At 38.5% G+C, this 72089-nt stretch overlaps 2 protein-coding genes and 1 long non-coding RNA gene across 37 annotated transcripts; 2 read left to right on the top strand and 1 right to left on the bottom strand.

The window, feature by feature from the left end:
- Positions 1-18483: 18483 nt before the first annotated feature.
- LOC143862615 (uncharacterized) lies at positions 18484-22385 on the top strand. Its single transcript, XR_013240386.1, has 3 exons — positions 18484-18974; positions 20239-20428; positions 22006-22385. It is a non-coding gene; the product is annotated as an uncharacterized LOC143862615 (long non-coding RNA).
- Positions 22386-28476: 6091 nt separating this feature from the next.
- LOC143862605 (putative polygalacturonase) lies at positions 28477-31549 on the top strand. Its single transcript, XM_077373670.1, has 5 exons — positions 28477-28829; positions 28925-29278; positions 29526-29700; positions 29927-29997; positions 30251-31549. Exons 3-5 carry the CDS (start codon positions 29558-29560, stop codon positions 30469-30471), a joined length of 435 nt encoding a protein of 144 aa, XP_077229785.1. The 5' UTR covers positions 28477-28829; positions 28925-29278; positions 29526-29557; the 3' UTR covers positions 30472-31549.
- Positions 31550-32018: 469 nt separating this feature from the next.
- On the bottom strand, positions 32019-63445 carry LOC143855088 (uncharacterized). 35 transcript variants are annotated; one of them, XM_077365489.1, is made up of 12 exons: positions 56841-57619; positions 52149-53777; positions 48815-49389; positions 34639-34858; positions 33773-34154; positions 33325-33682; positions 33142-33243; positions 32963-33065; positions 32751-32840; positions 32587-32617; positions 32278-32440; positions 32019-32172 (listed from the first exon to the last, which is right to left on the bottom strand). In XM_077365489.1, the coding sequence occupies exons 6-11, from the start codon at positions 33328-33330 to the stop codon at positions 32287-32289; spliced, it is 486 nt and encodes a 161-aa protein (XP_077221604.1). In that variant the 5' UTR covers positions 33331-33682; positions 33773-34154; positions 34639-34858; positions 48815-49389; positions 52149-53777; positions 56841-57619; the 3' UTR covers positions 32019-32172; positions 32278-32286. The 35 variants fall into 35 exon arrangements, with proteins under 35 accessions (XP_077221604.1, XP_077221580.1, XP_077221558.1 ...); XM_077365465.1 differs by having other exon boundaries at positions 32278-32502; positions 32587-32660; positions 56841-57616; XM_077365443.1 differs by having other exon boundaries at positions 32278-32502; positions 32587-32673; positions 32751-33065; ... (1 more) ...; positions 33501-33682; positions 56841-57616.
- Positions 63446-72089: the final 8644 nt, after the last annotated feature.

The following is a 72089-nucleotide window of genomic DNA, read 5'->3' as shown; positions in this document are numbered from 1 at the left end:
GTTTAAACTGATTTGGAGTTCTATTGCTTAGGGTTACTGTGTATTCCTAACAATCTTGTCTTAATGATATTAAATCACCATTTAATAGCAAATCAATACAAAAGTCAGTAAAAATCTCCAAAAAACATTAACTTTTCATCATAAATTCAATCCCTAACTTTTTGAAACAGAAACCTTAGGGTTCATAGATTGCCTTTGTAAATTGGCTATGCTGTGACAATTTAACTGCCGAGATCGTAACCATAATCGTATACTAATTGCGATCGATCCAGCATAATTGGAGTGCGTAAATTATAATATGATATTGGCTCCGAGGTCCACTGTCCACGGAAATCCTGAGAAATATGTCAGGCAATAAGATACTATAATTTACGTGCTAAATTATACAAGGGTTGAGGCTCTATGGTTCGCACGAAACTTGCGAACCATAGAGCCTTTGGTATTCCTTAGATGTTTAGGAACCGAAAATCCTTAAAAATCTGAAAATCATTAACTTCAGCAAATTGAATCAATTTACATCATGTCTTTCGGAACCGTTGGATTGCGGTTTCCATCGTAAGAACCATTAGAGCCTTATTTAGGAACACTTACGTCATGTTGTGTCCTAGGTTTTAGGGAGTCCTAGAGTTAGGAGTCCAGCCTCATCACGGGCGTTTGCTATGGATAGCAACCGTGCCATAGATCTAGTTACACTAGTCACCCAATTTTTTCCTAGGACAAGCCTAGTTACCTAAGATGTAGGTTAACCTGCATTAGTCTAAGGGGCAACTTGCACTTAGATAGGATCATATAGCATCTTAGATGAAGTCCTAGGATAATAAAATCTTCAACTTGAATTAAATAACTTCTCTTAAAACTGTTGAAACAGTCAATCCAGTCTAGATCGGTGTCTTACATGAGTTAGGCATAAGTAGCTTAGCTTAGGTGCACCGAACTACGTCGACTCTAATCCCAATGAGGCTTGGGTACGTAGGCAGCTTGGATGCTTGATGGCATACCAATCACGAGTCGGCTCCACACATAAGTGGGGTTTTGTACATTAATCCTTAAATTAAAAGTAATTAAGTCACTTAGGACTTTTCATGAAATTAGAATTTTATGAGAACTTTCACTTAGATTGAATTCAAACAAATTAAGAAAATTAAGATACACATTTAGGAATTACATTGAAATTAGATCTTAGGATGCATGTCATATAGTTCGCACATTAATATAGAGTTAAATGAGCCATTTAAAAGAAATTCAAAAGAGTTAACTTTTGGAATTGAAGACCGATTATCGGGCAGGAATGGTGCATGTGGTGGTAACTCCCCATACCTTCCATTCTCGTAACCAGGTAACGAGTCTAGATTTCTGGTCAATTATGGGTCCTAGATCTCTCATCTAGGTGGCGACTCTGTAACTCTCTTTTGCGTGGAATTCGGATTGCCGTAGTGATCCCAAGTTCACGGAAAAGATGAATTAAATCACACCTCGCTAGACTCGGCGGCTTACCCCTGCCCTTATGGGTATTGGGTTGCGCGTTTGTTTGCACCATATGGCTTGGTTGCTTCCTGCTTGGTTGGGTAATTAAAATCAATAATAAAAAACACACGCCATTCGCGTGGGTACGAGAGACCAAGAGAGCGTGGCGGCTCGCGCCCACCCCTCTCGCGGGATCAGGTCCCACAGTTTGGCGACCCTGCTGGGGACCACCTAACTTCATTAAAATTTCAAAAGATAATTCATTTGAATTTATTTTAATTGGCTCATGAAAACTCTATGCTTACTAGGTAGTTTGTTTACTCTATTTTCTCATCACATCATACTCCAACTTAATCTAACAAAACCTGAAGGTATCATAGATTGCGCAAACATATTCCACACACTTACATCACTTGCATCTAAACTCTTGCATCTCACATGCACACACATCCTATTTTAGGAACCCAGAGTGTTATCTAGCATGGTTGACTGGGATTTCATCACCTGGTGCCTCTGCGCTAGAGAAGCATTCCACCCTTAGCCTAACACCTTTATGGTGCGTAAACGAGTCTCTTGTTCACGTACTGATACGCCGGACACTGGTACAGTATATTGAGCAAGGATTCGGGCTAAGGGAACTCTTGGCCTTACTCCTAGATTAACCAACACATTCATGTAGTATACGAACACACATGCATAACGTGTGTGAGCCTAGCTTAGGATATCCTACCCATTTGTGTCTAGATTAGGCCGTAGTCCATCTTACAATGGCTACGATCGGTCCTTAGGTACACAAACAAAGTCATGAGTCGAGATCCTCTCTCCACTCCGTTAGATTAGGATTAGGATTGATGCCTTTAGGTAACCCTTGTCAAAATGTAAAAGGATTAAAAAAACTTTTCCTTTGGGGTTAGGATATAAATCCCATCATTTCCAAATATCTCATAGGATTAGTCATTCCTGATCTACCCATTGAAAGCAATCCTATGTAATCTCATCTAATCTTTTGATCGTGTGTCTTTCATTCATCTGTCATACGATTCGATCGTATCTTCATACCATCCCCTAACTGGCAGGAACAAAATCTCACAATCTTTTGATTATGCAATCTCATGATCTGATCATACCTGGTCCAGATGATCCAATCTTGTTTATATCATTGGTCTCTTCTCACTCTAGGGGTAACCTTTTATAAGATTATTTCGATAAGCCTCTCAGAGTCTATTCCCATGACCCTTAAACTAGGGGCATCCCCTAGTGCATTCGTGTCGCCATCATCGTGTCTCAGGCATTATGGGATTCATTATGTTATTCCAATTGCTTGTTTAACCCATAACCATCTTTCAATCGTCAAGAAGAGAGCGCACCTTGAATGTCAAGCTTATACTTTATATTCCTTGTTTCCATTCCAGGAACTGTCATAGCCATGTCTAATATTTTTCAGGTCCGGATCAATTCATTATTACAAATGAGGCCTGGCTCTCCACAACCTTCTTTTGTTGATCCAGATTCTGCACCACTTCCTCCGTCAGCTCCTTTGGCTGAAAGCTCGAGAAATACCCGGTCCAATACCACTGCTGATACCTTGGCTCTTATCGTCCAACAATTGCAAGAGCTTAAAGAAGAGAATCATTGCATCAGGGCTCAATTGAATGAGATATTTGGCTCAGCTGATGTTACCTTTAAAGGCAAAAGCCCTAGCTTCTCCATGGCATATGGGCGTGCTCAAAGCTCCATGGCCACGGGTTCTGAAGGATTGATTCTGAATCTCTCTAGACAAGTGACCGCCCTCGCGCAGGAGATTCATCAAATGAAGCAACAAATGAAGACCAATTGTTTCCAACTGCAAGACTCCAAGCTCCAAGATGATCGAGAAGGAAGTATTGTTATATGGAACTCGGCTAGTCAAAGCTCTAAGGAACCACTCAAGTCTCTGACTCATGAGCATGAACACGAAAGACCATCCAAGCCAAATCCGATAATCGAGCTCAGTAGTAGCAGTGATGACGACAGTGACTCAGATGCCGGAGGAGATCTAAAACGTAGTGTTGCCGGAGGAGATCTAAACGACAGTGACTCAGATGCCGGAGGATTCCTTGATCCCCTGTCGCCGGATGATCTCGACGCTTAGACGACCTATGGTTAACAAAAGAAACAGGTCTAGTTATGAGCCAGCCCTTGCCGAGCCTCCAAAGCCAGACAGTTGCAGCAATCTTAGTCCTTTTGTTATTTTAATTAAGTCCAGTCATGATGTCAAGTCCAGTTATTAAGTGCAGTCTTCTAAAAGTTTGAATAAATTTCTAGTCCAGTTGAGTCGTTTCTTGCTTTTATTTTTGAGTCAAGAGTGTGAATTCTGAGTCTGTTCAGGATAAGTCTTATCAGATGTGGTCTTTTTCAATTCAATGAAACTTGCTTTCTCTATACATTCCAGCGTGTGCTTCTAACTTTAATAACCAATGAGAATAATACTCCCTCCTCAAATGAGGAAGAAGATGCCGACGAAACTCCTCTTGAGTTGCAGCCTATGCTCAAACAAGAGGAGGAGCGCCGAGCCCAGCGTCTAAAAGAAGAAATTGAAATGATAAACATTGGCACTGAAACTTTGATTCGGTAAATGCCTGTTGGAAATGCATTGCCCTCTTAAGAGTGTGAAGAATTGGTAAACCTATTTCGAGAATAAAGAGATGGTCCAGTAAGCGCTACCATTAATGCCAGGAGAAAATCCCAGATAGAAGGTTCAAGAAAAAATGAAGTGAATATTACATGCTATACAAGGGGCATGGATTCGAAACAACTTCCATATCTTCAGTCAATGGCCCTGGTCACAGGTTTCACTAGTGACAATGTAAAGCCATCAAATTCAATATAAAAAGTGCAAGAGCAATCATCTCAGAGTGATCATCAAAATATCAAGGGCCACCGATTTAAGGATGAAATGATGTCCAAAAATCAATATGCACCCTCAAAGTCAAATTACTTATCAATATCCAGAAGGAAGAAGAATCATTATCTCTTACCGGGAAATGCCGTCAAACTCCGTGAAAAAAAAAGAGAAAAAAATAAATAAATAATCAATATCAGAGGGACTCTAGTAACCTAGATCGATTCCCAATCTGAACATCGGAAGGCCTCCTTTGGCCGAATAAATCCCAAAATCATAACCCCGTGTCAAAGAATATCGGTTTGCAAACCCTTTGAGCCTGAATGAAATTTCCTTGAAAACCCATCAAACTAGGGGCATTCGCCCTGAACTACGCGAGACCTGATCCCTACACTGGGGTACGTAGGCAGCTCGGTTAAACCGAGTTCGGTCGATTCGAAAAAAAAAAAAAAAATTCAATCTTTTCAAAAAAAGGAGGGATAAGTTCCAAAAGAAGGGAAGTCAGTTATTCCAGAAAGAAAAGAAAAAAGAAAAATCAATTAACCTTCAAACAACTTATCTTCAAACTAGGGGCATTCGCCCTGAACTACGCACGACCTGATTCCTACCCTGGGATACGTAGGCAACCTGTTCACAGGTTCGGTCGAAATCTTTATTGAACCTTAAGCCATTCTTTGAAAAGCCCAATCCTACCTATAAAGTCCTTCCGGTGTTCAGAATTAATGATCTAGGTCCCGAAACACAAAAAGTAAAAAAAAAGAAAAAAAAAGAACGGAGTTTGAAGATCTGCTAAACAGAAAACCTGAAAGGTCAGTCTAGGCAAAATTTAAGATCATTCCCCTGCTAAGTTGAAAACCCGAAAGGGCGGCTTAGGCAAAAGCTAAGGGGATAGCCTGCTGAATCGAAAACCTAGAAAGGTGGTTCAGGCAAAAGTTAAGGCTAGCACGGTCCGCCAAGTTAAAAACCCCGAAGGGGTGACTTGGTCACGGTAAGAGAATCATCATAAGAAGGTTACAGCCGGTATCAAGATTGAAGAAGAGAAAAGAAGTTCGAGCAAGCTTAAATGTCATCCAAGAAACTTGGGGGCATTGAAACCAAGCAATCCTAGGAGTGGTAATCAAATTCTAAGAGCATTACTGTTTTAAAAAAAATATTTTCAGTGCTTGTCAATTGAGAAACTCCTCTTTGAAAGGCTAGACTTACCAAACAAAACGATAACTAAGTCAGGAGCATCACTGTGTATCAGTCCAGTCAGTCTATTCCTGTTCGTTTTAGCTCATTCTTTCAGAAACTTCATGTTCATCCAATAGTGTCTTTTACCATCTTCCCCTTTTTGGTAGAGTCGATCATTGTCCAGTTAGTCAAATGTTGCAGCTGTCTCGGTAAAAGATGCCTGGTGTATCTAACCCCCTGCAATTGTTTCAGAGCTAAGTTAATCCGCAGGCAAGGATTTAGTCTAAGCAAAGTCAGTTCCAAAAGAATCCAGAAGAAGAAAAATCCGAAAAACCAGTTCCCATAAGAAGATCATACCCTAGAAAAGCACCTTGAGCTTGGAAGAGCCTTAGATGCAGTCGTGGTTGAGCTAGTTTCCCATAAAGATGAACCATTAAAAATCAGAATCTCCTTCCAGTCAGTTGAATATTTGTCTGAATGCTTGTCAAAAGAAGAATCCTCTATACCAGTGTCCAAATATTTCGAGGTCCCAATTCATATCCCCAGTAAAGAAGATCTTGATCTAAGAAATTTCAAGCCCTGTGAGACTTTCTTGTTCATCCCCAGTAAACAATTCAAAATGCTAATAAACTTGTGTAAAAACCAGTTTACTAGTTCATCAATTACCAATTCCTAATTTTCTAGTTCTAGTTCCAGTATCCAGTATTCCAATATTCCAGTTCCAGTATCCAGTATTCTAGTATTGCAGTTCCAATATCCGGTACTTTAGTATTCCAGTTCCAGCATCCAGTATTCAGTTTCAATTCCAGTATTCCAGTTCAAGTTCCAGTATCCAGTATTCCAATATTCCAGTTCCAGTATCCAGTATTCTAGTATTCCAGTTCCAATATCCGGTACTCTAGTATTCCAGTTCCAATATCCGGTACTCTAGTATTCCAGTTCCAGTATCCAGTATTCCAATATTCCAGTTCTAGTATCCAGTATTCTAGTATTCCAGTTCCAATATCCGATACTCTAGTATTCCAGTTCCAGCATCCAGTATTCAGTTTCAATTCCAGTATTCTAGTTCCAGTTTCAGTATCCAGTATTCCAATATTCCAGTTCCAGTATCCAGTATTCTAGTATTCCAGTTCCAATATCCAGTACTCTAGTATTCCAGTTCCTTCAATTCCAGTATTCCAGTTCCAGCGTAAAGTATTCAGTTTCAATTCCAGTATTCCGGTTCCAGCATCCAGTATCCAGTTTCAAATCCAGTGTTCCAGTATTTCATTATGCCAGTTTTAGTCTCCAGTTCCAATATCCAATATCCAATATTCCAGTATCCTAGTTCTAGTGTCCAGTATCCCTATCACCAGTATTCCAGTGTTCCATTTTCCAGTAGTCATATTCCTGTTCCCAGTATTTCGACACTCCAATTCCAACACCCAGTTCCAGTGTCCGAAAATCCAGTGTTTCAGTACTCTAATTCAGGTACCCGGTATGTCTTCGTTCTAGATTCCCGGTTCCCGATGTTTAGATCAAGATTCCAGTTTCCAGTTTCCAGTCCTAACATCCAGTGATCAAATTCCAATCCCAATTGAATCAATCAAAATGTCAATCCAGTCTAATCCCCAGTTCACCAATTATCAATTTTTGACTCTCCAGTTTTCCAGTAATCAAGTTCTACAATTCCCAGTGAACTAGCTCTTTAACTTCTCAGTTATTTAATTCTCCAGTTATCCGACTATTGAGTCTCTTAATCATCCAGTTCTCCAATTTTCAGCTCTGCAAATATCCAATCCCTAAATTTTCTACTTCTCCAGTTTTTCAATTCTTCAGTTCATCAAATCTTCAATTCTCCAGTTTCAAGTTATCCAGTCTTCCAATTCTCCAGTCCACCCATTGTTTGATTATTCGGTTTCTCAGTTCTCCGGTTCTCAAGTCCTTAAGCCTCTAATTTTCTGGTAATCGAGTCCTCCAGTTTTTAAATTATCATTTCCAGTCTCATTCTCAATTGTCAAATCTGATCTTAAATCCATTAGCCCCTGTCTCATTTGCGAATAGGCTAATTATTTATCTTCTTCGAACCCGTTTGGGAACGGTGCCTCATTTTTCGAATCCATTTGGGAATGGTCTCTTGTCTTCGAGCCCGTTTGGGAATGGTGTCTCATTTTTTTCGAGTCCATTTGTGAATGGTCTCTTATCTTCTATCCGCCCGTTTGTGAACGGTATCTCATTTTCCGAGTCCATTTGTGAATGGTCTCTTATCCTCTTTGAGCCCGTTTATAAGCGGTGTCTCATCTCTCGAGTCTATTTGTGAATGGTCTCTTATCCTCTTTGAGCCCGTTTGTGAACGGTGTCTCATTCTCCGAGTCTATTTGTGAATGGTCTCTTATCCTCTTTGAGCCCGTTTATGCACGGTGTCTCATTTTCTGAGTCCATTTGTGAATGGTCTCATGTCCTCCTTGAGCCCGTTTGTGAATGGTGTCTCATTTCCCGAGTCCATTTGTGATTGGTCTCTTATCCTCCTTGAGCCCGCGTGTGAACGGTGTCTCATTTTCTTCTAAAAACCGTTTGAGAACGATCTTTGTTCCTTCTCTTCAGAATCCATTCGAAAATGATATCTCATTCTCTCATTGCCCGTTTGTGAACGGCGCCGCATCGGGATTTTTTATTACATTCCAATTCTAGGACTTCGTTTAGGGTCTTGCATTAGGTAGTATATGTTTGCGTCTAGGTTCCATTTTGTCTAGAGTCATTTGTTGATTAAAGCTGCGCAAAATGGCTCTGTCACTTTTGTTTTGGTATTCGATGACTACGTCATCTCTACCAAAGAAGGGCATCTGTAGACACCCCCATTTTGCTACGCTTTAAAAAGCGAAAGATTCGGTAGTATCATCGAGTCTTGAGTCCGTATTCAGCATTAGATTAGGCATCTATGCATTTTAGGGTAGATTTCACCTCATTATGGGAGTTTTGAAGTTGATTCGCGATCCTGAAGGTCTCTAGGGGGTTCCTTTGGCCTCTGGAAGATGAAAGTTTAAGTTTCCAAGCAAATAAAAAAAACCTGCTATTTTTAGAATTTTTAGGGATTCCCTCATTTTTGCCTATTTTGAACTGCAGGGGTATTTTAGTCATTCCCGATGTGTCTCATTTGACCCCCGAGTTATATTTGAGAAATCTTGAGTGGTTTTACAAATTTTGAAAAAGCTGCTATTTTTAGAAACTCATGGGGCTTCCACATTTTCATCATCTTATGGATATTTCAATCATTTCTCATATGTCCAAAACTATCTCGAGGGTACGGCTGATGGATTAAGAGTAATTTCGTAAGATTTGGGAAACCTGCTAAATTTAGATCTCTCAAGATTTTCTCTTAGTCTTGCACTTCGGGGGTATTTTAGACATTTCCAAACATATCATATTTAGTCCCTAAGTTGTGTCTAAGAAATCTTGAGTCCGTTCATAAAATTTCAAAAATCTGCTATTTTTAGAATTCCTCAAGGTTTTCCCTAGTCTCGCCAAATTCTAGCACCTCGGGGTAATTTGGTCTTTTCCTGTGTAATTTTTTTGATCCTCGAAATATGTCTGAGAGATTATGAATGATTTCCTGAATTTTGGAAAACCTGCTAAATTTAGAATTTCTCAGGAGTTTCGCTTAATTTGGAAATTCTAAGTGTTGAAGGCATTTTGGGTATTTTCAGGGGGTACCAAATGATCCTGTTTGATATTGCTCATCAAAAGGACCCAACTTTAAAAGTTTCTATTTTTGAAGTTTGATTACAAAGACTTTCCATTTTTAACTTTTCCCTTTAGGGGTGAACCAATTTAAGGTTATTTTGGTCACATTTGGATGTGTAATTGTCAAATAGGGGCATTTTGGTGCGAAAAATTATTTTCCCAAAAAAAAAGATGGTTCGATCATGTGTGAGGGATGCACCATAAATGTCAAATGGGTTGGGTCCATATATAGAATGCTGAATTTAGAAAGATTTTATTGAATTTTTACGGAAAAACCCGAAACCCGTGTGAAATGGCCTATTAGGCTAAAGCCCGTAAAGATGGAGCTCATGTGGGTTCACCCATATGGGTCGACTACCATGGTGGGCGCCCCACATGGCTGAACCACATGAATTGAACACCCAACCTTGATGATGTCACAATGGTGACATCATATTTGTTAAAAGAAAAATAAAAAGAATAAAAAAAAGAAAAGAAAGAAAGAAGAAAAAGAGGAATAATTGCTTTAAAAAGGTTTTCTTCCAAAGAAGCAATGTGGAATAAAGAATAGCATGTCTTAATTGACAATAAATTTAGATTGGAATCAAATCCAATTTGAAAACAAGAAAGAAAGAAAGCAAGAGGGGAAAATTGGAAACAAGCCAAAAATGAGAGCTCTCACATTGGGAACTACTATTTCTCTCTTAACCCTAGCTTTTTTGTATAAAAATTAAAGCAAAAAATCCTAAAAAAATATTGGAAAAAGATCCAAATTCGTTTTTTTTTCTCTCTCCTCCCAAGAAGAAAAAAAAATCTTTTTTTTCTTAAAGTGTGATCTCTCTCTCAAGTGTTCTTCACAAAAGGAATTCTTGAATTCCTTCTTCTTCTCCAAGGCATCACACAATCAAGAATTATTGGAGTGTTCTTTGGGTCTTCTTCATCACATAAAAGGGTGCGACAATGCGTATACCTCGGATCTACGCACCCTAGAGACAAGGAGCGCGATCAACGGTAGGATCTTTATCTTTGTAATATCAAAAGTAGAAAAGCATGCTAGGATTTTACTTTTGATAGATCAAATCAATGAATTTTTTCTTGAAATTCTAGTATGTCATAATATAGGTTATGAGTTTTCCAAATCCAAAATTTGATCCAAAAATTAAATTTCCTCCATTTAATAATGATTTTCTTTCATTTTCTATTCAATATGAATTTAAATCGAATTATCAAAGCAAGTGTTAGAAAACGTGGGTTTCTTTAAAAACTGATATTTTTTGGGATTTCTATAAAATAAAATACTACTGAAAACTTAATTTCCAATCACGGTTTGGCCGTTTTAATTTTTATTTTAATTTTCAAACAATAACCCCGAAAGGGGTTATTTCTTGATGAACGAATCCAAAAGTATATCAAACCATATCCAAAATTTATAAAATCTTATTTCCAAACTAATGTTTTGATTTCCAGAATACCCAAAAAAATTTGGATTTTTTTAAATTTGTTTAATCCGGTTTTAAATTATTTTAAATTTCGGCCATTTTTAATAAATATCAAAATATTTTAAAAATTAATGAAACTCTCCAGAATTAATTTTCAATAATAAATTGAATTTTTCATGAGATTTGGTTTTTGAAAAAAGGTTTTTTATTTGTTTTCTAATCGCTTTTTTGTTTTACGTGCCGTAATTCTTTTTCGTATTAAATTAGTAAATTTTTGAAATTTTTCTTTACAAACCAGTAACTTAGGTTACTGGAATTTTAGATAAAAATTTTAAAATGGTTTTGCAAAGTTTTAATATGGTTTTGTAATTTATTTTAATAAATGAGTTTCAATTTCTAGGAAACAAATTCCCCTTTTCTATTTAAAAATCGATTTTATGGAGGAGATTTAATTTTTAAGTTTTGAAATTTTAATAGAAAATTTTATAATCTATTATATATCTACTGAAATTTTTTATTTGATTTTAGGATACTATTATGTTCGCTTTTTTAAGTAATTCTTTGGTTTCATCCGGTTTTTGTGTGAATTTGAATTGGCATCAAATCGTAATAAAAGTTCATGAAAGTCATACAGTAGTATAATCTCATGATTATCTTTATTTTGTGAAAGTTTGGATTAATTTGAAATTGATATGCTACAAGTTGATGTGTTAATCTATAATCTGATTTAAATTTTTGAAAAATCAGAAATTGATATCAAATCTTAATGATAATTCATGAAAATTTTCCAGTATTCCAGTAAGCTATAATTATCCATATCTTATTACTAAAAAACTTTTAACTAATTTGGAGTTCTATTGCTTAGGGTTACTGTGTATTCCTAACAATCTGGTCTTAATGATATTAAATCACAATTTAATAGCAAATCAATACAAAAGTCAGTAAAAATCTCCAAAAAACCTTAAATTTTCATCATAAATTCAATCCCTAACTTTTTGAAACAGAAACCTTAGGGTTCATAGATTGCCTTTGTAAATTGGCTATGCTGTGACAATTTAACTGCCGAGATCGTAACCATAATCGTATACTAATTGCGATTGATCCAGCATAATTGGAGTGCGTAAATTATAGTATGATATTGGCTCCGAGGTCCACTCTCCACGGAAATCCTGAGAAATATGCCAGGCAATAAGATACTATAATTTACGGGCTAAATTATACAAGGGTTGAGAGCACAATTCCCTTCCATGGTTGTGATTCGAGGTCGAAACTTGCGAACCATTGAGCCTTTGGTTTTCCTTAGATGTTTAGGAACCGAAAATCCTTGAAATCTGAAAATCATTAACTTCAGCAAATTGAATCAATTTACATCATGTCTTTCGGAACCGTTGGATTGCGGTTTCCATCGTAAGAACCATTAGAGCCTTATTTAGGAACACTTACGTCATGTCGTGTCCTAGATTTTAGGGAGTCCTAGAGTTAGGAGTCCAGCCTCATCACGGGCGTTTGCTATGGATAGCAACCGTGCCATAGATCTAGTTGCACTAGTCACCCAATTTTTCCCTAGGACAAGCCTAGTTACCTAGGATGTAGGTTAACCTGCATTAGTCTAAGGGGCAACTTGCACTTAGATAGGATCATATAGCATCTTAGATGAAGTCTTAGGATAATAAAATCTTCAACTTGAATTAAATAACTTCTCTTAAAATTGTTGAAACAGTCAATCCAGTCTAGATCGGTGTCTTAGATGAGTTAGGCATAAGTAGCTTAGCTTAGGTGCACCGAACTACGTCGACTCTGATCCCAGTGAGGCTTGGGTACGTAGGCAGCTTGGATGCTTGATGGCATACCAATCATGAGTCGGCTCCACACATAAGTGGGGTTTTGTACATTAATCCTTAAATTAAAAGTAATTAAGGCACTTAGGACTCTCCATGAAATTAGAATTTTAGGAGAACTTTCACTTAGATTGAATTCAAACAAATTAAGAAAATTAAGATACACATTTAGGAATTACATTGAAATTAGATCTTATGATGCATGTCACATAGTTCACACATTAATATAGAGTTAAATGAGCCATTTAAAAGAAATTCAAAAGAGTTAAGTTTTGGAATTGAAGACCGATTATCGGGCAGGAATGGTGCATGTGGTGGTAACTCCTCATACCTTCCATTCTCGTAACCAGGTAACGAGTCTAGATTTCTGGTCAATTATGGGTCCCAAATCCCTCATCTAGGTGGCGACTCTGTAACTCTCTTTTGCGTGGAATTCGGATTGCCTTAGTGATCCCAAGTTCACGGAAAAGATGAATTAAATCACACCTCGCTAGGCTCGGCGGCTTACCCCTGCCCTTATGGGTATTGGGTTGCGCGTTTGTTTGCACCCTATGGCTTGGTTGCGCCTGCTTGGTTGGGTAATTAAAATCAATAATAAAAAACACACGCCATTCGCGTGGGTACAAGAGACCAAGAGAGAGCGTGGCGGCTCGCGTCCCACCCCTCTCGCGGGATCAGGTCCCACAAACACAAATAAACAAAAATAAAAGATAAAATAGAGAAGAGGATGCATGGTTGATTCGAGGCAACCGGACCTCCTAACGGCTCGATTCGAGAGGAGCCATGACTCTCCGAAACAAAGTCACCCTTCTGTAATTTTTCTCCCCTTTATTAATGATAAGTACCATATTTAAATACAGTAACTTCATCCACGCTTTAGAGATACATGCAGATTACATACTAAAATGATAAGTAGGAATGAGAGAAATAAGGAATCTAACAACTACCCAAATCCTAACAGCAGCCAAAATAGTAAAAGAATAAAAAAGATAGGGATTAAAAGCCTAAATGGTAGGGATTTATTTGTGGAAATGTTTTGCAGTATCATTCCTTCCCCCATAGAAACAACCTTGTCCTCAAGGTTGAATTTCTCAAGAAAACACTGTCAATCCACCGGGATCCCAAATTCTTCTGGGCATAGTTGATATTAGCCTTTCACATTCTTCAAAAATAGTGGCCATGATTATTCGAACTCCGCCTTTAAAATCCGCTGCCATGCAAGTTGGGAAGAAATACTATTTTTCTTAGAGTCGCATCGAAATGACAAAATGATCGAATTGTTGAACATAATCAATATGCTCTTCAATAATGTGTTCAACTAACCCATCATTGTCACCATCAATTCTTGCACTTTTATTTTAAAGAAAATCAACATTTTCAATATTTTGATTTTCTTCGTCTTTGAGCATTTCTTCGATCACTGTGCTGATTTCGTCCAAGCTTTTCTTAAACCGTCGATGCCCTTCTGCTAACCGTCGATGCCCTTCCATCATCTCCAAAACAAGTTCTTCGATCCTTCGAAAATTGGCGCAAGATCGATGGCTCTGATACCACTTGTTACGTGCATAATCGGCCGTAACACAAATAAACAAAAAAAAAGATAAAATAGAGAAGAAGATGGTTGATTCGAGGCAACCGGACCTCCTAACGGCTCGATTCGAGAGGAGCCATGACTCTCCTAAACAAAGTCACCCTTCTGTAATTTTTCTCCCCTTTATTAATGATAAGTACCATATTTAAATACAGCAACTTCACCCACGTTTTAGAGATACGTGCAGATTATCATACTAAAAAGATAAGTAAGAATGAGAGAAATAAGGAAACTAACAACTACTCAAATCCTAACAACAGCCAAAATAGTAAAAGAATAAAAAGGATAGGGATTAAAAGCCTAAATGGTAGGGATTTATTTGTGGAAATGTTTTGCACGTATCAGTGAGAGGACATTTTTCCCCCCATTAATGTAAGTGGAGAGTGAAGATGAAGTTTATCCAGCTAGGGTTATTTTGATCAGTGTTTTTCTCTTCTTTTTTTTCCTCATTTGTTTCTTTTCCTTTTTTAATCTTTTAAAATGATGGGTTTTCATTTTTATATCTGGATAGGGTTATTTTGATCTTTGTTTTTTTCTTCTTTTTTTCCTCTTTTGTTTGTTTTCCATTTTTATTCTTTTAAAGTGATGGGTTTTCATTTTTATATCTTGATAGGGTTATTTTGATCTTTCGTTTTCTTGTTCTTTTCCCTCCCTTTATTTGTTTTCCATTTTTATTCTCTTAAAGTGATGGGTTTTCATTTTTATTGGGTATTCCTCAAAAAGTGGATTTATGCTGATGGATTCTCATGGGTATTCTTCGAAAAGGGATCTTGGGTTTTTTTAGGGGATTTCTTGATTATTATTATCATTATTTTTGGATTTTGGTTGCATAAATTCTTCAAAGAGTGGATCTTGATTTTTCATTTCTTTCCCACTTTCTGCTCCGAGAGATTTTGTCTCTGCATGTTCTTTCTTTTCATTTTTTTAAATGGTGATGGATTTTCATGGATATTCTTCAATTGGGGTTTTCTTTGTTCCTTTGTCCTTTTTAGACTCTTCAATTGGGTTTTCCTTTGTTCCTTTGTCCTTTTTAGACTCTCCAATTTTTCGTTGTTTCCTTATCATCTTCCTTAGGCATGCATGTATTATTATGAGATATAGATACCTATATACATCTGGATTTATGTGCTTTGTTCAATTTCAGTTTGGAAAATGGGTAAATTGTCTTCTTCCATGTAATTTGTTTCTTTATATTATCTGTATTTATTTATTTTTGTTTATAATGTCTTCGTTTTGCACATTTTTTCATAATGGTTTTATATTATCTGTAATTTGTTTTGCACATTTATTCCAATCAGATGAATCTTTGTGGTGATAAACATGTTTTTAGCTGGTATAAAAATGTCTATGTTTTTAACAAATCTAAGTGTATTTAAGTTTGTTCTTTTCTTTTAGAGTGGGGTGTTCTGGTTTTTGGGAATTCCATGGTGTTTAAATCGAACTTTGCTTATGTTAGATTTTTAGGTCATATGGGTTTTGATTTGTATGTTTTGTATTAATTAATTTTATCTTCATGATTGTTTTTAGGTCACTGTTGGTGCTTCCGCTCAGAAAACATTCTGGGGCTTCCTAATAATTTTATATATACATAACTCCATTGCATAATCTGGGGATTCCTAAGGTACTAACATAATCTTCTCAATTAATTTTATATATACATAACTCCATTGCATTCCCAATGATATTAGCTTGAAAACAGTTCCAAGGGCATTTCTATTGCATCTTTATATTAGATTATGTATTATGCTATTAATTATTTTTATCTTCATGATTGGTTTTTAGGTTGGTTCTTCATTAGTGAGGTTTTTTTAATAATCAACATAAAGTCATCGGTGATAGGGTACAATTCATCTCTCCTTTATGTTTTGCACTTTGTGATTGAAGATGATTGCATTGGTATGACGTTGGAGTCTCAAGCTTCAAACCATATGCGATCGGAACCGCAGTGTTTTGGAAAGCTTCCGCCAAGGACACTAAATGCCAGCTATGATTTATTCCCTATTTATATGACTTTAATTTTTTACAAAGATACAAATTTTAGGCCGGTTTGGAAAAATTTTAAATTATTGGCATATAATCTTAAATGCAAATGGTTCCATGAAAAATATTACTATTTGCATGTAATAAAAATTGAAATTTTATAGATGCTATAAGTAATGGCTTCCAAGGAGGCCCTAATGTCACCTACAAAAGGAAATGAGCTCTTAATGTCCCATTTGCTATTTAAAGCAACTTCCTCTTCCAAGATGATCACCGGGCTTTTGGCATTACAGGGGCCCTTTTAGCTTGTTGTGGATTCATATTCCTGAAACCTTCTTGGATGGACAAAGGCTTCAACTAAGGGTATAATGCATATTTCTTACAAAAACTACTTTGATTTTTATTAAATTGAATAACCTGCTGCATGGATCTTCCTTCGTACATCTTATTTATGAGGATTGTGAAAATTAGAAATTACCCATATCCAAAGATCCATTATTATAATTCTCCAAATCCGGATCAAACCGCGGCCTAGTGACTATATTTAGTCCCTGAGCATTTTGGAATTCGGGAATTGATTTTAATTGCAAAACTGATTATTGTATTCGAATACACTGATGTTATTTTTGCTTAAATAGGAAAAGATTGTTGCGTGTAACTAACTAAAACTTCTTCAGACAGAATAAAAAAATTGATTTATCAATAGTAGTCCAAGGACAAATGTTCTGAAAGCTGGCATTTAAGCTAGCATCGAAAATGCAGTAGGTTGTGTGTACATCACCTGTTTTCTGTGGACCACCTGCGCAATGGGTTTGATTTAGACCACCTCTGCAATCTGGGTCACATGGAGGTGCTCAGGTAGAGGCCTTCCTTCTCTAATGTACATACTGGGATAGTCTCAAATCATTTTTTTACAGCCATTACTTTCTTAGCTTGGTGGTAGATATCTGTTCACAAGCTCATCTGTATTGCAATCCTTTATTTGCAACCTTAGAAATTCTCTACACTCACTCATATAATTGTTGAAATTACAAAAATATCTTCTACAATGGGGGAAACCCCCTAAATTGGGACAAGCAGCAACAAGAATCCCTATCACTTGAATCTGATAGAGCTTAGCAACTCTTTCCTTATTCAATTTATGCTGCTTCTATTTTTTCCATTATAACATAACCTCTCCAACTTCTCATTTCTTTAAATAACTGTCTAGTCACCTAAACAGATCTTATCCATGACCAAGACCAAAGTTAGGTAAGTAGCCAGGAATGATTTTGCGATTGTCCTTATGTCTGTTATTTATAATTCTTATCACCAAAACATATAATCACCGAAACATATCTTTTCCATGACCAAAACCAAGGTTAGGTAAGTAGCCATGAATGATTTTGTGATTGTCCTTATCTCTGTCATTTATAATTCATATCAGCGATTCAATTTTGCTTAATTGTTTAAGTTTTATAGGTTATAGCCTCATGTGCTTTTATGTTGCTTTACCAACTACATGATCCACTTTCTACATCCATGGTTTTTACATGAGCACATGAGCTCTTATGGTCCACTTTCTACATCCTGTTTCTCTATTTATTGCTACATCATGTTTTTTGATTTTATATGGTAGTGAGGACATTAGCACTATATATAATTTGAAACTATCGTTGTTACTTGGATGTTCCCACGCTATTCAAGAAATACAAAATGATTTATGCATTTGTTTGGATTGTCGCAATGGAACTTGTATGTAATTTCGTGCTATTATCCAAATATGGTAGTGAGCATGGTTTAAAATTTCGGTTTCGGTACCGGTTTCGGACCACTGAAAATTCAAAATTTCGACCACAAAGAAAATAATATTTTATTCGATATAAGATTTCGGCCAAAATTACCGAAATTTCGGCCCAAACTTTTTTTGACTTTTTTTAACAAAGGCACCCATTCAACCCACATATTTTCAATCCTACCCCCTCCTTTATGCTTTTTAACAAAGGCACCCATTAAAGCCACATAATTTCAATCCTACCCCCCTCCTGTATGCTTTTTTAATTATGGAAACCTCTATAGATTGGAGGGCTAGGATCAGCATATAGAAATGATTTTATGGGCACAACCTATTGATGTTGTGTTCCATCACATGGACGGTTTGGATCAACCTGTGATGTGGTCCGTACAGTTCTTTGTCGGCCTGTCCATCGCACGGGGTTTTCTACTAGTCTATGTACTACTTTATAGCTAGAGAAAAAAATTCTTTTCTTTTTTTCTGAGAATTACACGTTGGCATTACCTTTATACCATCAACCCCATTACTGCTATTCTAAAATCAATATGTATGTGAAATTATGCGAGGATAAAATCGTCTGTTAGACGTCCTCAAGGCTCTCTGACGTATCTCACCCTCTCTCTCTCCTTCCACGTGCCTCTCCCCAGCCAGAGAAAAAAGAGGATTTTTTTTCTTTTTTTCACTCACTCTCTCTCTCTCTCTCTGCCAAAATTCCCTCCCCTTCGCTTCCATCGTCTTCTCCAACTCCACGCCCACCACCATAACCCTTCCTTTTCCCCTTCCTATGCATAAAACCCTTAAAATTTTAGGAAAAATCCATCGTTTCGACACGTGCACTTTGGAGTCAAAACAGACAATTGACTCCCTCTCTCTCCATTTCTACCTTTGTCTTCTTCCCTCTCAAGCCACCCATCTTTAAAATGATTTTGGCTTTAGCAAATCATATACCTTTGTCTTAATCTCTCTCCATTTCTACCTTTGTCTTCCACTCAAGGGATCTAGGTCTTTTCTCTGCCGCTTCCATCTATTAAGCTCTGCACTCAGCCGCATCCATCTCTCGAGATAAATACGAGGATTAAGTTATTTTCTCTGCAAGGGATTTAGGTCTTTTCTTAGCGGCCCCCAATCTCTCTGGGTAAGTATGAGAAGTAGACAAATTTTTAGTGGTATGTTCATCTTGGGTTTGTGAGTATTGGGTGATATGTTCTTTTCTTCGTTTTTTGTATCTTCTTGAAACTCTAGCATAGATTTTATAATTTTACAGGCATATTTTCTCGGGAATACTTTTTATTTTATTTTATGGTTCATGGATAATTTTATTTGATGCACACCGGGTGTTTGATGGAATGCTTCAACAAGATATTGTTACATGGATTCGAATATTGCAGCAATATTTGTTAATGGATGTTTGGCACATTTGTTTTATTGGTTTTCGGAGTTGAATTCTGTGCAGCAATTGTTGTCAGCATCCTGCTTGCTTGCGAGGTTCTTTTTTATATGATGAAAGTTTTATCCTGAATATGATGTATGTTATTTAAAGTCATTGATGGGATCCACAAAGAGGCAAGGAAAAGGAGTGGTCTTGGTTGATTAGGGCACCTATTATTTGGTTCAGTTGTGATGGATTTTACACTTTTCATCTTTTGCAGTGATGGATATCAAATTGGGTATGTACTTAAATTAATCCATTTGGTTATTCTAAAGCCCTGTTCATTTTAGATTTTGACAACTGAATGTGAGTCCAGTTATCAGTTTTGAACTGACATTCACTTGTCAAAGTGATTTTGCAATGATTTTTTTGCATAGCATTTGAGTTGGATATGAATTGAATTAATGCATTTTGTTATTTTAAGAAATGTTATATGTTAGGTTTTCCAATGAATGGTCCTGACAAATTGATTCGGGCTTCCCAGGATTTCCAATGGAAGAAGTCCTCTTTCTTTGCCCATTCTCTTTTCTAATGAGATGTAAATCTTAAAGGGGGGTCTTGCTGCATTTTCATGAGATTTCTTCTGCTTCATGGTATTAATTACGGGCGTCTAGATTCGGACCCAAATTGTTCATTACTTGGAATTATATTATTTTTGTGTAATCTTATTAGTATGTGGGGGCATTAAGTCCTCTGGAAGCCATTAGCTATATTTCCTTAAAACTATTGAAATCATTGTTTGCAATAATCATATTCAACCTCAAAACCATTTGCATTTAAGTGGGCTATTTAGCTATAAATTTAAAACGTGATTATCGATGTATATATTTTTTAAGCTTATAGCAACAAGGCAATGCCATGGTTTAAATAGCAACGTCTTTTTTATATCGATGCTTTACAATGCAACTTGACCATACCTGGAAAGAGGTGATAAAATGAATTCTACTACTGTTTTTTTTTTTTTTGGTAGGTAAGCTGGGATCGAACCTGCAACCTAAGGTTGAGATAGGAAACCTCAACCTTTGAGCTACAGGCCCAACCTCATTTCTACTACTGGTCATTGATTCCTTTTAATATAGATGGCCATATAGTTAGAAACATCTACAGATGCATGGCTAAATGCATGTGATCTCTGAAATTGTTCAGTAGCTCGGCCCTAGGTATGTTGTTCTCATTTTAATTGTATCAGTCTGACACACACATGCACAAATGTGTGCATTCTAGGACATAGGTGACAAAGTAATTTCTACTTTTTGTTGTTTGATTAAGTTTAATGTAGGTCGACATATTGATTCAGTTGATTCAATTTTGAGTTTTTGCCTTTAGTTGTAATGTACTTATCTTTTTCGTTTAGCTGGTTTTTGTTCATATTAGTAGGTGAGCCTGAAGCATGGTTTTCTAATTTTTTTAGGATTGATTTAGATTGATGTTGTGTTCTTATTCTGTTATTAATTACATCCTTTTTGAGTAGTAGGTTTCACGGCAGTTTCATTATTGTATTATAATATATACACCTACAAAATGTTCGTGGGCAGTTGAATTTTTTACTTTCATTTGTTTAGATATATTGAGCTTTCACATGTAGATTTTTTCAGATCAATTTCTTATAGTTTTTTAATTATTTGATTGAAAACTTATTTTCAGAATTATTTTTTCAATTTGGAGCTGGTTTTCACATATCCACGGGATCGGCCGGCGATGTTTTATCTAGGGTTTTGTTTTTGGGAAAACTTCTTTATCTTACTCGGTGAGTAGCCTTTGGATTATTCTAAAACAAATGAAATCCTTTCCTTTAGACTACCCTCATTACCCTTTTACCATCAGCCCCTTTGCTGATATTCTAACATCTACATCTATGACAAATTATACAAGGGTAATATGGTCACTTTAAGGACCTTATCTCTATCTCAAGGCTCTCTCTCTCTCTCTCTCTCTCTCTCTCTCTTCCACATGCCTCTCCCACGCCTCAATCTCTCTCTCCCATTCCACCCTCTCTTTTAAGATATTTTCCTAGGGTTTTATCCTCTAACCATCTTCATTCTTTCCCATCCAAATATTAAGCATTGAAGGATTTGGTTTGACATGGCGAAATATAGATGGATGTATAGGATATCTTCACCAGAATGATTGCATCCTTTCGTGTTATAAGAAATTTTCATATTTATACAAAAATTCATTATGTTATGTTACTGATTATGACATATTGGAAATATGTTTTAATACGTATTATTATTATTATTGTTATTCATATTCATTTTTTTTTCTTTCTAAATCGTTTAAATTCATTTTTTTATAATTACATACATTTTATTTATCTCCCGATGCTCTGGGGTTTCTTACTAGTCTACTACAATATAGGCGGAGGAAAAAAAAATTCTTTTCTTTTTATCTGGGATTTACACGTCAGCATTACTCTTTTACCATTAACCCCTTTGCAGATATCTAACATCTATCTCTATGATTCACACTAATATTAGTAGTCATGGAGGGGGAGACTTTAGGAATCTATCTTACTGCTATTATTAAGCTTCTAACCCACATATGTTAAGGGTAAAATTGTTAAAGAATCTTTTTTTTTTAAATTATTAAAGACCCAGGGATCCTGGTAATTAACAAAATCTGTGGGGTATTCTAGTGCATTTGTCTTTTTATGCAGGGGTATCTAGTAGTTTTCCCTATCTTTTAAGCTGTTGATTTGATTCTTTTCTTGCCTTACTGTTTGTTCAAACGGCTGCAGGCCCCATCTATGTGATTATTTAACACTGTCCCAAGGGCACAGGAAGATGTGTATGCTCGTTTTTTAAGCTATGCAGATTTGACTATGGAGATTCTCATTCCCCTCTATCCAATCATTTTCCTCCGCTCTTCCAGCAGAAGACATCTATTATTCCGCTTAAAAATAAACATAATTTTGAGTCCAGTGGTTGGTTCAGGGCTTACAATTGGTTGTCATGATCTGAAACGAACGGGGCCCAAGTACAATAAACAGATGTTAGCTCACCTATGAAAAAAATGTAGAAACCATATACACTACCACGAATGATCCTGTACCTAAGGCCCTGTTTGGATTGCAAGAATTACCAAGAAAAGTATGAGAATGAAATTTTTTTATCACGAACAAACATTAGCGAAATGATACATTCACACCCCCTTTTCTTTCCCACCACACCATTTAGTGTAAAAAGAGTAGCCATAAATAAATTAGAGAGGGTGGCCCAGGGAAGAAAAGGGGCAAAAATGTCATTTCTCTAAACAGTACCATGTCTTCCTAGCATGTAATAGTGCCAATTACATGGCACTATTATTTTGCTTCCTTGCCTAGAGTCAAGATCTTTGTCATCATTCGTGCAATGGTCCTTACCATAGACGTGCTATGTTTTATTACTTGCTCATCCAAAGAAGGGATTTGCTGGGTAATTACTTCGCAGAAAGCCATGTAGCGGCTCACTTTTGCAGGAGGGAACAGCCACACATGCTCACTTTTTAGTAGATTTTGTCTTGTTCAATTAATTCATCTGAGGGGGTTGTTCTCTACTGCAAAAAGGTGTACTGTGAAATGGCTTTCTCCAAAATTTCCTAGCAAATCCCTTGTTTGTGTGCAGCTGCACAGATAAGCTATTTGTACATGGCTGCACAAACCATAGTGGGGCTCACATTTTTCGGGGATCCCAAAGCATTCATTTGGAAGGCCCTTCCATGGATAGTGTGTACCAAATATCAGCCCTATAGGATCATCCTAACTTAATCAAAGTTCGAGGGGAAAATGGACAGGCACTGTTTTTGCCCATTTTTTTCCCTCCACAAATGGCTGGGTTAGGATGATCCTAAAGGTCTGATTTTTGGTATACACCCTATCCATGGAAGGGCCTTCCAAATGAATGCTTTGGATCCCCCAAAAAATGTGCCCCCCCCCCCCCCCCCCCCCTCATGGTTTGTGCAGCCATGCACAGATAGCTTATTTGTGCAGCTGCACACAAACCATTTCCTCTTTTGTAAATATATAAGTTTTAGGAATTTTTTTGTCAAGATACTTTAGGTTAGGGGATATTTTAAAATCATCCCAAATTATTTTATACAAGTGACCTCTTAATTTTAATACAGCTAAAAATGACCATGCACCTGAATAATTCTTTAACCTGGAATCATAGTTTAAAAGCGCACTATAAATACCATTTCTTAAAGATAGTTGAAGTCCCTTGATTGTTGGACTTAAGTAGGGCTGCAACTCGAGCCGGGTTTTACCCCGACCCGCATCGACCCGACCCGACCCGAGTTACATAAGTTATAGTATGTATATTTTTTTCTATTGTTAGTTAAAAGTTAAAGGGATAATCACATTTACACCCCATCTAGTTTCTGACACATCCACTTCCACCCCTATAGTTTAAAACGTGACAAATACACCTTTGTAGTTTCAATTTGTTTAAGGTAGGCCCCCTTAGCTGAAGGTTCGTCCATAGATTGAAGGGTTAGGATGATCCGATAGAGATGATTTTTTGGGCACACCCTAACTATGTCAGGACCCATCAAATGAACGCTTTGGATCATCCAAACAATGTGGGCCCACATTATTTGGATGATTTTTTGGTAGTGTTTGGATTCGGGTAGGGGCCCACATTATTTGGATGATCGAAAGCGTTCATTTGATGGGTCCTGACATAGATATGGTGTGCACAAAAAATCAGCTCCATTGGATCATCCTAACCCTTCAATCTATGGACGATCCTTCAGCTGAGGGGGCAAACCTTAAACAAATTGAAACTACAGGGGTGTATTTGTCACGTTTTAAACTATAGGGGTGGAAGTGGATGTGTCAGAAACTAGAGGGGGTGTAAATGTAATTATCCCAAAGTTAAAAGTGAAAACCCACGCACCCACTGTTACTGTATGTGAGTGTAATTTCTGCTTCTATGAGTTGAGTTGATTCAGCATTGTTTGATTGTAATTACAACATTGTTTGATTACAGCATTATTTGATTCAAGTGTGATGTGAGTGTAATTACATCATTGTTTGATTCAAGTGTAATGTGAGTGTAATTTCTGCTTCTATGAGTTGAGTTGCCTTGCCAAACAAGAATTTTCCTTAAAAATTTGCGTCAACGTGAAAAAACCCGACCCGACCCGAACCGACCCGAGATTTATCATGGGTAGGGCCGGGTTTGGGAATCGTGGGTTTTCCGAAAAAAAAACCCGACCCGAGATATTTCTCGGGTAGGGTTGGGTTCTCCAAAACCCGACCCGCCCGACCCGAGTTGCAGCCCTAGACTTAAGCCCAATAAGGGCTTATTTGGAATATTATTTAAACTAGAGGGACATTATGGTCTTTCTATAGTTAAAGCATATCTCCAAGTGCAACCACTACAAGAAAAAGGGTTTTCCCCGGCGTTCTAGAACGCCGCTAAAATATGGCCTATCCGCCGGTGATAACTTTACCGGCGGATATCCGGCGGTCATACAACCGCCGGTGACGATACTGTGGGGAAAGATATTGCCGGCGGTTTTAGCCTACCGCCGGCGAATAACAGATATTCCCGGCGGTTATAACCGCCGGCCAATTTCGGAGAAAAGTTTTACATGGAATTTTGTGCCGGCGGTTTAAGAACGCCGGGGAAAAGGCTAACTAAGTGCCGGCGGTGAATAACCGCCGGTAATAGTTTTATCCGGTTCGGATTTAATTGTTTTGAAGGCGGTTTAAATGAGAATATACCGGCGTTCAGGACCGCCGGTAAATGTTTTTTTTTTTTTTTTTTTAAAAGAGGGTTATTGTTCTTCATTCCCTTCATGGGTACATATATACCTGATAACAAATTATCATTTAACAGATTATCCACATCAAAGACAAGTAGAACTACACATCTAATAACATCACTTCTCTTTCTTATGTTCATCCCTCCATGTAACCCTGCGTCCCACAAGTCTTATTCGATTTTAAGTTCTCCACATACTCTTCCTCGAGTTGGTACTAGTTAAGCCAAAATTCGTTTTAGTTGCCAACTTAATATTCAAATCATTAACAACAAAGTAAAAAATGAAAAGAAGGGGAGTTTATAGTCACATAAATACATGAGTATCTGACTTTGAATAGGGAACAAACTGAAAAATTATTGTTGTTGATTAGATTTAGAATGGAAAATATTCAAAGTTCATATCTCGTAGGAAATGCATATAGTCTCCCTTCATTTAAGAATAGCTTAGCGACCTCAATGCCAACCTGCGATGAGCAAAATAGCACTGTCAACCTCACAAATTTAAAATGGTAAATCATAACACGCAGCAGTGAATAAGGATATGCAAATAAAAATCATATCCATGAAATTTTAAGGAAAACTTAAAGGACAATAAACGAAAGGAATATATAGGACAAAATTTCTTGTAACCATATTATATTTCTAAAAACAAAGCCTGCCACTCAAAACAGCATGAACAGCATTCGTCATGATACAATGAGAGTAAAAATACAAAAAAATAAAAAAATCAACTCAAGTATTAAATTAAGCCAAAGAAATGACAGGTAATAAGATTTTTTTTCATCTTACGACAGGTAATAAGATTATAAGCTAACACAGTGCTTACGAAGGAAAACAAAACACAAAAAAACAGATCATGCATTTATTATGTTTCATTTCTTACTTGTAAAATACGATCCACATATGTTGGTGGTGACGAATTACATCTGTCACAGCAGCAAACAAATCGATATTTTTCCCACAATTCTGACTGCCTTATCGCCTGTAAATATAAATAGGAACTCACAAAAGATAAGCAATCATGAAATAAACTGAAGTAAAACTAATCATGCTACTGAAAAATGTAGCAGGATATCTTAGCAAACAACATCAATGGTCATGCTAGAGTGTACATCGACAAAGATCGAAAAACCTTTCTAAGAGATATTTTTTCTTGAAATGGTAATCAGATTTTATTGAAGAAAGCAAAAGAAAATAGCAATACAAAAATTATATGGGGGGCAGAGATTTCCCCTCAAATAACCCCTCTGATCTCTAATCATCCCATCTTTACCGGACAAACACAGGTTTCCAACAGAAGCATAATCAAAATTCAGCTTGGGAATGTTGGAACCAGAGGGTTTCCATCTCACTTTCATTTTGCCTTTAAACACTATAAAAAATTATCACCAACCATTTCCGATATAGATCTTGAACCAAACATCCCTTGAACCCCTCCCTTGTTATGGCCCACTAAAAATAGTACTTTTGATTCCACTAAATACCTTACTATTAGTGGATCTCTTGTTATAAAAAATTCTTCGGTTTCTATCCGCCAAATCATCCAAATGACCACAAAGGATTAATTGACCAAAGAATATGGCCTTTCGCACTCAATTGCCTAGTCCACAGGCAATCCAAGAGGTCCATATCATATTGAAGGAAAAACCAATGAAACCGAAACTCATGCCACTCAATACTCACAAACTCAATTTGAATGAATCGGTGGTTGGAAGACTCTTCTTCCTTCAATCAAAGGTCACACAGGTTTCCCAATTCGAAACTCCTATTTAATGGATATAGAGTGCTAATTTTTTGGTGCACAACTGTCCAACAAAATCTTTGGACCTTGGGCAGCACACAAGACTTCCAAATTTTCATCCATCTAAAAGACGGATGCTCCCCTTTCACCAAAACATTGAAACCGGTCAGATTAAGAAAATCCCATTAGGAAACGAGCTCCAAGTCTACAAATAAAAAATAGTAGAAAAGATGACAGAAAAGAGAACAAGCATAAACTAGGAATCAACGCTCTCTAGGAGGAAAATAGTCAAGCAACACCGTCGACTCTAGCTACACCCAAACGAGCGAGTAGATCCACATCGTAGTTGGCTAATCGCCAAACATGTCGAAACTCAATCGAGTGTCCCTCCGATACACCCAAGATCTACTCAAAAGCATTTGTAAACCTCTAATGGTAATTATTGTCACCTCTGATCAACTTGATAACATTGAGGGAATCTCCCTCAGTGATAATATGACACAATTGATCGTGCTCCAACAGCCTAACTCCATGAAGTAGCTCCTGAACCTCTTATCACACCTAGAGGTCCTGGATATGTACAAATTGTCTCTCTTTCGGCATTTTTTAACAAATTGCCAATCCCCGCCCGACCTAGGTTACCAAGACGAGAGCCATCAAAGTTCAATTTCAGTGTCGACGCATGTATTTTGCAACTAGTGGCCTACATGATAGTCCTAGTTGGGTGTTGCATGTGTATGAATCTGAGTCAACACTCAACCCACTATTTTTGTTAGCTTCTTCAAATGTCTACCCAATCTAACATGGTATACACATCAGCTGTGTTGCCCCTGAAATAAGACTTCCATTAAGTTTGTGGTAAGATAATGAACAAACTCCCAAGAACAATATTTCAAGAGGAAGATGGGTAGCAAGGACTAACAAAATATGCAAGTCTTATTGAAAAAAATCAAGAGTTACCATATAAGTCCAGATTAACTACTTATAGAAGTAAAAGAAAAACTAATTACAAACTCCTAGCATCTATATGTACCCATATCCTAGTGCATCAAATTCAAAATTCTACAAACTACCAGACTGTAATCATACTGTATTGCATAAAGATAGGTAAGAAATGGCAATGTACCTTAGGCTGCAACAAGTCAGCGTATGCAACACACTCCTCTTCCCCTTTCTTAATCGACTTTATACTTCGTATCATGACTTTCAGCCCATATTTACATGATCCTGCCTTAGATCGATAAAAAGACAAAAAAAAAAATACTTGGGTATCAAAAGGCTCTCCACCCAACTTGAATAGGACGATTTCTGCTTATCACAACCATCATAATCACCTCCACTACTCGAAGATGAGGTTTCTCGAACTGTATTTATCATACTTGAGATACCCCACATTGTCTCGCACTCATTCTTGAACTGTATTTATCATACTGACATGTAAATTTGCCCTGAAGCTTATGAATTAATGATAATTGCATTTTTTTTTTTTTTGCAACTGGGACAACCTGTAATTGCTAAATACAACCGTTTCTATTCAAGCTTGTGCACCACAGAGCTTGGAAGTATCAAATCTGATTATGAATGATCTGTTATCCAAGGATGAGCCTTGCAAAAACCAATTACATTCCAACTGTGAAATTAACCGCTTTCAGAAACTTTACGAATCCGTTCCATAACTACAGGAATATCACTTTCAGTCAATGTAGTAAAACAGAACCGAAACCATCCAGGTTCAATACAGTGACAAGCCGATCCCGGAGTAACATTGATTTTAGCTACATTCAACAGCTTATCCCGCAGCTCAAGCTCCCCCTTCTCACTATAAGAGCGAATGAACTTGCTCATATCTGCCCAACAGTAAAAGCCTCCATTACTCTCTGCGCACTTGATGCCTAACTGCTTCAACCCATCCACAAACAGGGAATACATTTTCCGTAACCTGCCCCTGGTTTCACGAATAAGTCCACATATGAATTCTGTATCAGAAAGCATAGAGATTAGCAAATGTTGCGTAGGAGCCGATATGGAGGAGAACCTTGCTAGCCTCGTAGCCGCAGCCACAACGTTTTCATTGTAAGAATAGATGGCTCCCACTCTAGAGCTGAAATTTTCTTTCACAAAGATGGTTTTTAACAGGTTGCATGATTCTTTTTTTTTCTGTCTGACAGTCACAAAAAAAAAGTAAAAGAAGACATAGATGACCCTACATATAAGCTAAGGAACAGGAAAGTGAGACCCAAAAACAGAGGACTTGACACTCCCTCCTTAGGTTTATGTGTTGGTGATAGAGCCTGCTCATGACGAAGATGGTAATTTACAACTTGCAACAACTCACATGTCCAAGGAAACTTCTCACCTTCATTCACATAATGCAACCAATGTTATGAACAAGCCTATCAATCAGCAATGATGATTTGGAAGAAAAAGAGGGTGGAGTGGAGGACTGAGATCCAAAAAGAGGGTGGAGTGGAGGACTGAGATATTTTTAGCCACTTCACCATTATCTCCACTTGTAATAACAGGTACTCTCAGTTCATCCAATTGCCAAATTTGCAAATGAGATGAAAAACAGTTCTCTCAATCATCTTAGTTGACAATTTAGGAGCAAACCCATATCAAATAAACTTTATAGAACAATTGAGCATCACCCAATTTGTGAATTGGGATGCCCAAAAGGTGTTGAGGTTCTAAATTCTCAAAATAAACTGAATGATGTAAATATTCTCACTGCTTAAGAATTGAGCTCACCTTTGTTGGATTTCACTTCAGGAGATAATGGCACCATCGATGGCCAAGGGGCTATGTGGTGGCAGAAATTCAAAAGTAACAAGCTGAAATATACACGCGGGTACCTAATCGAAATCATGTATTCTGATCAGATTCTGATATCTGATCTTACTCTGGTTAACTCCCCATCGTGGAATGTTCATCCTGTTTACAGCAGGTTTATTCTTCTCCTTCCACAATAATTTGATATTTATGAATGCCATTTTACTCATCTGCATCTTTCAATGAAGAAGCCATCTAAATCAAACCAGATTCATGTCAATTTGACACAATCTCTACCTCTTAGAAGAGAAGACAACTGCTCTAGATTGATCATTTCAGAAAAGATCGTTTTATTTGTTTCAAGTTTGTCTCCATGTGCTGATTAAGTTTGATAGTTGCAGCAATGTCATTGTCAAAGGCATCACTATTATTGCCCCACTTAGATCTCCAAATACTGATGGAATTAATCCAGGTTTGTCTAGTCCCTGAACTTCTAATTTTCAATCTAATGAATGTAATTAAAATGGGTAAAAGACACAGACTCATTCGGAGTGGTGCAATGCGCTGTGAACTTCAAATCTGTGAAGGCAACATAGCTAAACTGATAGATTCCACTAGTAGCGAAGTACGAAGAAATAAAATAAACAGATATGACTAGAACCAGTAAACAAGAGTAAACCATTCTTGTGTTCATGATCTGATTGTGTTTTCTGCCTTAATGTCAGATTCCTGCACCAATGTACGAATTGAAGACTGTTATATAGTTTCTGGGGATGACTGTGTTGCCATAAAAAGTGGCTGGGATGAATATGAGATTGCCGTTGGGATGCCGACCCAACATGTGATCATCAGGAGGCTCACCTGCACTTCACCCACCAGTGCCGTCATTGCTCTCGGCAGTGAGATGTCAGGTGGAATCATAGGACTGCCCACCATAACCTGTTAGCTGATGGGACTGCCCACCATAACCTGTTAGCTGATGGGCAATGTAGAAAAATATTTTCTGCAGATTCCTCCTTCCGGTTTGCGTACCAAAATCCTTTCTATTTCAACACATCCAATTTGCATACCTTCTCTAAGACTGTCAGCCAAACAAAATACTGCAGATTAAATTTGATGGTTGACTTCCACACCAATCTCCAAAAACAAAAAGCCACTGTCTCACCGAGGATGGTAAAGAAGGATCTCAGAGAATGGTCACTTTTGGGCTTCGACAGTTCGCACCTTACTATCTGCATTGACAATTGATGGGCCAAAGCCCTCCAACAATAATAAGTAATTGGGGGACACTGTTTGACTCTTGACTCATTAAGAATTCTACAAAACAGCGAGCCCCAAACCACTCTTCCACACTCTATTTTAATGGATGGACACGTCCACCTCCCTATCCTTGCAGCTAACAAGATTGAAGAGATTTACGAATGCATGGCGCAAAGGAACTTCTCCTAACCAAAGATGTCACAACAAGGATGGGAATGTAGGATCTCACAAAAAGTCACTTTGGGTTTTGCCAGTCTACACCCTACTATCTGAATTGACAATCAATGGGGTGATTTCCTCCAACAGGTAAGTAACTAGAGGACTCTATTGTCCTCTGAATCTTTAAGAATTCGACTAATCTAAATCTAACACTGCGAAAAAGCTCCTTCATAACTTGGCCCTCTTGCTGCCATGCTCCCTACACTTTATTATACTCTAAACTCATGACACCTCCCAACCTCCCCAACACATCTCATTTTTTGCTACAATAACTTTCATCCACTGCCATGCTCATGACACTGTTATTATCATGATATATATCAATGTGGGGGTGAGGGAGGCACCTAATATCAAATAAAAGCTCATGAAGCAATACAACTTCATTGTAAGCAAAAGACATGGCATCGGAATTGACTTCAATACTAGGTTTACCCATAATGGATTTTCTTTTTGCTCTTCCCCAAGATGAGAGAGTGTTAGTGTACGTAGGAAGGTTATTTTTGTATTTTATGTCATGCAAGATATTATTGTTGTTATTTTTGTCTATTTAACATATCAAATGATATAAACAAACAAGAAGAATGTCGGTTTCACACAATCAAACTAACTAAAATATTGCACGTGACTATGCACACCTTTTGCAGGATATTGTAGTTCTTTAGTACCGACATTCTTCTTGGTAGTAGCCGGTCCAATCCGCATCTACCTTGTAGAACATTACATCCCATTCATTTCAGTCATGGCACGCAAGCTCTACAACGAACTCCTGAAAAAAATTATGTGTGAATAAATAAAAAGAAGAAGACAAATAAGGCAATATTACATACAAAATTGATTGAATTGTACCTTCTCGAGCTTGTCCACATTTGTTGTTCAGTAATTAGGTATCTACTCAAAACCACCAAAGCCTCAAAGTTAAACAGTAACACCATAGCAATAAAATAGGCAAACGAGCAATATAATGCGCACAAGTTTTAATTCTAGATAAAGTAAGAGACCCATTATACGAAGAAGATATACAAAAGTCCATAAACGAGGAAACTTTACAAACTCAAAATGTCTATTACAATGCAACAAAAGGTATATAGTCTGAAAATCAACTATGAAACTGAAAAACAATCAAAACATATAGTAGAGGTCGGCCTCAAGCAGTATGAGCTGGTCTAATCTGCAAGAAGAAATCAAACAAAAAAATATTAAAATAAATTAGAAACACCAAGTTAATAGCAGCAAAAATAAGGAGTGGTAAAATTTTCATTGGTCATTTACTTACAAGAAAGGACTACCAAGCAACTGGTGCTCCCGCTGCATCTCCAATAGTCTTGAGGTATAGGGATGGCTTTAGCAAAGGTTCCTCCGGCTCAAATACGACATCGATTTGGACCACGGAGTATCCAAGTCCAATCGGCAAATCATCAACCTCATCATTCGGATCTCTGCTCAAAAAAATGCCCCTTGCCACTTGAACTCCCTTTCGTATTTTACTCAATAAAACAACCTTATCAACATTATAAGAAACAAAATTAATGACTTATGTAGATGATCGAAATATCAAGTCAGAATTTACATAATGGATTTATACCTCGTCTGAGGAGGGTGATCGTAATCCATGACTGCCAGAAGAGGAAGGTGCATTAGCTCGCGACTGCAAACCATCTTCGGGAGTATGCTAAGAAAGATAGTGTAATAAATGTATGAAATGGAAAATTTATGTATTAATCGTAAGGGACATAGTGAAAAACTTACGTAGTTGGGGCTGACGCCCTGGAGGTGGGTTAAGATCTGCGACATTTGTTGTTTCACTTGTGTCAGCTCCTCTGCCATAATTGCATTCACCTGTTCTAATTGGGCCATTTTCGTGTTAAGATGCAAACTATTTCCTCGGGGTTGAGGAGGCCTAGTTGCAGTGCCCAATGTTGTAGAGGGAGTAGCAAAAAACCCAAGCATATGCACCCTACCACGTGTCTCTTCGCCCATTAACTGGCCAAAGAGGTCATCTCTGGAAGGGATCCCGCTCGATTCAGGTTCGGGATTCTGCTCCTGACGCTCTTTGATTTTTGCCTTGAAAAATATGAGGGAAAATAATGACAAGTTATATAAAGTTGTTGACCTAAGTAACAAATTATGTAAAACATACCATAATCTCCTTGGATTTAGGATCTGCAGCCTCCCCGTCTTTTTTCGTATGGGTAATCACAAACGTATCCGCACGGCTCGGCATTTTCTTCTTAGCTTTGAACTGTACTCATTTCAATAATGACAGCAAGTGATCAATATAAAAAAGAGATAGTAAATCAACATAAAAGGTTGCTGAAATTACCTCCATCTTGGTCACTCTTGCATAGCTCCGCGAACCGGCAGTGTGTGCTATCGTTTGTTGGGCTCGGTTTGCCTTATTTGTTGCGCAAAGTTTCTGCAGTGTGAAAACAATAAATATATATATAACTATAATAATTTAAAGGAGAGAATAATACAGGAGGTAATATTGCTCCCTGCCCTTCAGGAGAGTTCTAAAAGTCGCATAGAATTTGATATTCTGACGGGATCACGCTTCCAGGTGGTGGTGGTTCATTTTCGAGGAAGTATTTAGTCCTCAGGGTTGACTTCCATTCCCGCCATTTCTTCCCAAGGTCTGCTATAACATACGGCTTGTTGTCTTCAGGAACGTCATATTTAGTCTGTATTACATGTCAAGTGAAATATAAGTATCATTAGGTTAGAATAATAAAAGTAAATGTAGACATATATACAGATTCAACAACGTTTACCTTGACAATTGCCCACATATCTTCTTTTTTGTCAAGTGGAACCCTCCTCCAGTCCCTATATGAGATAGGACATTTTTCACCTGTCCTCGCAATATTTCCGAGGAAACTTTCGAAAGGATTTGTATTTTCTGAATCTGGCTGCCCAATTTGGTTGAATTCAACTGGTTCCGGAGGTCCTTGTCGGCCCCAAGTCTTTTTGCAACGTGTAGGCCCTCTTTTCCTCTTCGATGAGGAGGCACTGGACCGGTTAGGATGCTCCTCCTGAGATTGGTCAGTGAGAGGCTCCTCTTCAGACTGAACATCCGTACGCTCAAAGTCATGTGAATGGGATGGAGCCTGACTCTCTCTAGGCATTTTTTTAAATGTATAAGATAACCTGTAACTTGAAACAATACATAGAAAGAGATATCATAAATTCAAAATTTAATCAACCTTTCAGACCAAGGAGAAAAAATCAAGAACATAATCTAAACAGTAAGGGACAGCATATAAGCTGTAACCCCAGTATTCATACCGTTAAAGGATATAGGTTAGCTAGAATTATACATCATGGGTCAACAGAAAATGGGAAAAAGGTGTATAATCTGAAGTGAACAGACCATAAATGGGTATGTGGGCAAGGATTGGAGTTGTGAAATTGGAGTCTATATTCTTGGTTGAGATGAGGAACGACTTCAAGAATAATGATATCCTAGCTTGGTAATCCATGCTTATAAATGGGTATGTGGGCAAGGATTGTCTGATTAGAACAATCTTGGGTCAATGGGTAATCCAAAGTGGAGCCCACCTGATGGGAGTATGATGCCAACAGTTCGGGTAAAATCCAACTACTGCATTCACGTATGCACACGGACATTTATACTTACTTGAATATAAGCTTTTGGAGTGACTGGTCATTTCGCACCTTCCACCTCTAGAGAGACATCCGTCTAATCATGAACGATGTTCGAGGCCAAAGGAAAATCTTAAGTTTCAGGGTATTAAACTAGTACTCATTCAGAAGATCAATATTACACTAGCATGACACTTGTCATCAATATGACACTGGCATGTCACTTCCAATGGTAGAACAATTGAATCTAGTAGCTAAGAATCAAGAATCAAATGAAACAAGTCAGTAAAGAGCTGAAGATAAGACAAATTATTACATGGCATTTCTACAAATTCATTTATCAGCAAGTGTCAATTTTCATATGCAGATAATTAAATTCAGCATCAATAACCAGCCAATCAAGACTCGCACATATAAATAAAGTAACAAAACGTCAATAACAAAACTCACTTGTGTAACAAACTACAACGAAAACATGCTAGAATAAAAAATATAAAAAAAAACATCACATGACATTCAGAAAATTCAACTCGTACGGGCTGTTTGGATACAAGAATTTTTATAATATAGGATTGTAAAATCTTGCATTGTACAGGCTAAAACCTGAATTTTATAAGATATAACCCAATAAGCTAAAATCTCGATTGTTCATTTCAGGATTATAAAATAAGGGTTTTAGCTTACAAAGTCCAGGTTTTAGCTTCTAAAATACAGGATTTTACAATCCAAAATTATAAAAATCCATGTATACAATCTCTAAAGATTTTAAACACTATCCAAAATAAAAGAACAGAATAAAAGAGGATGAAAAGCACATGTCGGGAAAAAGAGAAACCAACTCAAAAGGCGATAGAATATATCCAAGCTCTTCAAAGAATAGAACCCTAATCTTCAAAGAAAAAAACATTGGAAACAAAAAGATTCTTCAGGTTAGTAGATTTCTGAAGAAGAAAAATCATTTCATACGAAGGAAAAAATTAAATAAATATGAGAAAAAACACATATCTTTCGCATGGAATTTCAAAACTAGAAGCAAGAGGGATTGCACATTATGTAAAAAATCAAACCCTAACCCCATTCCAATTGAGAGACGGGTCATCTCTCAACCAATCTGCTGAGATTGTTTACAAAACCCCCAAAATAAGATGAAAACCCCCAAAAAACCCTTACATTCTGATGAAAAACCATGAATAAATAGGTATTTTAGATAGGTTAGAAAGGAACGAGCAAAAAGGAAATAAAAAAGAATTTTAGGGCTGAAAATCAACTACCTCTTGGTATCTTTGTGAGGTGAGAGAGATCAGACCCTTCTCTTCTTCTCCAATCTCCAAAACCCTAAACAAATTTATCCTTATCTTCTTCAAGCCCTCTTTCCCACCCTTTGCAAAACCCTAAAACGATATCCAAAAAACCGTTATTACAACCAAACAAAAACCAAACGTAATAGGGAGAAGATGTGGAGGCAAAAGGGGAAATACAGAGCAGAGCTGGAGGAAAACGAAAACGAAGTCACCTACCTTCGTTGAAAGGAGACTGGATTAAGCGGCGAGAGATCGAGCTGCAAGGAAAAAAGGGAGGGAAACAGGGGTTGGCGCGCGAGGAGGAAAATGCCCAAATAGATGAAGATGTGGAAGGAAATAGGGCGGGTTTTCACGCGGGAAAGGGAAAATGGGGATCGTGGGTTTTTATAGATCAAGTATTCCCGGCGGTTTTACTTATTACCGCCGGTGAATAACATATATTGCCGACGGTCATGGCTGTCGGGAATATTATGCCATGGTTAAAAAAAAAAGCTTAGGATGTTATCAATATTTCCGGCGTTTTTTCCGGAACCGCCAGTGAAATTTGGGTATTGGCCGACGGATATTACGACCGCCGGGAAATATCCGCCGGTAATACCCCTTTTTCTTGTAGTGAACCCTAATCTTTGGCAACCGGAGAACAACACAAAATAGAGGAAAACTGAGGAGAAATTCGCAGGAAATAGGGTTTTTGCACAGCAGTGATCAAAACGACGATCGGAAGTCGATCCATGGTCCGATTGAACAGATTTTGAACATCAGGTTCGTGACTTCCTGATCTACATTCTGAAGGGTTGGATTGTGATTTGGAGTTCTCTAAATCAGGTTACTCGGTCTTTTACAGACTGCAGTTTTTGGGTGAGATCTTCACCATTTTCTTCATTTTTTCTTTTTTGTTGGAGTTGATATTATTGCTCTATCGTCACTCATATTTGTGGATTCAATTGTTGTTGGAATAGGGGATGTTTATCCCATTAATGATGTTGAGAATTAGGTTTTGTACCTAAAGTATTATAGTGAAGATTTAGGTGGACTCCGAGAAAGGTACCGTGGTTTCTATCCTTCACGTTGAAGAAGATTTCCACATAAAAATTCTCTTGCATTGATTGTGGTTGTTTAGTGGTACTTAATTTGTGGTTCTTATATTTCCATTGTTTGTGTTCAATCGTTTCCTCGCAGGTTCAGTCAAAGCGGGAAAAGGGTTTTTTCCCAACATAGTGGTATCAGAGGGTCCATGTTTTTTTTGCACACAAGGTGTTTGTGATATTGCTTGAGAAAAGCAAGGTTGTCATCGACTTTGATTGAACGATGAAACTGAATTTGAATAGAATGATCAGCTTCAATGAAGGAATTATCATGTTTGGAGGGGGAAGACCTTCTATATGTGAAGCGTTGGCATCTATCGGTGTTCGGCGATACAAAACCTGACGACATGACCGATGCCGATTGGAGTCTGGAACACAAAATTGTGTGGGTTCATTCGACAATTTGTGGATGATAATGTTTTGAATCACATTAGTAAAGAATTACATCAACAAAATATACTTGATAAAACAATTTATGGGGTTGAAATATATCTGATCACTTGAATGAGTTTCAAGGAGTGATAGACCAACTTTCAACCATTAATATTAAATTTGAAGATGAGGTACAAGGGCTTTGGTTGCTTGGTATTCTACCAGACTCGTAGGAGACATTTCGTACGTCATTGAGTAATTCTGTATCTGACGGTATTTTTTTTAAAAAGATGACAAGGATATATTAAAAACATACGAAGAATACATGCATGGGGACCAGTAGTCCCCCAAGTATTACAATGTACGAAGAAGTGGAACAATCCAGGTCAAAAGAAAAACAAGAAAGGACAACTATGAAACCAACGATTGACCCTCCCAACTTCTTCTAGATCCACCAAGAAACAGCTCTGAAATCCTCGAAACCCAACCACCTTCCAAAATGTTCTTTCCTTCTCCATTCATTGGAAATTTAGTCACCCTTGAAAGATTCCAATTTTTTTTGTTAAATCCATTGCGATCTTTCGCCGAAGATCTTGATAACCATTGAAGCCACTATTTCTTTAGGAAACTTCTGCTTCACCTATCCTCAAAATGGCCCCCCCTTTCAGCTGCACACTTGCCCATTGCCTTTAGCAAAATACCTCCAATCCAAGGCTCCTAAAGACAAACCTTCCAGCATCCTGATGTGTACTTTCCTAAGCCTGTACATCCTACTATCGAGCTTCATGATGCTCTCCTTAAGGTGAGCACTTATGTAAGTCCAACAAAAGTCTTTCCATCTCATATGCAAAATCCTCCTCGTCGAGATTAAAAGCCGGGGCTTCCTCGACATTTGGGTCCACTACTTCAGGTGCTTTATTCAGTTTTATCATAGCCTCCAGTTTCTTAATTCCCGACTCCCTATCTTCTTCCCATCGTGATCGCCTCAAGGTCTTTTCATCCTCCAAGACCTTGGTGAAGAAGGGGTGCTTGTGCATCGGTGAGTGGGTTTCTTTAACATTATGCAACCCAGTTACACTAAAGAATATTTCCGGCCTCCTGTTAGCCGCTTCTTTGAAGAGCTTCCACTGTCTCTTCAAGAAGTCCCTAATGACTTCTCTCGATGTTGGCACTAATTTAGAAGCCAACTCTTCATTATAAACCATCGCCTTTACCCTTCTTAAAGTTTCCTCTATCTCAGGTAACTCCATAGTATACTTCCTCTTCCGACCCGCCACCATAATACTCGTGGAAGAGGACTAGGAGGAGGTATCATTCAAGTTTTCCATCTGATTTTTTCGATTGTTTTCTTTTCCTCTACTCTTGCTGTTTACAAGGAAATCGAGGAGACGAGAATTCCTTATTTTGTATACCACCGCCATGAAGGGACCTATGGCCAAGGGCCTGGTGTCCATACCGACGCTCCTCTTGGCGTACAAAAACTCTTCATGCCATAAATGGGCATTAATGACACCGTATTACTCATTGACATCCATCCTAACTCGAGGAAGCCTTTTTGACTTCCCATGATGAAGAAAACTTTCAAGAGATGAATGCTTGAAATAATTTTTTTTAAATGCTTTAAATGCTTATCCCAAAACGAAAATCCCTGTCCTTTCTTTCTTTAAATAAAAAAATCATTCCTTCGTGAGATCTGCCTTAAATGCTTATCCACACTGCCAATAAATAGTATATGTACCTTCCTCGAAGCCCACCCCAATCCCAAGAACCGTCATCCATGGGATTGGGGGGTCCCAAATAGTCTTCATCCACAAGCAACACATACCTTGGGGGTTTGAGAAACCCATCCAGAATTCACAAGGATCGCAACAGTATTTTTCTTTTTATTCTTCAGCCCTTCGAAAGGAAATTTATTGGAAGCATCCATAAATTTCATAGGTAATTTTCCTCAAGCGAACCCCTATGATGGCTGGGCCCCTCCACTTTAGATTTTTGCCTCCATGCAAAGTTAGATTTCAGCTTTCGAGGTCTGGGCTTTGACCTAAAAGATATCCCAGAAGAAGATAGCCCAGAAATCCCATATTTAGAGACTCCCAAACCTTTCCTTGATTTCGCGAGCATGTCCTTCCGGGTCAACTGGCGTGCAAAGTTAGCACTCCTAGCACGTCTAGGTGGATGATAAGGACCCTTCAACCTGAAACCTTCCTCAGTGGGATCCGGTACAATGGGTAAATGGTGATCTTGTATGGGTTGAGAGTTTGATGATCCCAAGGCACCTCGATCAATCACATGAGGGATCAGAACGGGGGGAGGAAATTATTCCTGCCTATTTCCTGACACTACAGATAGAGAGTGAAATTTGAAATTTGAATTCAAAGGAGCGGGCCCCAGGGGATCAATGGCTCTCCTTCGCTGATTATCTAGAGGTTGTAGAAAAGGCCTCATCACCGTCGCCGATGGCTGTCTTTTCAAAACCGGAGATTCCTTCCCCGGGGAAGGTGGTAGCCCCGAACAGTGGCTAGGCTCAGAAGGAGCAAAGTTGGAACCCAGATGTGATTTTTGGACTTCAATTCTGACTGTGAAATATTGGCCCGAGATCCAAATTTGGGTAAGGGAGGGGGGTAACTTCCACCATGGAGTAAGAATTTTAGCAGACACAAAACTCATACATTGGTTATGACTCCCTTCCATTTTTACCTCCAGAACTCCGCCAAATATATTTCCTATGGCTTCAACCATTGAGGTAGCCCAGACGTGAAGTGGGATGCCATAGAAATTAACCCAGAAAGCTTTTGTGCCTTGAACATATTCATAGCTCCAAGTGGATAAAGAGTGCAATTGACTTCCCCTTACCTCGGTACCTTTAGCCAGGGTCTCTATAGCCTCCTCCTCTGAATCAAACATAAATAAAACTTCGTCTCTTGATAAGATACACATACAAGGAAGGGAGGCAGTATCCCAAACTCCTTTAGCCCACAACCAAAGATCATTAAGGGCCCCAGAAGTCTCCTTCCTCCTTCCTATCAAGCAGGCTTTTAGGGTATCCAACCTCGTTTCCACCTCCTTACCCGAAATGGATAAAAGCGGAGAACCACCCTCGATCGATGAGGAGATTGTCCCAAAGTCTGGCTAGCGGTCAGCTTCTTTACTAACCAAGGGGGCTTCCGAGATGGTGTGGTTTGCATCAGAGGTTGAAGTACCTTCCTTCTGTCCAAATGGCACCTTCGACATCTGCCCTGCCATCTGAAATTAAGATAGTCGCAAGATAAACAACCCCAGTCTCCAGGCTTTCGGATTGATTTTCCCTTACTTCTTGCTTTCCACAAACCCTTCTTTAGAGATGGGGTAACTCCAGATAGGTGATCCCGTTTGTTCTGCTTACACCATCGACAATAACTCCGCCACTTGAAATTGCACTAAGCACAAGAGAAGAAGAACCAATCCCCCACCCGCCTTACCATTCCAACTCAACTTGCTTCTGATGGTTTTGTCACCATGGATTTTCTTAAGAGTGGCATTTTGAATGAGGAAATGAGAAGAAAAACTCAAGGTTCTTCGTCCCATTCCGAAGCTTTGGTTGCTGAAAGAAGGGGGAGAAGTCAAAGTAGAGGTCCAAAAGGTAAACACAAGAGCTAAAGTAAGTCATGGTCATGGAAAAAGAATGTAGTGCTATGAGTGTGGCAAGAGGGATCATATTAAGAAAAATTGTTTCCAGCTGAAAAGAGAGAAGAAAAATGGTAGTGACAACAATAAGAAGAAGGATCATAATGACGATGATCGCCTCACCACCGCCACTAAGGAACTTGTTATTGTGTGTTATGATAATAATGTGAATTTTGCATGCAATGAGACGAGTTGGGTCATTAATAGTGGAGCTTCGCTTCATATCACATCAAATGAGTTCTTTACTTCCTACACATCAGGAAACTTTGGCACATTGAAGATGGGCAATGATGGCTTGGCCAAAGTTGTAGGTGTGGGAGATGTGTGTTTGGAGGCAAATAATGGAACAAAGCTGGTTCTCAGAGATGTCAGGTATGTACCAGATATTCGTTTGAATTTGATTTCAACTGGGAAACTCGATGATGAAGGGTTTTGCAATACCTTTGATAATGGACAAAGGAAAGTCACCAAAGGGTCATTAGTTGTGGCTAGAGAAAAGAAAGAGTCTTATTTATATTTGTTGCAGGCCAAGATTTCCAAGGGTATCTGTAATGTCGAAGAAAATGGGAATGCAACTGAGTTGTGGCACAATTGACTAAGTCACATGAGCGAGAAAAGTACGGGCTTATTGGCTAAGAAGAATTTACTCTCTGGAGTGAAGAATGCAAAACTTGTGAAAAGTCCTCATTGCTTGGCTGGGAAACAAAGAAGAGTTTCATTTCAAAGTCACCCTCCTTCGAGAAAATCAGATTTATTAGAATTGGAACATTCAGATGTTTGTGGTCCAATAAAACCGGTAACACTTGGTAGTGCTTCTTACTTTGTGACCTTCATTGATTACCATTCTAGGAAACTTTGGGCCTATGCCTTAAAGATGAAGGACCAAGTGTTGGATGTATTCAAGCAGTTTCAGACTTCAATAGAGAGACAGACAAGAAAGAAGTTGTAATGCATCCGGTCAGACAATGGTGGTGATTACATCAGACCATTTGATGAGTACTGCAGACAGCATGGTATTCGACATCAGAAGACACCTTAAAAAAGTTGAACGGTATAGCAGAAAGAATGAACCGAACATTGGTTGAGAGAGTCGGATGCTTGATTTCAGATGCTAAATTGCCAAAATTCTTTTGGGGTGAGGCTTTAAGTACAGTGGCACATGTTATCAATTTATCCCCCATTGTTTCTTTAGATGGTGGTGTGCCTGACAGAGTTTGGTTTGGCAAGGATATCTCCTATAACCATCTAAGAATATTTGGCTGCAAAGCATTTTTTCATGTTCTAAGGGATGAGAGGTCCAAGTTGGATATCAAGACGTGAGAATGCATCTTTCTTGGTTATGGTTCTGATGAGTTCGGCTACAGACACACCGGTATCTGAACACCAACCACCCATTTCGGAGCGGGACGAAATGGGGGAACAAGACAAAGACCACGCACTTCTTTATGATCTAGTTGAGAAGAAAATTGTGAGGAGTTGGGATGTTGTTTTTATTGAGAATCAGACCATAATGGATATTGAGAAAACAGAGAAGACAGTATCCTGAGATTATGATATGTGGGTTGATGTTGACTCAGCCTCATCCACCGAGTTGCAGACAGTTGCAAGATCAGGTTGAAAACAATACTCAGTATGATGTTCAGGATCAGATTTCATAACAGATTCAGGATCAGACTCAGAATGACCAGCAGAGTGTAGATGACAGTAATACTTAGGCAAATGGTGTCGTTGATGTTCAGCAGCATGTACCTGCAGTTCCACCAGCTACCGCTTTCAGGTGGTCTACCAGAGACCACCATCCAACTGTTAGATACTCTCCCGAGGAGTATGTGCTAGTGACAGATGCAGATGAGCCTGAAAGGTTTAAAGAAGCGATGGAGGATGCGAACAAGAAATGATAGGTTGATGCGATGCAAGATGAGTTGAAGTCGTTGCATGAAAATCACACCTTTGAGTTGGTGACATTGCCTGAGGGCAAGAGACCTTTGAAGAATCGATGGATTTATAGTTTGAAGGATGATGAGAATACTTCACATCCTCGATACAAAGCTAGGCTGGTCGTTAAGAGTTTCAGTCAGAAAAAGGGAATTGACTATGATGAGATCTTCTCACCCGTTGTGAAAATGTCTTCAATCCGGGTTGTTTTAGGTTTGGCAGCTAGTCTTGATCTTAAGATTGAGCAAATGGATGTCAAGACCACTTTCCTTCATGGTAATTGGGATGAAGATATATACATGGAACAGCCAGAGGGTTTCAAAGTGAAAGGAAAAGATACTATGTTTGAAAGCTAAAGATGAGCTTATATGGGCTGAAGCAAGTAGCAAGCTCCGAGACAATGGTATACAAAGTTTGAGTCTTTTATGGGGGAGCAAGCCTATAAAAAGACCACTTCTAATCGTTGTGTTTTTGTGCAAAAGTTCTCTGAAAATGATTTCATCATTGTACTGCTCTATGTGGATGACATGCTTATAGTTGGCCAGAATGTTTCGAGGATTGAAAAGTTGAAGCGAGTTTTGAGCAAGTTGTTTTCAATGAAAGACTTGGGGCCGGCTAAGCAAATTCTTGGTATGAGGATAGTTGTGACAGAAAGGCCAAGAGGTTATGGTTGTCTCAAGAGAAGTACATAGAAAAAGTGCTTCAAAGGTTCAAAATGGATAAAGCTAAAGTGGTGAGCACACCTCTTGCTGCACACTTCAAGCTTAGTAGGAAACAATGTCCATCGAGTGAGAAAGAGGTGAAAGACACGGAGAGAGTTCCTTATGCATCAGGCATGGGTAGTTTGATGTACGCAATGGTTTGCACAAGGCCAGACATAGCTCACGTGGTTGGAGTAGTTGGTCGATTTACTTCAAATCCAGGAAGAGAGCATTGGAATGCAGTGAAGTGGATCTTAGGATATCTCCGATTGTTGTTGGGTATACCGATTCAGACATGGCAGAGAATGCTGATACTAGAAAATCTAGTTCAGCTTATTTGGTCAATTTTACAGGAGGAGCTGCGGCTTGGCAGTAAAAATTGCAAAAATGTGTTGCCTTGTCCATAGCAAAGGCATAATTCATCGCAGCAACTGAAGCTTGCAAGGAGTTGCTTTGGATGAAAGCCTTACGCAAGAACTTAGTCTCTCTCAGGAAAGGTATGTGCTACTTTGTGATAGTCAAAGTGCTCTCCACCTCGCGAAGAATTTCAATTTTCAGGCGAGGTCGAAACATATCGGCGTGAGGTATCATTGGATATGAGACATCTTAGAGTCCAAAGAGTTGAAACCACAGAAAGTACATACCGAAGACAATGTTTCAGACATGATGACAAAAGGTACTTTCGAGAGAGAAGATTGAGTTTTGCCGGCATCTGGCTGGCATAGATTCCACTTGAGGAGTCTGTGTTGGAATCTCCCTCATTGGGCTGGAGGGAGAGATTTGTTGGGCTTAAGTCCGGCCCAATAAGGGCTTATTTGGAATATTATTTAGACTAGAGGGACATTATGGTCTTTCTATACTTAAAGCATATCTCCAAGTGTAGCCCTAATATTTGGCAACCGAAGAACAACACAAAATAGAGGAGAAAGAGGAGAAATTCCAAGGAAATAGGGGTTTCAGCAAAGCAGTGATCAAACCGACGATCAGAGATCGATCTGTGGTCTGATTGAGCTGATTTTTGGACAGCAGGTTCATGACTTCCTGATCTACATTCTGAACGGTTGGATCATGATTTGGAGTTATTTAAATCAGGATTCTGGATCTTTTACAGACTACAGTTTTTGGGTGAGTTCTTCACCATTTTCTTCATTTTTTCTTTTTTGTTGGAGTTGATATTGTTGCTCTATCTTCACTCATATTTGTGGATTCCATTGTTGTTGGAGTGAGGGATGTTTATCCCATTGATGATGTTGAGAATTAGGTTTTGTACCTAAAGTATTATAGTGAAGATTTGGATGGACTCCTAGAAAGGTCCCGTGGTTTTTATCCTTCACGTTGAAGGAGTTTTCCACGTAAAAATTCTCTTGCGTTGATTGTGGTTGTTTGGTGGTACTTAATTTGTGGTTCGTATATTTTCATTGTTTGTGTTCAATTGTTTCCTCGCCGGTTCAATCAAAGCGGCATTAATTGTGCAAGGGGTTTTATGCACCACTATCTACAGGATTCAACCAAGCCAAACTCAATCAGTACCACCAATCATGATTAGTTTACTAAAGTCTTCTCTTTCCTACTGCATTAAAAAAGAATTTAAGTCCTACTGAACACAAATAATTTTAGTGATAAAAAAAAAGAGTTATCCCTGTAACTATCTTATTGATGAGGTTAACACTGATTACGAAAATCAAAATTAGTATGGTGCAAACTTGCATGGACAAAGCTACAGATATGATGTAGATCAGATGCAAATATATTAAAGAAACAACTAAAATTAAAGATAATAAAGATTTGATCAAAGATGAATACTTTAAACGTGGCCTTATTGATTCAAATGAGCATTAGGTGTCAATTCAAACATTGTAAGTTGCGACATCCTGATCGACATGATTGGTTAGATTCAAACATTGTAAATAATAAATACTATTGACTACATGCGTAAATTAATTTCTCATATAACATAACAGACAATGCATTATAGACTCAGCATTATTAGGACTGCATGTGGAGGTTAGCCCAAAACAAACAGTGGACACCACTTGTTACTAATCATTGACATTGTAGCGGGAATGCGAGACTAAGATTCAAGACTAAGGGGCCGTTTGGATACACGGATTTTAGAATCCAGGTTTTAAGTTTGAAAACAGTGTAAAAGATGGCACATGATCAAGCTGCTGCATGCTGTCCTGGCAGCATTTCTTGGATTTTATGCGAAAAATTAAGGTTTTAAAAATCTCTCCTACCCTAAGATTTCTAAAACCTGGAAATATGGGAGGATCTGCTACTCTCTTGTTGATAGGAAGAAGGGCGAGAAGTCAAAACCAAGTAAAAAATGACGGCTGATCCGCTTTTCTCTTGTCTCTTAGCTACAATTTTGAAGAAATCCCAGATTCAAAAATCCGGGTATCCAAACGGCCCTAAATGTCTAGAAACAAGTAAGGCATGTATGTATACAAACTTATACTTGCTAAAACATGTCAAACATATAGGGCATGTTTGACAACAATGAGAAAATATTCTATGGAATATTTGTGGGGCCAATTGTGAGAGATGAGCGGAGAGTGAGGTTTGAGAGGGTGGGAGTGAGGGGAGCATAAAAAGTCCCTAAAACAAGGTCTTCCATATGACATAAGCCCGAACAAGAGCACGGTCAGATAGAAACATGACTTCTTATTTGGACAGGACAAAGCCATGACTTATTTAGAGAAGGATGCCTGCTTCTTTTTTTCCGTGGAAAGAACAGCAGCATCCCAGGTAGTAAGATGGAAAGATTCTGGGGATTTGAGATAAACGAAAAGATCTGTCATCTATTTCCTTCTACTACCAAACACAAAATCAAAACAAAGAAAGGAAATTTGGAAAAGAGTTTCATTCTCTCTCTTTCCATTCAAACCAAAGAGGCCCTTTTTTCCCACACCAGCACATGCCAAAGATGCAAATTTGATTCCTTGGTGAATGTGAAATGCTAGATTTTATGTGCGCGCGAGGTCCAAAATATCGCCTATCAGCACCAATTTTCCATGCCAAAAAATCTTTTCAAACAGATCAAGATTGGACAAGAAAAGGACTCTAAGGAGAGATGGACACAAACAAACCTAAGCTCAACTTGGTTGCTATAAAAGATACACTAATTAAGGGAGTTTGAGTTACAATTTCTCACTAATCTAATGCAGAAGTAAATAAAACATAAGCTAAAACGTTAAGGACATAGAAAAGGGAAATTGGTCCCGTGTTATCATTCCTTTTCTATCTCCATCAGTGAAAACTTTCCTATACAATACCATTCATTCAGCAGGACCCCAAAGTATTTTTTTGCCTGAAGCAGGTATCAATGAAGATGCATAATGTAACAAATTAGAGCATAAAATTATCAAGCAGAGGTATTTACACAAGATTTCGTTAAGTCTGTCTACAAGATTGAGGAATTTACGTGGAGGTTCTCATCTATCGCTCTGTCCCTTAACTGGGTGGGACCCAGCCATTATGGGACAGGTTTAAAGGGCTTTGCCTAAGGCGTTCCATCAGCTCTGGAGCTGTTGGCGTATTAGGAAGGTACCTAACATTTGGTATCATAGCAGCCACCACGTCCCGTGTTCAAGTCACGGAAGGGGCGACCTACGGAAAGGGCTACCTGGCAAAAAGGCTAGAGTGAACGCCGTCACAGAGTGAGCTGCCAAGGACAGTGGATGCGGAAGCGTGGTGGAATGTTACGGTCCTGAGTGGGGGCCCGCCTAGGTATGGGACTGGGTGGGACCTAGCCTGGTATGGGACATGTTTGAAGGGCCTTGCCTAATGTGTTCCATCAGCTCTAGAGCTTTTGGCGTTTTGGTAAGGTACCTAACATTAACTCATCTATGAATATAGCACAATGCCACAGACCGTGACATTCACCTTTCTCCCGTGCAATTACCTTAGCTGAATTCCCTTCCACTTCCAGCTTCTCATTATTAATCTCCTGAAAAAAATCTCAACCCAGCAGGCCCCCAAAGTGGATGGGCCGCAACCAAAAATCACGCCGATTGAAACAATAGTCTGTAAATGTGGTTTGTCAGTAGAATATGTTTTAATAGACCATTTGCAGTCCTCAAAACCCCTTTGATCAGAAAGGTTCATCCTCTGCCCACGTGATTTTTCAGCTACAGGCCATTCATGGCAGTGCTTGCTTGATGAAAGGTCTAGATCTTGTAAATGTAGAACAAGTAAAAGGGAGAAGATAAGAAATAAGTTCAACATAGAATCCTACTACTACAAAATGATGAATTTGCTCTCCAACACTTATTAAACAATCAAATGCTGATTTCTTCGTGACTTTTCTACATTGACAAAACCCGGCGCTCACGATCTCAGATGACTAGGAATGTACCGGAGTATAGGTTCAAACTCTGAAGACTTTAGGGAGTTAGGCAACTGTAAGTCTGTAAGTACTATAACTTTCAATGGTGATTCCAGACACAGTTTTAAATTCCGGTTTCAAACGGTACGAAATGAAAACGTATCAATTTCAGTTGAAATTTCAACGGAAATCCTGTAAAATCACAGAAACATATGGGAACATATGCAAATTAGTAATACACTGAGGACTTGCAATTTTGGCTTCGGTATACATTTCGATGATGATGGAAAGGGTACCATTTCGGTCTTTCCGTGTCAATTTCGAAGGAAATTCAAAACCATGGTTCTAGATGCTTCTGGCTTCCACAAATACCATCTTTTTAGATCCAATCTTGTCACAAAGATCAATATGTTGATAAGATAAACATTTGAATTTAGGTGCACCACTAGAAAAATTAATATATGATTTAAGTGTAATGGGGCTCCATGTAGCCTCTCATTATAAGAGTAGAAGCTCTCAACTACAGCCAATGAGAGCTTACCAACTATAGCATGGTTGCAAATTGGCTGATCAACAAAGAAGCACTACAGACTTGATAATCTTATAAAAAAAACTACTGTTGGATTTTATTTTTTTAATGGTTACTCCAACTATTGGAATTTATGGCATTTAAAAAAAAAAAATTGACAATCTTTGAGAAACTCCAACTATATATCCATTCAATGCACACGGGGCAACATTGCCATTCTCGTCGTTGACGAATATGTTGAAGAAATATTCAGTGACTCGCAAAAACAGATGTGGCCAGCTAGAAAACATCAAGTACCTGAAATGAATGGCACATTTGTGTGGAGTGTTAATCATCATTGTAAAAGCTGCATTCATGTCAAACCATCTTCTACCAAGGCATCATTGATCACCACCCCAACCTTCTCTTTAGCTCATTCACAGAATAGAAACACCGCAATTTTTAGACAACTCAGCAGGTCAAAGTAATCAGAACCATCACTGGAACAACAGGTCCCCCTTGACAGTTGGAGTGTCTTATTGCTGCCATAGTTTTCTGCCTTGCTGCCATTCACACTCAGCACTAGAAGTGGAGACCTATAAATTCTCTTTTCACAAAATTTGTTGAAACAAATCCCACTATTGCAAGCTAAACGGTGGGAAAACCTGTAACATGAATTGAAACTCAACAGTCAACCCAACTAGGTCATGATGCAAGCCAAGTCTTCTCTAGAAGGTAATTTTTACTTATACCGCTCGAGAAGGACTCAATCAGACACTTCAGAAAGCCAGAAGAACTTGCTGGTCATCCAACTTTACAGAAAGACTTCCCTGAAACCTGGTCCTAAATAAAAGTTGGAAGATTGAGCTAGGCCAGCTGAAGTCTTAGAGCCCCTGCCACGAAAAATATTATGAAAGAGTGCCTATGCCTATATGCATCATAAATAACTAACAATGACAGGCAGAAGTGGGGCAACCTGAACCCTCCCCATGAAAAGAGTAACTTACTAATTAGTGCCAAGGGAATGCTAACACCCAGCATGGATGAGAAACATAATGCACTACAATGGCAACTAAAAGTGGTGTAACCTTAGGACATAGGGTTCACAATAAACTGGTGTAGCCCCATTTGCTACATAAGAGGATGGTTGCTTTAGCCACAACCCTGCCCATGAAAAGAGAACTTACAAACTAGTGCCAACGCAATGTTTAACACCCAATATGAACGAGAAACATAAACACACTGAAATGATAGATAGAAGTGGGGTAACCCCAGACTTAAGATTCACAATAAACTTTTGTAAACCCATGTGCTACATAAGAGGAAGGAATGATTGCTTTAACCAGGCTAAAATTTAAGGTACTCTTCCACAAATGCCTAAGTAAAGCTGATGCAGGACCAAAAGGGATCATAACTTAGGTCTGCTGATTTGATTTACAGCAGCAATGAGAGAGGCAAACGTCTAAGGTTTCGGATTTAATTTGAGGGCCACATGTTAGAGAAATATAATAAGGTAATGGAATAGTGGAACAGGTTCTATAGGGGTTTGGGGGCAAACTAGGTAAACTTTAGGATGGATAGGGAGGATACTTGGGACTGAAGTGAGGACTGGAATGACAGATCGGTCCAGATCTGGACTGCTGTTAAAGACCTGTACGGTTATTTACATATCTGGACTGTTATGACAGGTTTGTACTATCGTGGTTGGATTGGGTAGAGTGGACCGAATTAGGACTGGTTTGGAACGCACAGGTGAAGGGAAAAATCTGAAGTTTATGACAGATCAAAAAACTAAATAAAAGAATACATGTTTCATGGTTTCTTGGAGTCTCAGATCAGGGTTGGTTGTGTGGGTAGGAATTTAGATTTTTTTTTAATGGTTGGGTACGAATTTAGATGGATCACATCTTTGGGGGCAGATTAGGTGATCAATTTTTTTTTTGGGAGAGAGAGAGTTTGGGGAGCCGGGGTGGGGTTATGGTAGCGTTTAAATACTGTTTCTTGCATCTGTAATCAGATCAAGAACAATTCAAGAAAGGGATCTAGGGCTCTGGCTAAGGGTAGGGTAGGGAGGGCAGTTTGTGAATGGTAGGAGAAAGAAAGAAGGTTATCGGTTGGTTGTATGGATAGTTCTACAACAATAAACACAAATTAAATTGATGGAAAGCAAGACTGAGACTGAGTAAAGAAATAAAGAAATAGAGAAGAGATCTTCCTCTCCGCACCATTCACGAGTTTTTCTCCATTTCTCTCCTACATCATGCTAATGCCTGAAAAACACTATTCATGTCATTACCGCGGGAGCAAAGGCCTTACATATATAGGCAAAAACAAGCAGATTGAGCAAGTAGTTGTGGGCGTACTCTAATCCTACTAATACCCACAAAAAAAAAATCTTATAACTTGGACTAAAATACACTTCACTTAAGGTGTTGTCAATTGTAGCATGCATAATATCGTGAATAGTAAAGTGGTCCCTCTTTTATAACTTAACTCACTTGAGTGATTTAAGTGACAATCAAAAACCCAATTTTCCCTCATTAACTTGATCTTCTTAAAGACTCACTCTAAAGTCCGAACCCTATGAATAAAATAAAATAGACCATTCAAAAGAAAATGAATAAAATAAAAGAGATGCCCTAATAGGCATGATGAGACCCACCATCCTAGTTAACTACTTAATTCTAGTGAAAGATGGTCTCCCTTCATTGATATTAGATCTACAACATCTAGTTCTCTTCCCTTTTGGTCCTGTATCAATTTGGTATCCGAGCCAAGTTTTTTTATGGCAACTCAAAGCGTAAGGGCTTACAAGGAAAACATGCAGATGGTGATGGGCCACAGGATGATGTAGATGATTTGTTTCCCTGCAAAGCGAAACAACTACGAACCGCACCAGAGGGGGAGTGATACGATCTCTGAAAGATCGCTCTAAAAGTTGCTAATAGAAACGGGTTTCAAAGTTCAGAGATAAGAGGGAAGAAGAAGAAGAAAGGGAGGGAAAATGCTTGATTCGTTTTTCATTCGTCTTTCAATGATTTTACCACTATTTAAGGATTCAATCCACTAATTGGTACAGCTGTCATTTACTCTAACAAACTAATATTCTCTTTTACTTGATCCAAAAAGACAAATGTGCAATCTTGCACTTCATTCACTACTACAGAATTATTTCCTAACTAACCATTAATGACTGACATAGTCTTTTAACCATCCAGGTTGTCGCTTAAGTCTACGCCCCCTGCTGTCCTTTTCACGATCAGCGTGCTCCTCTGATTCCTCTGTATAATCCTTGTCCTCCAGTTCTTCTCTGTACGCTGACTTATGCCTTGAGGTATTACTACTTGGTTGCTATCACTGCCCACCCCATGAAGAATGACCTTGTCCTCAAGGTTTAAAGTTGGAAAATCTGATTTCAAGGTTGACGAATTTTCCCAAGAAGTATCCTCTGGTAACAAACCATGCCATTGAACCAGTACTTGTGTAACATGTATGTTATGTTGAAGTGCCACTCGTGTGTCTAGAATTGGTAGTGGGGAAATGAGTGGATGATTGTCAATACTCTGATTAGGTAATTCGCAAACAGCATGCGGTGTAGGGCCATAAAATGGCTTTAGTTGTGAAATATGAAAGACAGGGTAAATGCGATTACCTTCAGGAAGCTTGAGTTTGTAAGCAACGGAGCCAACTCTGTCTGTTATCTCATAAGGACCGTAAAATTGTTTGCTCAGTTCCTGAGAAGCTCGATTAGCGATAGATTGTTGACGATAGGGCTGTAGCTTGAGGATAGGGCTGTAGCTTGAGTAAAACCCAAGTTCCGACCTCAAACTGCTTGTCAGTTCTGTGTTGATCTGCCAGATTCTTCATACGAGACTTAGCCTGACGCAAATTTATCTTTAATTGAGCTAAAATGGTATCCCTTTGTCGTAATTCCGCATCGACAGCCTGTACCGAAGAACTACTTGGAATGTAATGTGGCAAGGATGGAGGTGCCCTTCCATAGACCGCTTCAAAAGGTGTCATTTGAATTGCACTATGGAATGAAGTATTATAAGAGTACTCAGCCCAAAGTAAATGAGGATGCCAATGCTGTGGATTCTCATTAGAAAAAGCTCTCAAATATTGTTCAAGACACTGATTCAATTCCTCAGATTGGCCATCAGATTGAGGATGATATGCGGAAGAGAGGTTTAAAGATGTACCACTCAGCTCAAACAATTCAGACCAGAACTTACTGAGAAAAATTGGGTCTCGATCTGAAACGATTAACTTCGGCATCCCATGATGCTTAACCACCATCTCAGTGAACAGTTTAGTGACTTTAACTGCTGTTAATGAAGAAGGTAAAGCTCCAAAGTGGGCATATTTTGACAAACGATCTATGACAACCGGTATAACAGTAAATCCATTTGAAACAGGTAACCCAGTAATAAAATCCATAGCAACGTCTTCCCAAATCAACTCGGTATAGGTAAAGGTTGTAATAAACCTAATGGGAAGAAGTGGAATATTCGGTTTGTTGACAAACAATGCAATCCTTCACATACTGTTTCACATCAGTCCATAATTTGAACAAAAAAAAAACTAGCAGATATGCGCTTAACTGTGCGAAGAATTCCCGGATGACCAGCTTGGGAGGTACTATGAAATTCGTATAGGATCTTGAACCGTAGTGGAGAAGTCGAGCCCATAAAAAATCGATGCTTATGAAACAATAGACCATTCTTAATAGAAAAATCTGGTGGAGCTGATCCCTTACGAAGCTGATCATGTAATTCTAACAATTCTGAATCAGTAACATTCTCATATTGAAGCTGGGAGGAAATATTGAATATTGGTGTGGATACTGCCATTTGCATTTGTTCTGAAATGTCAGAATTTGATACAGAATTAAAATCAGCAACCCTTGATAACGCATCTGCTGCCTGGTTGTCCTTTCCTGCTTTATACACAATGGAATAGTTTTATCCAAGTAATTTGCATAAGTAATGTTGTTACTCTGGAGTTTGGATAACTTGAGCCATCAGATTTTTCAAACTACGATGGTCTGTATAAATGATGAAACACCTCCCAAGCAAATTACTGCCTCCATTTCTTCACTGCCTCTGTAATTGTATACAATTCCTTCATATAAGTTGAGGCAACTGACATCGTTGGAGACATTTTCTTGCTAAAATATGCAATTGGATGCATGTCTTGCATTAACACAGCTCCAATAGCTCTGCTGGAAGCATCAGTTTCCACTACAAAATCTTTGGGTCTGTTCTGTTGCGCTAACTATCTGGTAAAGGAAAAGGAAATGACGTGGCAATTGAAAAAAAAATGGAAAGGAATTTGAACGGAAGAGCAGGGGAACGAGCATTCTGCTGCCGGGAAATTGTAGGAAAAATAAGCAGAAATTATAAAATGATGCGTTATGTCCTCTATGCAACTGCACAGATTGAACATCCTCACAGCTATTTTTACAATTTATTGTAAGAACAACATCCTCACAGCTATTCTCACAATTCATTGTAAGAACAGATCTCTGTTGCACCAAATCTATCGAAGCTAATATTGTTTTAAGCTATACATTCAAAGAAGAAGACATGCATGACTTCACATATATATTTTTAAGGTAAAATTCCTGTTTTATGAATCCAAGATAAACTACCAAGATTTTCAGATACTATCGTAGACTTGCTGTAGTTGTTGATGATCTCGAATTGGTCTAACTAGATTTTCTCATATACTAATGACCTATCACAGACCATTGAAGCATTGATCACAATCTTTTTGCTAAACCGATTTCAGTTATGTTTTTTAAATGATCACGGGAGGGGGGGAGAAGAGAGAGAGAGAACCCAAAAATAAAAAGATTTCAAAGAATAAAAACGAAAACAGAAGAGAGAGTGAAGGAGGGGGAAAGTGAAATTTCAGCCATGGCTGAATGATTTATAGAGGAAAAACGGAGGGATAGAGAGACGGAGATGGGAGGAGGGAGAAAGAGAATAGCAGGTGGTTTTTGCTAGAGAAAGAAGAAGCCCCGATTTTTTGATGCAGGACACAGGTAGATGGAAGCTCTGTTCAATGGAGTTAGGGTTTTAGATGTGCTTATGTTCTTTTTTCATAACGAGTGTCAAGCCCGACAAGTCCAGATTCCACTGGTATTCAACTCTTTTCCGCTCTTGAGAAGAGGAAAGTTGAGCGCTGATTTTGAGGCTACACGTAAGATGGAGCGGATTACACGTAGGATCGTGGGATTCTACTTTTAGGGCAAAAGAACAACCGTTTTAAAATCTTTCCATGGAAAATGGGCTATTTTCCTTTTCCTTTCACTCCTAAGTTTGGCAACAGAACACAGCCTTTGGAAAAATCTGGCAATGAGATTACTGGCAATTGAGTTACGAGAGATTTTAAGGTGTTGAAAGCTTCCTGAGCTTCTGTAGACCAGTAAAAAGCATCCTTTTTCAAAAGATTAGTACGAGGAAATGCAATTGAAGCATAGTTTTTGACAAATCTTTGGTAATAGCCTGTGAGGCCAAGAAACCCTCGTAACTGCTTCAAATTCATGGTTGTCGGCCATTCTTGCATCGCTCGAATCTTATCTGGATCAGGTTGAACGCCTTTGCCTGATACCAAATGACCCAAATAATCGATTTGAGATTGACAAAAGTGACACTTACTGAGTTTTGCAAACAACTGGTTAATAAACAAGCTATGCAAGACATCGTTTATCCAAAGAATGGCTATAAATCAGAATATCATCGAAGAAAACGATGACGAATTTCCGTAAAAATGGCCTAAAAATCAGATTCAAGGTGCTTTGGAATGTAGAAGGTGCGTTTGTGAGACCAAAGCATAACCAAAAACTCACAGCATCCTTCATGAGTGCGAAAAGTAGTTTTAGCACAATCATCCATTTTCATTCGAATTTGATGATAGCCTGATCGAAGGTCCAATTTAGAGAATACCACAGCTCCATGTAACTCATCCATGAATTCATCTATCGTTGGAATCGGAAATCTATCTTTAATTGTAATAGAGTTTAAAGCCCTGTAATCGACACAGAATCGCCATGTGTTGTCTTTCTTACCAAAAGGACAGGGGAAGAATAGGGACTATGGCTGGGTACTATGATCTCATCTTGTAACATTTCCTGAACCAATCTTTCAATTTCTGTCTTTTGGAAATGAGGATACCTGTAAGGTTTGGCATTAACCGGTTGAGAGCCAGGTAAGAGGTGAATCGAATGATCCATGGCGCAGAACGGTGGAAGGCCGGTTGGTTTATGAAAAACCTGACTGTAGTTATGTACAATATTGGATATAGCAAAAGGTAACCCATCCGGAAAGGGAAGACAAGTAGTATCGTCTGTTGAATTAGAGTGTGTTGGATTGTCCAAACAAACCAAGTGAAAATATGAAGCAATGGAATCATTTTGGGTTAATCCCTTTAATTGAGCTGCCTTAAGAGGAGTAGGATTCAAGTGAGGTTCCCCAACCAGTTTGACAGGTTTATCATTCCAAGTAAATTCCATTGTCGACAGTTTGTAATTGGTGACAATGGGACCTAATTCCGCCAACCATTGAATACCTACGACTATATCAGCCCCTTTGATTGGTAGGATGAAGAGATCTAAAAAGAAAACATGGGATTGCAAAGTGAGCTTGAATTTTAAGCATTTCTTTGAACAGAGAAGGTATTCACCATTTCCAATAAGAACTTTGAAAGGGGAAGTGGGTAGAATAGGCCAGTTCAAAGATGCGGCAATTTTTTCCTCAACAAAATTGTGAGTAGACCCAACTTATGTTGCTGCATTTACTCTGGTAAGACGAATTGTACTCGGATTCTGGTGGCCAACCATAGCATGAAAACTTATTTCAGCAGGTTTTTCAGTGGAAAAAATGTCACCTTGCTCAACAAGTGAATCTGGGAAAGACTCCTTGGAGGGTATGTCTGTATCATTGTCTAATGCAGAGAGATGATATAGTCGTTTCCTACAATCATGCCCATGGAAATACTTCTCATCACAAAAATAGCAAAGTCCTTTGTCCCTTTTAATTTTCATTTCATCCATGGTAAGGGGTCTGGTTCGAATTGGAATTTGTTTGAGGGAAGGTGCTGGAAGTGCCGGAATAGAAACATTAGGTGGATTTAGTAACAAACCAGGATTTCCTGTAGGTTTTGACCAATTAGATTTCCATGATTTTCGCATGTCATTGTATTTTTGTTCGTAGATTCGAGCCAATGAAAAAGCTTGTAACAAAGAAGAAGGATTTTTCACCAACAATTCTCTCTTTAGATCAGGTTTTAGGCCAGAGATGAAGAAACTAATAAGGAAAGATTCGAACAGACCACTGACCTTATTTGACAGATCTTCAAATCCAGACTGATAATCCTCAACCGAAGTGATTTGTTGAATCTTTGCAGGAGCTCCTTTATGATCTTCATAAATAGAAGGCCCAAACCGTAATTGTATCGCATCCAAGAACCCGCGCCAAGAATTCAATAAATTGTTAGTTTTAGCCCATTGAAACCAGGCAAAAGCAAAACCTTCTACATGAAAAGAGGTGATGATGAATCTCTGATCCTCTGGTGTACTTTAATAGTTAAAAAACTGTCAGATCTTGAATGTACAACCAATCGGATCTGTACCATCAAACTTTGGCACATCCATAAGAATGAAAGCGACTGGAACTGGTTTGTAAGGGCACAATACCATTTTCGGAACTTCCAGATGATTGATCCTCGTTACTGACTCTTAGAATGGCAACTGATTGAGGTCTGGTTTGCAATTGTTTAATCTGATTCACCAATTCCTCATGTTGTTGTGCTTGCAGATGTCATAATTCATTTAGCTGTTGTTGATGGTGTTTGAATTGTTCGTCAATCTTGGATTGAGCACGTGTGTTATCAGCCATTGATAGATCTAAATGAGTACAGAGAAAAAACAGAATAATGTGAGAAAGAAAACAAAGGAAGGTGAAGAAGATCAATGAAAGCGCCAATGATACGATCTCTGAAATATCGCTCTAAAAGTTGCTAATAGAAAAGGGTTTCAGAGTTCAGAGAAAAGAGGGAAGAAGAAGAAAAAAGGGAGGAAAAATGCTTGATTTGTTTTTCATTCCTCTTTCAATGATTTTACAACTATTTAAGGATTCAATCCACTGATTGGTACAGCTGTCATTTTACTCTAACAAACTAATATTCTCTTTTACTTGATTCTAAAAGACAAATGTGCAATCTTGCACTTCATTCACTACTACAGAATTATTTCCTAACTAACCACAATTGACTGACATAGTCTTTTAACCATCTAGGTTGTTGCTCAAGTCTAGGCCCCCTACTGTCCTTTTCACGATCAGCGTGCTCTGATTCCTCTATATAATCCTTGTCCTCCACTTCTTTTGTACGCTGACTTATGCCTTGAGGTATTACTACTTGGTTGCTATCAGGGAGATTCAGGAAGATTGGCTTTGAACTACTACTTTCCACACGCTAGTCAAGAGTGGAGATAAGCTTTGCAAGCTTATCATTGATGACGGTCAAGAGTAGGGATAAGCTTTGCAAGCTTATCATTTGATGACGGTCAAGAGTAGGGATAAGCTTTGCAAGCTTATCATTGATGGAGGTAGCAGCATGGACGTTTTGTCACAAGCTACGATTACTGCAATTGATCGCTCAGGCATATCTACACCCATACAAGATAAAGACTACTCTCGAAGTAACTAAGCGCCCCTTAGTCAGCATTCCAAAAAAAAAAAACTAAGCACACCTTACTTGTTATTTCTTATCCTATGATTTGGCTGACACTTAGAATTTATTGCCGACTCACGTGTCCTGCTGTGTCCGACACGACACGCGTGTCCACACTCCTTTGAACACTTTTACTTGTTTTGCTGGAAGTGTTAAGACTTAATGTGCGTGTGTGGACATGTTTTTGTACCGTGTCAAGTGTGGCATTCTTTTTTTTATTGAATATTGTGTTTACCTTATTTAGACAACTCGTATCCATGTCGAAACTGGACACACGAATCTATATCCACAAATCATGACTACATATACTTTCTATTTTAGACGTGTCCCTATTTCTAAAGTTTGGGGGTTTGTCGTGTCCGACACTCCGTGTCTGTGTCGACACGCGACACTCTGTCTGTGTCCACAAATCATAGTTCTTATCATAGTTACAAAGATTTAATGTAGTGTGATATAATGCCCATGAATTTTACACACATTTCTCTTAGACGTCCTTAGATGTACGACCAAGATGCATGTCATTGTGAGAAAGCCAATACTTACCATTTCATTTTCAATGGCATACAAATTTCTCTAAGGCGTATGTCAGTTGAAGACATCAAGAGTCACAAAAAGGGCGGATTGGAACCAATAGAGCACAGGGGAAAGCTTGTATACGAACATCATAACGATATTGGAAGAAAGGATGGCCGTTTGAAGATACGGAAAGCTTGTATACGAACATCATAACGATATTAAAAGTGCTTAACTTCAAGTGTCTAACAAAAGCGGCAATTGTTACCCAGAGTCGATTCTGCCAACACTTGGCGTGTTTACATTATTTAAGGATAAAGGTGGTAATCACTAATCGAGAGCACATGGAGGGGAATAATTTGCTAGAAAGGTATTACAGAAACTTCAGAAAGCGGCAAAAGAAGCCATTGCTCTACAAGTTGCCAAAACTAAATTGGGAAAGTAAGTGGAACTTACTTGGCGATACAGGTAGAGAAGCGCATGAGGATTGATATGAAAGAAACCCTAACACAAGACAGTCCACGGCTGCGATCTACTTTACAGGAAATACAGCTTTAATTTAAGAAAACCATAACACTACTGAGAAAGGAGCAAAAGGCTGTGAAAAGAGGAGCAGAACAAGTCCGAGATGCCATTCATTTCGTGCACAACACACATTCAAAGGAGACGCCGATAATATTGGTTGTGGAATTGAAAGGACAATGCCGAGAACGATAAGGATGAAGTCCATGATGCTAAAGAGATTCATGAGCCAACTTTATGTTTACCACCAATGCATCTTATGTAAGGCCTTCATTCCGCTGGAAATATATATTATTGAATGGAATTTTAAAAAATTGCAGCCCTGGCAATTGTTGGAGTGAGATGCTCCAAGCCCCATGTCTCAATGTGATGCTTTGACAGCCTAAGTGTGGCTCCTAGGAAAACCTAGAATGATTCTATGTTAATTTCTTTTCTCTTCTATTTCCTACTCTTTTACTTGAGTTTAGTCTTGAAATCCATCATTTTGATTGTGGTTATTGTTCAAGAACCAAGCATAAAACCACCTTCTTTCTCTCCCACCATTCACAAATTGTCTCCCCCATCCTTGCAGAAACGATAGACCCAGCCATATATCCCTTACTTGAATTGTTCTTGATCTAATTATCGGTCCAAGAAACTGTCTTTAACCTACACACTTTACCCATAAAGACCCCGCCCCAAAAAGAAAAAAAAAAGAAACAAAAAACAAGAAAGAAACAAAAAACAAGAAAAAACTCCTCAAGAAAAACATCACCTAGTCTGCCCCCAAATCTGTGATCCCATCTAAAATCCCACCCCCACATCCAGCCAAACCCACGATTTCAAGAAACCTGCAACTCGTGGTTTTTTCTTTTTCCTTTTTTGATATGCCATAAACTAGATATTTTTCTCATCACTTATTAGTTCGAGACCAATCCTAATTCAGTCCACTCTACCTAACCCAACCAAAACAGTAAAAAACTGTCATACGTACAGATATGTAATAACAGTCCATCTGTCCAGATCTGTCATTTCAATATCAACCTCTACTGGCAGCCAAATTGATTCCCAGCCATCTATAAACTTATTCTTTATTCCTTGACATCATACCATTTCATTAAACCCCAAACCTTTCTCCTTTAATCCCAATTCTACAATTAAAATCAGCAGTCCTAAGTCTATCTTCCCTAACCAATCCAGCATCAATTTTGTATCAGAGCTACAATATCTAGTTTATAGAGGAAGTACAAGATGCATGTCAATGGCACACTAATACCAAATATATTGTATGTACTTGGAGAGGCCTTCATTATGGGCTACCTTTAAAGGGCGTTCTGTGTCGTAGCACAAATACCAAGGCATTGGAGTGTTCATGTAGCATTCCTGATGTAAGATGATCAAAGGAAGACCTCATAATTTGCTCAGATACCAAATCTGATGTAGGAACAATGCCTGTGAGAATGATTTTGGTCCTCAAAGAAAGCTTTTAGGTAGGTTTAGTTGGTGTGCAGACTCTGAATAGTTTCTTGTTTGAGAATAGGACCTTACATGCAGTTTTAAACTTAGACTGGAATTTCAATGGCTGAGCAAGACTCGCTGTTGAAAGGAGTCTAAGCTTCCTACCATTACTTTTGGTGTTGAATAATCTACATTCATGTATGTTGATTTAACTGCAGATCTGGGCAGGGAACAACCAAGGATTTATTTTTCGGTTTAGGTGTCAGTGTTAAAGTATAAAAGATTAAATACTGCCTTTCTCCAACAGCTTGAGCTATTGGAGAAGTTGGTAAGTTAACATGGTATCAGAGCAAATGCCTGGGTTCAAACCTCCTTGATGGCAAAATCCACATGCAATGGCTAAACCCAAAAGTGGGGCCACACGTGAGGGGGAGTGTTAAAGTATAAAAGATTAAATACTGCGTTTCTCCAACAGCTTGAGCTATTGGAGAAGTTGGTAAGTTAACAGTTTTGGCCACCACTCAAACTGAAATATTTAGGTTTCGGTGGGGAAATTTCAGCCGAAGTCATATAAAAATATGACAATAATTTGGTTTTTTTTAATTTCCACCGAAATATCTAAAATTTCGATAGAAATTTCGGAGAATTCGGTGGAAATTTCGGGAAGTTGAGGTTAGGAGTCTAACCAAGAAAGTCACTCTTATGCTTCTTCCTAAAAAATATTTATTGGGCCCTACTTTTGCTCGCTTACGCGATCAGATGTGTTGATCTGAACTGCATCCATAGGACGAGGCAATCAACATTGAAAACACCTTCATCAGAAAACCCTAAGCCATCTCTTTAAAATCCTTGATCAACCCATGTTCGGGGTTGTACCACGAAAAGCAAAGAAAATGGTTGGCAAATGGCAACCACGGAAAAATAGTCCATGAAGTATTTATGGGGCCACTTGTGAGGGATGGGCAGGAGAGGTCTTGTGTGAGGTGAGCATTAAATCCCCTAAAAATAAAGGAAAACCCAAGTTTTTTTGGCTTGTTTATAGACCAAAATGACCATATATATATATGTGAAAAGGCGAAAATTGCATCATAAAAAGACCAACATACCCATGACACATGAATATGTTTTGATAGGGTGGTGATGTGGATCGAGAATGCCACACGGAAACTCTTACTATTTATATTGGTATTGTAAGATCGGAAGAGAACAAACACCAAAGTGATTTTGTCAACGTCATAAGAGAGGCCTCGGTTAAGATGAAAACTAAAGGACGTGCTAGACTCTTGGGATTTTTTTTAAAAAGTAAATCCTGGTTAAGAGTGACACTAGCTTGAAGAAAAAAATGTAAATCTACTTCCAGAGGCATGCTAGACTGTTGGAAATTTTTTTAAAATAAAAATCCTTATCCTCATCTAAAAAGACGTGGGCTGCTTCACCGCCCCATCAAAACATGAAGTGTAAAATGATGGGCCCCACCCTATGCATGGTTTGCGTTGAGTTGGTGGGACCCACCCTATCAAAGCATATTGCTGGAGGAGTAAAATAGTGGGCCCCACCTATGCATATGCTCGGGGCACATCCACTCGGGGATATCGTGAGACCTACCCTATCAAAACCTGAGGTAAAATGGTGGGCCCCCACCCGATGCATGGGTTTCAGTTGAGTTGGTGGGACCCGCCCTATCAAAATGTTAAAGGACCCCCCTATCAAAACAAGAGGTGTAAAATGGTGGGCCCCACACATAAAAACATGACGTGTAAAATGGTAGGTACATGGTTTGAGTTGAGTTGGTGGGACTGACCTGATATGGACACAGGGACGAACTTGGAGTGCTTGGGCTTCCTTAGGCACAGGTGAGGTACAATATTTTCTTTCTCTGTGCTGCATTTTGAAGGAGGATGTAATATAGTATAGTGAATATGGTGTGTGTTGTAAAGGGGCTGGTGGTGGAGGTGTACCATTGAGGCGGGCCACCTGTGTGTGCTGCGACCTCAGCAGGTGCAAACGGCCAACAACTACCAATTAGTTGGATTTAGTGCCACCTAAGCAGCCTCTATGAGTTTTCAACAGCTAGCTACCAGCTGGTTGATCTTCAGAAGATTCATTGCTGCTTATAAAGAGGGATTTTAAGTGCTCAATTGAGTCCAAGAATCGGTTTGGGGCTTACAATCAGTTGTCACAATCTAAAACGAACAAGTCCTAAACAAATAATTAAATAACTCGATAAGCAAAGCAACACAAGCCTAATCATGCTGATCCAAAACAAAAACGCATTCTTGCATTATCTATCAATCTGCAACTTCTGCAAATAATACAAAAGAGAGAAAGTGTTCGCAAGAGCAAGGAATATTCAACAAACATTGAAACTCGCTATAACTCAATTTCTATTAATTATCATAAAATAAGACAATTTACCCCAACACATAACAATCCAAAGTTCCAAACAATTATCCTTGTAATTATAAATCAAATCAAGTGTATAGTAAAACAAACCCTTAGATCTTATCAATGTCCTCGTCCTCAAACTCAATATAATCATCACCACCACCATCATCCTCCTCATCTAAACCACCAGCAATACCCTCATTCAGCCTCGTGTTATCCAGCAACTCGCCATACGCCTTCTTAAGATTACCAATAACATATTAATCAATAATTTTGCTCATTGATGCCCGCAAAACAACAATCTTAACCATTGATCCACAGTTAAGATTGTTCGTCTGATATTATCTTTCACCAATTACCCTATGAACAATCGGCCCCAGCTTTTGACTTGTTTCAAACATTGTACTCGTGTCATGTATTTACTAGACCAAGCTCTTCCTACCCTTATCCACCAATTTAAAAATTGCGGACCACAGCTTCCTTCAGTGGTCCTTGTGGGACCACAAATTCCTTGCGTAGGAGAACACAACCTTGAGAAAATTCAGAGAATAGAGAGTCTAATAGCTAATTTTTGGTGGGGAAGCTCCGAATTTGGACTTAAAACTCATTGGGTGGGGTGGAAGCGGATTTGCAAACCTAAGGACGAAGGAGGGCTGGGGTCTAAATCTATGGTGGATCTCAACAAGGCCTTTCGTATGAAGACCCTACACAAGCTTCATCTTAGGAATTCTCTTTGCAGTGAGTTTCTAATATCCTGTTATGGTCGTGGTCAACATCTCAATATGGTGGAAAGTAATGCCAGTAGCTCTAGACTATGGAAAGAAATCTTGGAAGTGAGGGAAATCTGGAAGGAGCATGCTAGATGGGTCGTTGGGAAGGGTTCAATTGGATTTTGGACTGACCTTTGGCTAGGAAGAAGACCATTGGTTGATTTCGTCGATGATCATGCTGATATTAATATCAATGCTAGCATAGCATCTCTTCAATGCCCAGAGAGAGGATGGAACCTAGAAATTATTCTGAGACATCTCCCAAATCAGTGGGAAGTTGTTTTTGCGAATTTAAAGCTTCCCATTTCAGGCAGTGCTGACCTATTGATATGGAGCAGAACTGACTCCGGCCTTTTTACCATTAAAACGGCTTGGGAAGAATGCCGTATAAAATCGGAGAAGGTGGCCTGGTCTGCAGGGTTGTGGGATTCAATTCCGGCAAGGATCACATGCTTTGGATGGAAGGTTTTTCAAAACGCAGTGCCAGTTGATGTACGTATCAAGGATCGAGGAATTCAGTTGGCTTCCAAGTGTGTTTGCTGCCTCCGAAGTAAAGAAGAATCGTCGGATCACCTATTCGTTTATGGTGAGCTTGCTAAAGCGATTTGGACTGTTTTTGCCAGAATATGGGGGATAGAGCTCATTCCTTTACAGCCTCTTAAAAGCAGGATGAAGGTTTGGTATGAATGGGGAAAGAAAAAGAAATCCTTAGCTGGAATTCTCATGGGCAGCACCCCTCTCTTTATTGCATGGGAAATTTGGAAAGAAAGGTGTGCTAGGAGGATGGAAGGGCGTTTTAACTCAATCCGCTGGGTTCAGTCTAAGATAGTAGAGAATTTAAGAATATTGAGCGCTTCTATAGAGATTCCTCGAGCTCCGACTATGGAGGAAATTCTAGCGCTAGATCTGTTGAAAATCCAGAATCTGGCCCCAAAGCCCCAAAAAGACTCTTGGGTTTGGTGGAAAAGGCCAGAAAAAGGCTTCTTGAAGTTAAACATTGACGGGGCTGCCAAAGGAAATCCGGGTGAGGCTGGAGGGGGTGGGGTTCTTAGGGATGAGAAGGCTTCAGTGATTTTCGCATTCTCCTCCTACTATGGTTCAACTTCGAACATGGTTGCCGAAGCAAGAGCTTTATTAGATGGGCTCCGTTTATGTTTGGCTTTCAAGGTACGTAACCTCATCATCGAATCTGATAGCAAGGTTCTTGTGGATTTTACCCGCAAGAAAGACTCGTGCCCGTGGTCGATCACCTACTTTTGGAAGGAAATCCTTGCTCATATTGATTATATGCGTCCGGATGTCCTTCATCAGTTCAGAGAAGGCAATTCAGTTGCCGATGCGTTGGCGAACGCTGCTTGTGCTTCCAAAGATTTTTCCTTATTTGGCTCTCGGTCAGAAATGCCTTGCAAAGCTCGAGGAGCCGCTCGCTGCGATGCTTTGGGTGTTCCCAATATTCGGTCCGCAAAGCTATAAGGTGGAGTGTGGGTAGGATCTGCTCTTGTTAGATCTAAGTAATTAGGGTGTGTCCCCTTCTCTCTGTTGAGGCATGGTTTATGTCCCCCTTTTTCTTATTCAATATATTAAGAAGGTGCTTTCTGGAAAAAAAAAAAAAAAAAAAAAAAAAAAAAAAAAAAAAAAAACCTTGAGAAAATTCCCAATCTTGCCTACGTCAAAAGAAATTAATGGCATCAACGTTACCTTACTATATCGCCCTTTATATTTGAAATGCCAAATACACCCTCGACGAGTTCCCGTAGTCAATTTGGAGAGACGAAGAAACATTGGGGCAGAAAATGAATATTAATAAAAAAAAATCATGTTTTTTGGATCATTACAGATTTTCCTTATAACAGGAATTTAAATTAAATACACGTGTTTGCTACAAATGCGGAAATTAAAAAACGTGTTTTAATAAGAAAAAAGGGGAAAAAACACGTATTTTAATTTCCGCATTTGTAGCAAACATGTGTATTTAATTTAAATTCCCGTTACAAGGAAAATCTGTAATTATGCAAAAAACATGATTTTTTTTTTAATATACCTTTTCTGCCCCAATATTTTTTCGTCTCTCCAAATTGACTACGGGAACTGGTCGAGGGTGTATTTGGCATTTCAAATATAAAGGGCGAGATAGTAGGGTAACGTTGATGCCATTAATTTCTTTTGACGTAGGCAAGATCGGGAATTTTCTCAAAGTTGTGTTCTCCCGCCCAAGGAATTTGTGGTCCCACAAAGATCACTGAAGGAAGTTGTGGTCCGCAATTTTTAAATTGGCGGATAAGGGTAGGAAGAGCTTGGTCTAGTAAATACATGACACAAGTACAATGTTTGAAACAAGTCATAAGGTGGGACCGATTGTTCATAGGGTAATCGGTGAAAGATAATATCTGACGAACAATCTTAACCGTGGATCAATGGTTAAGATTGTTGCTTTGCGGGCATCGATGAGCAAAATTATTGATTAAAAGTGTATAGGGTAACTAGTGCCAAGGGAATGCTAACACCCAGTATGAATGCGAAACATAAACACACCGAAATGATAGATAGAAGTGGGGTAACCACATACTTAAGATTCACAATAAACATTTGTAACCCCATTTGCTACATAAGAGGAAGGTCTGATTGCTTTAACCAGGCTAAAATTAAAGGTACTCCTTCCAACAAATGCATAGGTGGGAAGTAAAGCTAATGCAGGACCAAAAGGGATCATAACTTAGGTCTGCTGATTTGATTTACAGCAGCAAGGAGAGAAGCGAACATCTAAGGTTTGGGATTTAATTTGAGGGTAACATATTAGAGAAATATAAGGTAATGGAATAGTGGAACAGGTTTCTATAGGGATTTTGGGGCAAAGTAGGGAGGATTATTACGACTGAAGTGAGGACTGGAATGGCTGATCTGTACAGATATGGACTGCTATTACAGACCTGTATGGTTATTACATATCTGAAATGTTATGACTGGTTTATACTATCGTGGTTGGGTTGGATAGAATGGATCGAATTAGGACTGGTCTGGAAGGCACATGTGAAGGGAAAAATCTGCAGTTTATTATTATTAATATTATTATTTTGAAGAAGAAGAAACAGATAAAAAATACGTGTTGGAACGCACAGGTAAAGGGGAAAATCTGCAGTTTATGACAGATCAAAAAAATAAATAAAAGAATACTGGTTGAAGGGTTTCTTGGAGTCCCGGATTAGGGTTGGATGTGTGGGTACAAATTTAGATGGGATCGCATCTTTGGGGGCAGAATATGTTAGAAAAAATTGATGTGCAAATCTGTAATTTAGCATTCGAGAATACCTTATAACAAATTAATCTCACAACTTGAAGACAGAGATCAATAATACTATTTTCTCCAATAATAATCTGTAAAGGAAAAAAGAAATTGTTAGCTCACTTATCAAGTTGAGGCACGAAGAATCTTCGCTGTCTTTAAGGCAAATCTCGCCCCCACTATGACGAATCAACGGTGCAGATGGGCGTCTCGGCGTATGCCTCCAGGATACAACAACTTTCGCTCCAGGGGTGTGCACTCACGCAGCCCGGATGCCTAAGAACTCGCTTATATTTGCCAAAAGCCTTGAGCAGAAAACCAGAGAGAAAGCCAGAGAAGAGAAAGAGCAGAAGAAGAATTCGTCAAGGATATCTTTCTGTTTTCTCTAAAACCGATTTATATAGAAAGGTAATCGACACGTTAGGGTGAAACATCGCACTCTTTTAGTGCGTGAGAGACGTTTTCCAAACGGTCACTAAACCACGATTAAGGAATCTCAAACGGTAAAAAAAGAGTTAAAACAAAATTAAATAAATTCTTGACCGTTAAAAGGAATAAATAAATAAAGAAAAAGAAAAGCCTTAGGTCCACGCGCCCGGTCGTGCCGGGCGGCGCGCGTGTGTGGTAAGATCAAAAGCCCACCGGACCCAAGTGGGCGATCCGTGCGCGTAGGATCCCCATGACCTCTTGCTTATTCACAAGGTTAAGAGAGTGAAAGTATATATATGGCCACTCTTATCCTCTCACACTTCCCATCTAGGACTAAAGTTTTCTCATGACTTTAGTCTTTTTTGGAGGGAAGCCCAAAAACAAACATATAATGACTAAAAACACCCCATTGTAAGTTTGAATTACAAAAAAACTTTTTTCACATAAAAAGTCAGCAATCCCCTACTAATTCAAAATTAAAAGAAATAAATAAATCATAAATGTAAATAGATTTGATCAAGGCAAGATGTGTTATGCATCAGTAGAGGTGACTTTTGGACTTGAACATTTACTTAGTGTAGGTATATCGAGTTTATTAAGTACTCGGTGAACATACGTCTTGAACCAAGCACTTTTAGTAATAAACTGAGACAACATACCACACACACAACACATAAGGCATAAGCAAGTTCATACGGTGTTGCACTTTTCGGTCATGTGCTATGTCCTGTTTTCATGAGCGCTCTAGAGAAATTAGCCTATTCTCATAGGAAGCGGCCACACTTCCACACTCATATAGGTGTATCTATCAGGAGTGCCCTGTAACTACGCATCCCACTGACAATCAGCTAGTCAGCTAGTCAGCTATAGATAACATTAAGAGTCCTACAATTCATCATCTTTTTGTTACAGGTTGCACCCACACCATAGGGATAGGCTTAGTGAACTTAATTCACATACAACTTGGTGCAATACAGATCACTCAAATAACTTGTTTTTCCCATCGAACCTATTTCTTGGGATCTCCAGTCAGATAGGTTGGGTTCCTGTTATAGGTGATTTAAACAGTGGGCTTCAGCCCCATCCCCCTCGATGTGCTCATAACTAAATTTTTATTTAGTCATTTTGTAAGACAATCTGATATATTATCACTTGATTTTACATAATCAATTGTTATCACTCCATTCTTTAACAACTGTCTTATGGAGTTATGCCTCCGACGAATGTGTCGGGATTTACCATTATATACATTATTACCTGCTCTTCCAATAACAGCTTGACAATCACAGTGGATTGTAATACCCGGTACTGGCTTATTCCAAAATAAAATATCAGTCAGAAGGTTTCTAAGCCATTCAGCTTCCTCACTTGCTTTCTCTAAAGCAATAAACTCAGACTCCATAGTCGATCTGGCTATACACGTTTGCTTGGTTGATTTCTAAGAAACTGCTGCACTTCCTAGAGTGAAAACATATCCACTCCTTGATTTGGTCTCAAATCCAGATACCTAATTTGCATCGATATACCCTTCTAGTACAACAGGATATTTAGTAAAATGCAAACCATAGTCTATGGTTCCTTTATGATATTTCATTACTCTAATTAGAGCTTCCCAGTGATCACTACCAGGATTACAAGTATAGCTACTGAGTCTACCCACTGCATAGGCTATGTCTGGCCTAGTGTAGTTCATTAAATACATTAGACTCCCTATAACTCTAGAGTATTGAAGTGGATTTACTCCACTTCCTTTATTCTTACATAATCTTATACTAGAATTATATGGGGTAGCCACAGGTTTACAATTAAATTGATTAAACCTTCTAAGAATTTTTTCTACATAATGAGACTGAGATAGAATTATTTCTTCTGGGTTTCTTTTAATTTTGATACCCAGGATTATATCTGCCTTTCCCAGATCTTTCATATCAAAATTATTTGATAAATTTTTTTTAGTGCCTTTAATCACACTAATGTCTGTTCCGATGATTAACATATCATCTACATACAGATAAACAATAACACCACTATCCCCACTAAATTTGCTGTATATACACTTATCTGATTCATTTATTATGAATCCATTTGATAGCATCACACTATCAAACTTCTCATGCCATTGTTTTGGGGCTTGTTTCAAACCATATAGAGATTTTATAAGTTTACACACCTTTTGCTCTTGGCCTTGGATTACAAAGCCTTCAGGTTGATCCATATAGATCTCCTCATCTAATTCACCATTCAAAAATGCAGTTTTGACATCCATTTGATGGATTTCCAGGTTATAGATTGCAGCTATGGCAATTAAAATTCTTATTGTAGTTATTCTGGTTACAGGTGAATAGGTGTCAAAGAAGTCAATTCCTTCTTTTTGCTTGAACCCTTTAGCTACTAATCTAGCTTTATATTTATCTATAGTTCCATCAGTTTTTAATTTCTTCCTAAAGATCCACTTGCAACCAATAGGTTTGCAACCAGGAGGCAGATCTGTCAAGATCCATGTCTCATTACTCAAAATGGAGTCTATTTCACTCTTGACAGCTTCTTTCCAGAATGAAGAATCTGGAAGGGACATTGCCTCTTTATATGTCTTTGGATCTCCTTCTAGAAGATATGCAATGAACTCTGGACCAAAGTTTTTCTCTACTCTTGCCCTTTTACTTCTTCTAGGCTCTATTGAATCTTCAGACACTCGATGGTCTTTATTTATAGATTCAATGGGTCTTTTAAGTGTATTCTCACTTAGACTAGTCTTATAAGGGAATAAGGTTTCAAATAATTCAGCATCTTTGGATTCTATTATGGTGTTAGGTTGCATATCAACATGATCTGACCTATAAATCAAGAACCTATATGCACTACTGTTTTGTGCATATCCAATGAATGCACAATCAACAGTCTTAGGACCTAACTTAGTACTCTTAGGATTTGGAATCCTAACTTTAGCTAAGCACCCCCACACTTTAAGGTACTTAAAATGTGAGTTTTTAGTCATTATATGTTTGCTTTTAGGCTTCTCTCCAAAAAAGACTAAAGTCATGAGAAAACTTTAGTCCTAGATGGGAAGTGTGAGAGGATGAGAGTGGCCATATATATATATATATATATATATATATATATATATATATATATATATATATGTATGCTTTCACTCTCTTAACCTTGTGAATAAGCAAGAGGTCATGGGATCATACGCGCACGGATCGCCCACTTGGGTCCGGTGGGCTTTTGATCTTACCACACACGCACGCCGCCCGGCCCGGCTTGGCTCGGCCGGCCGCGTGCGTGGACCTAAGGCTTTTCTTCTCTAGAGTTTCCCACAACACTTTTGCAAACTCAATTCTAAAGAATACATCAAACAATTGATTACTGAGACAACTCAGTATATGACCTTTACAGAGATAGTTATCTCATTTTCTTTTCTCAGTGAGATGAGTTCTAACAGGTTCTTCCTCATCAGGTAATGAGTCAGGATAATTCAAGATATAGTCTAGGTTTAGAAAAGTCAGAAAGAATCGCATTTTTTCCTGCCATCTACCAAAATCCGATCCGTCAAATTTCTCCGGTCTTTCAGTTTGGGAAGCCATGATGATTAATTTTCAATAATCGAAATCCCAAAAATTACAGACCACAGATCGAAAAATTTGCCTTAAGATTGTTAGAAAAAATTGATGTGCAAATCTGTAATTTAGGATTCGAGAATACCTTATAACAAATTAATCTCACAACTTGAAGACAGAGATCAATAATACTATTTTCTCCAATAATAATCTGTAAAGGAAAAAAGAAATCGTTAGATCACTTATCGAGTTGAGGCACGAAGAATCTTCGCTGTCCTTAAGGCAAATCTCGCCCCCACTATGACGAATCAACACTGCAGATGGGCGTCTCGGCGTATGCCTCCAGGATACAACAACTCTCGCTCTAGGGGTGTGCACTCATGCAGCCCGGATGCCTAAGAACTCGCTTATATTTGCCAAAAGCCTTGAGCAAAAAACCAGAGAAGAGAAAGAGCAGAAGAAGAATCCGTCAAGGATATCTTTCTGTTTTCTCTAAAACCGATTTATATAGAAAGGTAATCGACACTTTAGGGTGAAACGTAGCACTCTTTTAGTGTGTGAGAGACGTTTTCCAAACACTCACTAAACCACGATTAAGGAATATCAAACGGTAAAAAAAGAGTTAAAACAAAATTAAATAAATTCTTGACCGTTAAAAGGAAAAAAATAAATAAAGAAAAAGAAAAGCCTTAGGTTCACGCGCCGGGCCGGGCCGGGCCGGGGGCGTGCGTGTGTGGTAAGATCAAAAGCCCACCGGACCAAAGTGGGCGATCCGTGCACGTAGGATCTCCCTGACCTCTTGCTTATTCACAAGGTTAAGAGAGTGAAAGTATATATATGGCCACTCTCATCCTCTCACACTTCCCATCTAGGACTAAAGTTTTCTCATGACTTTAGTCTTTTTTGGAGGGAAGCCCAAAAGTAAACATATAATGACTAAAAACACCCAATTGTAAGTT

This window comes from Tasmannia lanceolata, unplaced genomic scaffold (genome assembly GCF_043159265.1).
Source record: "Tasmannia lanceolata isolate RefF3 unplaced genomic scaffold, GAP_Taslan_0.1 ptg000003l, whole genome shotgun sequence".
Taxonomy (NCBI): domain Eukaryota; kingdom Viridiplantae; phylum Streptophyta; class Magnoliopsida; order Canellales; family Winteraceae; genus Tasmannia; species Tasmannia lanceolata.
Note: the sequence above shows the minus strand (reverse complement) of the source record. Positions and strands in the feature narration are given on the sequence as shown.

Excerpts from the sequence above, each read along its gene's own strand:
- LOC143855088 (XM_077365370.1), bottom strand. Across the intron at positions 33,066-33,141 it reads CTAAATCCAAGGAGATTATG|GCAAAAATCAAAGAGCGTCA; the intron begins GTATGTTTTACA and ends ATATTTTTCAAG. Across the intron at positions 32,674-32,750 it reads AGGGCGTCAGCCCCAACTAC|CATACTCCCGAAGATGGTTT; the intron begins GTAAGTTTTTCA and ends TATCTTTCTTAG.
- LOC143862605 (XM_077373670.1), top strand. The coding sequence starts at position 29,558 with ATGTGGTGGCAGAAATTCAAAAGTAACAAGCTGAAATATACACGCGGG. Across the intron at positions 29,701-29,926 it reads GTTCATCCTGTTTACAGCAG|CAATGTCATTGTCAAAGGCA; the intron begins GTTTATTCTTCT and ends TGATAGTTGCAG. Across the intron at positions 29,998-30,250 it reads TACTGATGGAATTAATCCAG|ATTCCTGCACCAATGTACGA; the intron begins GTTTGTCTAGTC and ends CCTTAATGTCAG.